The sequence below is a fragment of the Eriocheir sinensis genome, unplaced genomic scaffold, assembly GCF_024679095.1.
Source record: "Eriocheir sinensis breed Jianghai 21 unplaced genomic scaffold, ASM2467909v1 Scaffold1075, whole genome shotgun sequence".
NCBI classification, from domain to species: Eukaryota; Metazoa; Arthropoda; class Malacostraca; order Decapoda; family Varunidae; genus Eriocheir; species Eriocheir sinensis.
Genome location: NW_026110380.1, coordinates 52,803 through 124,891, shown reverse-complemented (window position 1 = coordinate 124,891; position 72,089 = coordinate 52,803). Strand labels below are relative to the sequence as shown.

Below are 72,089 nucleotides of genomic sequence, written 5' to 3'. Positions count from 1 at the left end.
AAGTCAATACCCATCCATCACCATTAAGACAACAAATCCATAACAATTAAGACAACACATCCATCACCATTAAGCCAACACATCCATCACCATTAAGTCAACACATCCATCACCATTAAGCCAACACATCCATCACCATTAAGCCAACACATCCATCACCATTAAGTCAACACATCCATCACCATTAAGCCAACACATCCATCACCATTAAGACAACACATCCATCACCATTAAGCCAACACATCCATCACCATTAAGCCAACACATCCATCACCATTAAGTCAACAAACACATCACCATTAAGCCAACACATCCATCACCATTAAGTCAACACATCCATCACCATTAAGTCAACACATCCATCACCATTGCCAACATCCATCACCATTAAGCCAACACATCGATCACCATTAAGTCAACACATCCATCACCATTAAGCCAACACATCCATCACCATTAAGCCAACACATCCATCACCATTAAGCCAACACATCCATCACCATTAAGTCAACACATCCATCACCATTAAGCCAACACATCCATCACCATTAAGTCAACACATCCATCACCATTAAGCCAACACATCCATCACCATTAAGCCAACACATCCATCACCATTAAGCCAACACATCCATCACCATTAAGTCAACACATCCATCACCATTAAGCCAACACACCCATCACCATTAAGCCAACACATCCATCACCATTGCTTCAACACATCCATCACCATTAAGCCAACACATCCATCACCATTAAGCCAACACATCCATCACCATTAAGCCAACACATCCATCACCATTAAGCCAACACATCCATCACCATTAAGCCAACACATCCATCACCATTAAGCCAACACATCCATCACCATTAAGCCAACATCCATCACCATTAAGGCAACACATCCATCACCATTAAGCCAACACATCCATCACCATTAAGCCAACACATCCATCACCATTAAGCCAACACATCCATCACCATTAAGCCAACACAACCATCACCATTAAGCCAACACAACCATCACCATTAAGCCAACACACCAATCAACATTAAGCCAACATCCATCACCATTAAGCCAACACATCCATCACCATTAAGTCAACATCCATCACCATTAAGTCAACACATCCATCACCATTAAGCCAACACATCCATCACCATTGTCAACACATCCATCACCATTAAGCCAACACATCCATCACCATTAAGACAACACATCCATCACCATTAAGCCAACACATCCATCACCATTAAGCCAACACATCCATCACCATTAAGCCAACACATCCATCACCATTAAGCCAACACATCCATCACCATTAAGCCAACACATCCATCACCATTAATCCAACAAATCCATCACCATTGTTCAACACATCCATCACCATTAAGCCAACACATCCATCACCATTAAGCCAACACATCCATCACCATTAAGCCAACACATCCATCACCATTAAGCCAACACATCCATCACCATTAAGCCAACACATCCATCACCATTAAGCCAACACATCCATCACCATTAAGCCAATACCCCCATCACCATTAAGCCAACACATCCATCACCATTAAGCCAACACATCCATCACCATTAAGTCAATACCCCCATCACCATTAAGCCAACACATCCATCACCATTAAGCCAACACATCCATCACCATTAAGCCAACACATCCATCACCATTAAGCCAACACATCCATCACCATTAAGACAACACAACCATAACCATTAACACATCCATCACCATTGCCAACACATCCATCACCATTAAGTCAATACCCCATCACCATTAAGCCAACACTCTCTCTCTCTCTCTCACTCTCTCTCTCTCTCTCTCTCTCTCTCTCTCTCTCTCTCTCTCTCTCTCTCTCTCTCTCTCTCTCTCTCTCTCTCCCTTATTCTCTCTCCCTCTCCCTTATTCTCTCTCCCTCTCCCTCTCCCTTAAGCCAGCAGTGAAAACCCCAACAACTCTGAACACTCCAAGGACTGTCTTACCATAGATCACATTAATGGCCAATCCCTACTCGCAAACTTTGATGAAATAAAAATGTTAATGAGTGACAGAAATACAGATATTCTTTGCGTCAGCGAAACATGGCTCTCCCCTTACACTCCCGACACATACATCAACATTCCCAATTATAAAGTGTTCAGGTGCGACGGCGGCCGAGGTGCAGGTGTCTGTCTCTATGTTAGTGATACCTTTGCTTCTGAAATAATAGACACTAAAATAACTAAACAAACAGGGACTGAAGACATATGGGTCCCGTCCGAGTGCAGTGCAGGATATTACCATCTGTCATAGTAGGATGTATTTACAGACACCCAAAGGCTCTCGCTAATTCATATGATCATATAACTGAAACTATACGATCTATTATGCTTCATAAAAAAAACATTCTTAGTACTAGGCGACCTAAATGACGACCTTCTCTCGCCTACCAGCAAACTCTCACGCTTACTAAAGAATAATAAACTAACACAACTACTACGCCTCCCCACCATACTTACCCCCCCCACTGCTACACTACTGGATGTAATAATAACCAATAACCCTGACCTCATATTACAGAGTGACGTAATCCCTATCGCTGATCACGAGCTTATCACAGCCACAGTCAATATGAAAAAGCCAAAACGAATACCAGTTATAAAAACATTCAGAGACTTAAGATAAATTCTGCGAAAGCCTGCTAAACAACGTCACCGAACTGAATCAAATATTAAACACGGATAATGTTAATGACCAAGTGAGCATACTAACTTCAGTGTTCACCAGATGCTTAGACAACCTTGCTCCAATGGTAACACGTGAAATAAAACGGCCCCCTGCTCCCTGGATCAACAATGAAATTAATGAATGTATAAATCTCAGAAATACAACACAACGTAACCTCAATAACAACAGAAAAGATAAAATACTACAAGATAGGTACAGATACCTGAAGAAACGCGTAAAAACCCTAATTAATATGTCCAAAAATAATTACTATCAGTCCCAACTCAAAGATTGCAACCCTGAAAATATTACATACGAGATGAAAAAAAACATAAATTAGGACTTGCATCGAAAATAACAGCTCTGAGGGCGTGGTTGTCCCTTTCCGGGCCAAGGCAACAAAGTTTTGCATATTCACACAAAATCTCGCGGCACTCACTCCCATACACTTTACAATAAGTGCTATGGCCGGACAATCCCACTGTCCGAATCATCACCCCTCTCCCCTACTTAAGGACGGGGCTTGTAGATGAGGGCGGGATTCGAACCGAGTCCAACATTTACGTGTGAGGGCACGGAGCACAGATGAGGGCGGGATTCGAACCGAGTCCAACATTTACGTGGGCGGGTACGGAGCACAGACACATAACATGGAGGTGCTGAGGGCGGGTATCGAGACCCGGGAGATACATAGTCGGGGGCCGTAACACAAACACTTGGCAGATACGGGAGCAGCGGGTTCAGGCGAAGCGCTCCCGCCACCAACACACAGAATGATGGACGGAGACTTGTCGAGGAGGTGGAGGTTTGTGTGAGACTGAAGGGCTGACGGAAGGTACAGGGTGCAGAAAGGAAGGGAGTGCGCTTGTCCCGCCAACTCTTCTTTGTGTGTGTGATAGCTGTTCGGCGTAGTCCGCTTGTTTGCCTGTTGGTGGGGGGGGGAGCAGGCCTCTAGTTAACGGTCGTGTGTGTGTGTGTGTGTGTGTGTGTGTGTGTGTGTGTGTGCGTAATAGTTGTTCCGTGTAATTCGCTTGTTTGCCTGTTGGAAGGGGCGGAGCAAGCCTATTGTTAAGGGTTCTGTGTGTGTGTGTGTGTGTGTGTGTTAACGGCCACTTTGAATGTCGTTAAGCCCAGGGTGTGGCGTCATGAGACATCCGGGTATCATGAGACATCCCATATCCTCATATACCTGAATTTCGACAAGGTACCGTGTCTTTTGTCATCTGCTTTTTTTTTTTGTCGGGGTCTGTCCCACCCAAGTTTATTTATTTTATCATGAAAGCAAATGATGACGTATGTGTGTGTGTATATAACGAGGATATTAACAATCACTCTTCTTCTTCTTCTTGTGACCTAATAAGCCTTGCATCGCTATTTAAGTCCTCATTAGTACTGTTTTACACTTAGATGTTTCACTTAGTCACTCCATGATAGTAAAGTTTACGTTCCGCGATGGTAAAATATGGATATGGGATGTCTCACGACACCGGATGGCAGATGACACCACACCTCTCATAATGTTATACGGGCTAGTTAAACGTGTGCGTGTGTGTGTGTGTGTGTGTGTGTGTGTGTGTGTGTGTGTGTAATTTATCATATCCTGATCACGGGCCCGATCCGAATAAGCTCATTACAATTATAAATGTCCTGGATATTTTAAGATGTCCAAGCTATTAACATTTTAGTATATTTATTTTAGGGAATTCATCTTCCAGGGCTTCTGTTTAAGGTTTTTCTTTTATCATAATGTATTCTGAAAATGTCTCAAATAAGTAGTTTCATATATTTATCAAACTTTGTAAAGCTTTATTTTTAACTGTTTTTTAGCCAGTAAAGACACAAGAGCTCTGTATATTTTAGTGACTATATAAAGATTTTACTGAAGTGCTGAATGTGGACTAGAAATTGGAAATGTTCTTATATTAACGGAATTATTAGCATTCTTAAATAACTTCCGATTTATGTATGATGTTTTGGTTTTATGTATATTTGTGGTCAATAAATATCTATCTATCTATCTGTTAGTGTGTGTGTGTGTGTGTGTGTGTGTGTGTGTGTGTGTGTGTGGGCGGGGGTGATCTCCGACCATTATACGAGTTAGTTAATGTGTATGTGTGTGTGATAGATAGATAGGTAGATAGACAGAGAGAGAGAGAGAGAGAGAGAGAGAGAGTACTGATTGCGATATTTCTCTCTCTCTCATTTCTTTCCTTGTTTTGAGCCCTTGACCAATTTCCATTCAGATATAGTGTATGGAGAAACGAAATGGTACACACACACACACACACACACACACACACACACACACACACACACACACACGGCCCGGTAGCTCAGTGGATAGAGCGTCTGCCTCACAACCCGAAGGTGAAGGTAAGTTGGGTTTATCTTCTTTCACGTGTATCCCCTGTTCACCCAGCAGTGAGTAGGTACGCGACGTTAGGCACGGATTAATGACCTCGTTGTCGCGGTGTGTTGTGTGTGAGTGGTCCTACCCAAAGATCGGTACACACACACACAAACACACACACACACACATGCACACAACTATAGCAGCTCTTGTGAAATTATAAGAGAGAGAGAGAGAGAGAAACTATACCCATCAACAATACCATTAATTAACTATAAAATTCAACATAATTATCTTTCATATCCACTAAAAAAAGACAAAATCAACACCTGTCATTATTATTTTCAAGGTAACCGACTATTTTTTCCTTACTATCTTTGCCTGTCTGTCTATCTATTTGTCTGTCTATCTATCTGTTTGTCTGTCTGTCTGCTTGTTTACCTTACATGTTTACCTCAACTCCAGAAATACCTTGACAACTAATATGGCTTGGTTTATTACGATTATTTTCTTCCTTGTTATACCTGTCTGCCCACTCTCTCCAATACCTGAATCACCTTTGAATGAGAAAAAGAAGAGAAAAAGAGAAGAGGAGAGGAGGTGGATAAGAGGAGGAGGAGGAGGAGGAGGAGGGAAATAAGAAAAAAATGAATAATTGATATGAATGACCTCCCCAAGCTCGGCCACCTATATCCTTAAGAAGAGGAGAGGAGGTGGATAAAGAGGAGGAGGAGGAGGAGGAGGAGGAAAGAACGAGAACCCAAATAACTGCCTTCATATATAATTATTGTTTAAATGGTTAATTATTATTGCTTAACCAGGCTCGAACCTCAGCCTGCCAGCGGAGCTTTATCCACTGAGCTACTGGAACGGTGTGTCTGCCTGTCTGTGTGTGTGTGTGTGTGTGTGTGTGTGTGTGTGTGTGTGTGTGTCCTTGAAGCCTGGCAGCGCACTAACCGACTGAGCTACGGAGTGGTGTGTGTGTGTGTGTGTGTGTGTGTGTGTGTGAGAGAGAGAGAGAGAGAGAGAGAGAGAGAGAGAGAGAGAGAGAGCATTAATATCAACAACGTTATTTCCAACACTTTCCATCATTTTCTCTCTCTTTTTAATCTTACGAATTCATCCTCACTTTTCTCGTAATAACAATAATAATAATAATAATAATAATAATAATAATAATAATAATAATAATAATAATAATAATAATAATAATAATAGTAATAATAATAGTAGTAGTAGTAGTAGTAGTAATAATAATAATAATAATAATAATAATAATAATAATAATAATAATAATAATAGTAGCAGTATAGCAGTAATAGTAGTAGTAGTAGTGATAATAATAATAATAATAATAATAATAATAATAATAATAATAATAAGCACTTACCTCACTTCCTCCCTTGACTTTCTTATTTCAAACCGTATCCAAGCTTTTCCAGGCACTAGGAATGGCACTGCAAGATCACTGGCACCACATTCCCCTCTCAATGGCACTGTGGCACTCCGAGAACACGTAATTCCCTCTAAAACTTTAAAATATATAATTGCAACTCCATCCCCCCTCGCCATTTTTCCCCCTCTCTCATTTTGTCCTATTTATCACATTATCCGAGCTTTCCAGGACCTAGGATTGGCACTGTAACATCACTGGCACCTTTGTGTTCCCTTGATGGCACTGTGGCACTTAGGGAACACGAAACATGCCCAAAAACACGAAAAAAAACGTCGGCACTTGAGTGAACTCCCCTCCTTCACCCGCCATGTTCCCTCCCTCCCCTCAGTTTATCATCGTTTTTTACCTTATTTAGGGCCTCCCAAGGTCTATATATGGCCCCCACGTAATCTCTGGCCCTTTTTAACCTTCCTGTGGCACTGTGGTTTGCTGGCACCGCGTACTTAGCGCAAAATAAGTAAAAAGGATTAAGTTTTGAGCTGCGTCACAGACCAAGTCAGCTGATTCGCGCGGGAGACTGACTCATCTTCTTCTTCTTCTTCTTCTTCTTCTTCTTCTATTTCTTTTTATCTTCCTATTCTTCATCTACTTGTTTTTCTCGTTGTTTTCCGTGTATTTTTCTTTTTTCTCTTTTTTTCTCTTTTTCTGTTCTCATAAACCTTTTTTCCTCTCTCTCTCTGTGCGTTACTGTCTCCCTGTGATTGTCTGATATGTAATTCTATGTAATTCTATGTAATTCTCTCTCTCTCTCTCTCTCTCTCTCTGTGCGTTACTGTCTCCCTGTGATTGTCTGATATGTAATTCTATGTAATTCTATGTAATTCTCTCTCTCTCTCTCTCTCTCTCTGTGCGTTACTGTCTCCCTGTGATTGTCTGATATGTAATTCTATGTAATTCTCTCTCTCTCTCTCTCTCTCTCTCTCTCTCTCTGTGCGTTACTGTCTCCCTGTGATTGTCTGATATGTAATTCTATGTAATTCTCTCTCTCTCTCTCTCTCTCTCTCTCTCTCTGTGTGTGTGTGTGTGTGTGTGTCTGTCTCTCTCTCTCTCTGTGTGTTACTGATGTGATTGTCTGATAGATAGAGAGAGAGAGAGAGAGAGAGAGAGAGAGAGAGAGAGAGAGAGAGAGAGAGAGAGAGAGAGAGAGAGAGAGAAAATTACATCGAATTACATAGAATTACATAGAAAATCAGACCACACAGACCCGGCATGGTCCAGACTAGACTATCTTGAATGGCACTCGAGTCTGCTTTCAACTTGAGCCATACGGTCAACAAGAGCCTTCATTAATGCTCTGTTGCCTGGCACTTCTGAATCATTGGCACAGTCCTACAGAGCCGTCACTTTGGACTCCAGCTTGGCCTGTCTGACCTCAGCGACGCCTCTCTCCATCAGGGCCATATTTTTAATTAAACATTTCTGAGCACAATGACACAAAATTTACTAGTCTTTCGTGGGAGTTTAGGGCATTTCCAGGGGTACTTTTATGACCCTGGTGGTAGTCTGAGCCTTCTTCTGTACCGTGAACCTAAAAGAACACTCATTAGAACACGTAATTTACTAGTCTTTCGTGGGAGTTTAGGGCATTTCCAGGGGTACTTTTATGACCCTGGTGGTAGTCTGAGCCTTCTTCTGTACCGTGAGCCTAAAAGAACACTCATTAGAACACGTAATTTACTAGTCTTTCGTGGGAGTTTAGGGCATTTCCAGGGGTACTTTTATGACCCTGGTGGTAGTCTGAGCCTTCTTCTGTACCGTGAACCTAAAAGAACACTCATTAGAACACGTAATTTACTAGTCTTTCGTGGGAGTTTAGTGCATTTCCAGGGGTACTTTTATGACCCTGGTGGTAGTCTGAGCCATCAACTGTACCGTGAACATAAAAAAACACTCATTTGACAAGGCATTTAACTTTCGTTGGAGTTTAGGGCATTTCCAGGGGTAGTTTTATGACCCTGGTGGTAGTTTGACCCTTCCTCTGTACCGTGAACCTGAAGAAACACCTATTTGACAAGGCTTTCCTAGGAGGTGTGAGCATTTCCAGGGGTAGTTTTATGACCCTGGTGGTAGTTTGACCCTTCCTCTGTACCGTGAACCTGAAGAAACACCTATTTGACAAGGCTTTCCTAGGAGGTGTGAGCATTTCCAGTGGTAGTTTTATGACCCTGGTGGTAGTGTGACCCTTCCTCTGTACCGTGAACCTGAAGAAACACCTATTTGACAAGGCTTTCCTAGGAGTTGTGGGCATTTCCAGGGGTAGTTTTATGACCCTGGTGGTAGTGTGACCCTTCCTCTGTACCGTGAACCTGAAGAAACACCTATTTGACAAGGCTTTCCTAGGAGGTGTGAGCATTTCCAGGGGTAGTTTTATGACCCTGGTGGTAGTTGACCTCCTCTTTACCGTGAACCTGAAGAAACACCTATTTGACAAGGCTTTCCTAGGAGGTGTGAGCATTTCCAGGGGTAGTTTTATGACCCTGGTGGTAGTATGACCCTTCCTCTGTACCGTGAACCTGAAGAAACACCTATTTGACAAGGCTTTCCTAGGAGTTGTGGGCATTTCCAGGGGTAGTTTTATGACCCTGGTGGTAGTTTGACCCTTCCTCTGTACCGTGAACCTGAAGAAACACCTATTTGACAAGGCTTTCCTAGGAGTTGTGGGCATTTCCAGGGGTAGTTTTATGACCCTGGTGGTAGTTTGACCCTTCCTCTGTACCGTGAACCTGAAGAAACACCTATTTGACAAGGCTTTCCTAGGAGGTGTGAGCATTTCCAGGGGTAGTTTTATGACCCTGGTGGTAGTTTGACCCTTCCTCTGTACCATGAACCTGAAGAAACACCTATTTGACAAGGCTTTCCTAGGAGGTGTGAGCATTTCCAGGGGTAGTTTTATGACCCTGGTGGTAGTTTGACCCTTCCTCTGTACCATGAACCTGAAGAAACACCTATTTGACAAGGCTTTCCTAGGAGGTGTGGGCATTTCCAGGGGTAGTTTTAGGATCCTAGTGGTAGTTTGACCCTTCCTCTGTACCGTGAGCCTGAAGAAACACATATTTGACAAGGCTTTCCTAGGAGTCGTGAGCATTTCCAGGGGTAGTTTAATGGCCCTGGTGGTAGTGTGACCCTTCCTCTGTACCGTGAGCCTGAAGAAACACATATTTGACAAGGCTTTCCTAGGAGGTGTGAGCATTTCCAGGGGTAGTTTTATGACCCTGGTGGTAGTGTGACCCTTCCTCTGTACCATGAACCTGAAGAAACACCTATTTGACAAGGCTTTCCTAGGAGGTGTGAGCATTTCCAGGGGTAGTTTTATGACCCTGGTGGTAGTTTGACCCTTCCTCTGTACCATGAGCCTGAAGAAACACCTATTTGACAAGGCTTTCCTAGGAGGTGTGAGCATTTCCAGGGGTAGTTTTAAGACCCTGGTGGTAGTATGACACATCCTCTCTACCAAGAACCTGAAGAAAAACCTATTTGACAAGGCTTTCCTAGGAGGTGTGAGCATTTCCAGGGTAGTTTTATGACCCTGGTGTTTGTTTGACCCTTCCTCTGTACCATGAACCTGAAGAAACACCTATTTGACAAGGCTTTCCTAGGAGGTGTGAGCATTTCCAGTAGTTTTATGACCCTGGTGGTAGTTTGACCCTTCCTCTGTACCGTGAACCTGAAGAAACACCTATTTGACAAGGCTTTCCTAGGAGGTGTGAGCATTTCCAGGGTAGTTTTATGACCCTGGTGGTAGTTTGACCTTCCTCTGTACCATGAACCTGAAGAAACACCTATTTGACAAGGCTTTCCTAGGAGGTGTGAGCATTTCCAGGGGTAGTTTTATGACCCTGGTGGTAGTTTGACCTTCCTCTGTACCATGAACCTGAAGAAACACCTATTTGACAAGGCTTTCCTAGGAGGTGTGAGCATTTCCAGGGTAGTTTTATGACCCTGGTGGTAGTTTGACCCTTCCTCTGTACCATGAACCTGAAGAAACACCTATTTGACAAGGCTTTCCTAGGAGGTGTGAGCATTTCCAGGGGTAGTTTTATGACCCTGGTGGTAGTTTGACCTTCCTCTGTACCATGAACCTGAAGAAACACCTATTTGACAAGGCTTTCCTAGGAGGTGTGAGCATTTCCAGGGGTAGTTTTATGACCCTGGTGGTAGTTTGACCCTTCCTCTGTACCATGAACCTGAAGAAACACCTATTTGACAAGGCTTTCCTAGGAGTTGTGAGCATTTCCAGGGGTAGTTTTATGACCCTGGTGGTAGTTTGACCTTCCTCTGTACGATGAACCTGAAGAAACACCTATTTGACAAGGCTTTCCTAGGAGTTGTGAGCATTTCCAGGGGTAGTTTTATGACCCTGGTGGTAGTTTGACCCTTCCTCTGTACCGTGAACCTGAAGAAACACCTATTTGACAAGGCTTTCCTAGGAGGGGTGGGCATTTCCAGGGTAGTTTTATGACCCTGGTGGTAGTTTGACCCTTCCTCTGTACCATGAACCTGAAGAAACACCTATTTGACAAGGCTTTCCTAGGAGGTGTGTGCATTTCCAGGGTAGTTTTATGACCCTGGTGGTAGTTTGACCCTTCCTCTGTACCATGAACCTGAAGAAACACCTATTTGACAAGGCTTTCCTAGGAGGTGTGAGCATTTCCAGGGGTAGTTTTATGACCCTGGTGGTAGTTTGACCCTTCCTCTGTACCATGAACCTGAAGAAACACCTATTTGACAAGGCTTTCCTAGGAGGTGTGAGCATTTCCAGGGGTAGTTTTATGACCCTGGTGGTAGTTTGACCCTTCCTCTGTACCATGAACCTGAAGAAACACCTATTTGACAAGGCTTTCCTAGGAGATGTGGGCATTTCCAGGGGTAGTTTTATGACCCTGGTGGTAGTTTGACCTTCCTCTGTACCATGAACCTGAAGAAACACCTATTTGACAAGGCTTTCCTAGGAGGTGTGAGCATTTCCAGGGTAGTTTTATGACCCTGGTGGTAGTGTGACCCTTCCTCTGTACCATGAACCTGAAGAAACACCTATTTGACAAGGCTTTCCTAGGAGGTGTGAGCATTTCCAGTGGTAGTTTTATGACCCTGGTGGTAGTTTGACCCTTCCTCTGTACCATGAACCTGAAGAAACACCTATTTGACAAGGCTTTCCTAGGAGGTGTGAGCATTTCCAGGGGTAGTTTTATGACCCTGGTGGTAGTTTGACCCTTCCTCTGAACCGTGAGCCTGAAGAAACACCTATTTGACAAGGCTTTCGTAGGAGCTGTGGGCATTTCCAGGGGTAGTTTTATGACCCTGGTGGTAGTTTGACCCTTCCTCTGAACCGTGAGCCTGAAGAAACACCTATTTGACAAGGCTTTCCTAGGAGGTGTGAGCATTTCCAGGGGTAGTTTTATGACCCTGGTGGTAGTTTGACCCTTCCTCTGAACCGTGAGCCTGAAGAAACACATATTTGACAAGGCTTTCCTAGGAGTCGTGAGCATTTCCAGGGGTAGTTTTATGACCCTGGTGGTAGTTTGACCCTTCCTCTGTACCATGAGCCTGAAGAAACACCTATTTGACAAGGCTTTCCTAGGAGGTGTGAGCATTTCCAGTAGTTTTATGACCCTGGTGGTAGTTTGACCCTTCCTCTGTACCATGAACCTGAAGAAACACCTATTTGACAAGGCTTTCCTAGGAGGTGTGAGCATTTCCAGGAGTAGTTTTATGACCCTGGTGGTAGTTTGACCCTTCCTCTGTACCATGAACCTGAAGAAACACCTATTTGACAAGGCTTTCCTAGGAGGTGTGAGCATTTCCAGGGGTAGTTTTATGACCCTGGTGGTAGTTTGATATATCCACTGAACCTTGAACCTGAAGAAACACCTAATAGACAAGGCTTTACTAGGAGTTGTGAGCATTTCCAGGTGTAGTTTTATGACCCTGGTTGTAGTTTGAGCGTTGCTCTGTTCCTTGAACCTGAAGAAACACCTATTTGACAAGGCTTTCCTAGGAGGTGTGAGCATTTCCAGGGGTAGTTTTATGACCCTGGTGGTAGTTTGACCCTTCCTCTGTACCGTGAACCTGAAGAAACACCTATTTGACAAGGCTTTCCTAGGAGGTGTGAGCATTTCCAGGGGTAGTTTTATGACCCTGGTGGTAGTTTGACCCTTCCTCTGTACCGTGAACCTGAAGAAACACCTATTTGACAAGGCTTTCCTAGGAGGTGAGCATTTCCAGGAGTAGTTTTATGACCCTGGTGGTAGTTTGACCCTTCCTCTGTACCATGAACCTGAAGAAACACCTATTTGACAAGGCTTTCCTAGGAGATGTGAGCATTTCCAGGGGTAGTTTTATGACCCTGGTGGTAGTTTGACCCTTCTTCTGTACCGTAAACCTGAAGAAACACCTATTTGACAAGGCTTTCCTAGGAGGTGTGAGCATTTCCAGGGGTAGTTTTATGACCCTGGTGGTAGTTTGACCCTTCCTCTGTACCGTGAACCTGAAGAAACACCTATTTGACAAGGCTTTCATATGAGTTGATGGCATTTCCAGGGGTAGTTTTATGACCCTGGTGGTAGTTTGACCCTTCCTCTGTACCATGAACCTGAAGAAACACCTATTTGACAAGGCTTTCCTAGGAGGTGTGAGCATTTCCAGGCGTAGTTTTATGACCCTGGTGGTAGTTTGACCCTTCCTCTGTACCGTGAACCTGAAGAAACACCTATTTGACAAGGCTTTCCTAGGAGGTGTGAGCATTTCCAGGGGTAGTTTTATGACCCTGGTGGTAGTTTGACCCTTCCTCTGTACCGTGAACCTGAAGAAACACCTATTTGACAAGGCTTTCCTAGGAGGTGTGAGCATTTCCAGGAGTAGTTTTATGACCCTGGTGGTAGTTTGACCCTTCCTCTGTACCATGAACCTGAAGAAACACCTATTTGACAAGGCTTTCCTAGGAGTTGTGGGCATTTCCAGGGGTAGTTTTATGACCCTGGTGGTAGTTTGACCCTTCCTCTGTACCATGAACCTGAAGAAACACCTATTTGACAAGGCTTTCCTAGGAGGTGTGAGCATTTCCAGGAGTAGTTTTATGACCCTGGTGGTAGTTTGACCTTCCTCTGTACCATGAACCTGAAGAAACACCTATTTGACAAGGCTTTCCTAGGAGGTGTGAGCATTTCCAGGAGTAGTTTTATGACCCTGGTGGTAGTTTGACCCTTCCTCTGTACCATGAACCTGAAGAAACACCTATTTGACAAGGCTTTCCTAGGAGGTGTGAGCATTTCCAGGAGTAGTTTTATGACCCTGGTGGTAGTTTGACCCTTCCTCTGTACCATGAACCTGAAGAAACACCTATTTGACAAGGCTTTCCTAGGAGGTGTGAGCATTTCCAGGAGTAGTTTTATGACCCTGGTGGTAGTTTGACCCTTCCTCTGTACCATGAACCTGAAGAAACACCTATTTGACAAGGCTTTCCTAGGAGGTGTGAGCATTTCCAGGGGTAGTTTTATGACCCTGGTGGTAGTTTGACCTTCCTCTGTACCATGAACCTGAAGAAACACCTATTTGACAAGGCTTTCCTAGGAGGTGTGAGCATTTCCAGGGGTAGTTTTATGACCCTGGTGGTAGTTTGACCCTTCCTCTGTACCATGAACCTGAAGAAACACCTATTTGACAAGGCTTTCCTAGGAGGTGTGAGCATTTCCAGGGGTAGTTTTATGACCCTGGTGGTAGTTTGACCCTTCCTCTGTACCATGAACCTGAAGAAACACCTATTTGACAAGGCTTTCCTAGGAGGTGTGAGCATTTCCAGGAGTAGTTTTATGACCCTGGTGGTAGTTTGACCCTTCCTCTGTACCATGAACCTGAAGAAACACCTATTTGACAAGGCTTTCCTAGGAGGTGTGTGCATTTACAGGGTAGTTTTATGACCCTGGTGGTAGTTTGACCTTCCTCTGTACCATGAACCTGAAGAAACACCTATTTGACAAGGCTTTCCTAGGAGGTGAGCATTTCCAGGGGTAGTTTTATGACCCTGGTGGTAGTTTGACCCTTCCTCTGTACCATGAACCTGAAGAAACACCTATTTGACAAGGCTTTCCTAGGAGGTGTGGGCATTTCCAGGTGTAGTTTTATGACCCTGGTGGTAGTTTGACCCTTCCTCTGTACCGTGAACCTGAAGAAACACCTATTTGACAAGGCTTTCCTAGGGTGTGAGCATTTCCAGGGGTAGTTTTATGACCCTGGTGGTAGTTTGACCCTTCCTCTGTACCATGAACCTGAAGAAACACCTATTTGACAAGGCTTTCCTAGGAGGTGTGAGCATTTCCAGGGTAGTTTTATGACCCTGGTGGTAGTTTGACCCTTCCTCTGTACCATGAACCTGAAGAAACACCTATTTGACAAGGCTTTCCTAGGAGGTGTGAGCATTTCCAGGGGTAGTTTTATGACCCTGGTGGTAGTTTGACCCTTCCTCTGTACCGTGAACCTGAAGAAACACCTATTTGACAAGGCTTTCCTAGGAGGTGTGAGCATTTCCAGGGGTAGTTTTATGACCCTGGTGGTAGTTTGACCCTTCCTCTGTACCATGAACCTGAAGAAACACCTATTTGACAAGGCTTTCCTAGGAGGTGTGAGCATTTCCAGGGGTAGTTTTATGACCCTGGTGGTAGTTTGACCCTTCCTCTGTACCATGTGAACCTGACGAAACACCTATTTGACAAGGCTTTCCTAGGAGATGTGAGCATTTCCAGGGGTAGTTTTATGACCCTGGTGGTAGTTTGACACTTCCTCTGTACCATGAACCTGAAGAAACACCTATTTGACAAGGCTTTCCTAGGAGGTGTGAGCATTTCCAGGGGTAGTTTTATGACCCTGGTGGTAGTTTGACCTTCCTCTGTACCATGAACCTGAAGAAACACCTATTTGACAAGGCTTTCCTAGGAGGTGTGAGCATTTCCAGGGTAGTTTTATGACCCTGGTGGTAGTTTGACCCTTCCTCTGTACCATGAACCTGAAGAAACACCTATTTGACAAGGCTTTCCTAGGAGTTGTGGGCATTTCCAGGGGTAGTTTTATGACCCTGGTGGTAGTTTGACCCTTCCTCTGTACCATGAACCTGAAGAAACACCTATTTGACAAGGCTTTCCTAGGAGGTGTGAGCATTTCCAGGGGTAGTTTTATGACCCTGGTGGTAGTTTGACCTTCCTCTGTACCATGAACCTGAAGAAACACCTATTTGACAAGGCTTTCCTAGGAGGTGTGAGCATTTCCAGGGGTAGTTTTATGACCCTGGTGGTAGTTTGACCCTTCCTCTGTACCATGAATCTGAAGAAACACCTATTTGACAAGGCTTTCCTAGGAGGTGTGACCATTTCCAGGAGTAGTTTTATGACCCTGGTGGTAGTTTGACCCTTCCTCTGTACCATGAACCTGAAGAAACACCTATTTGACAAGGCTTTCCTAGGAGGTGTGAGCATTTCCAGGAGTAGTTTTATGACCCTGGTGGTAGTTTGACCCTTCCTCTGTACCATGAACCTGAAGAAACACCTATTTGACAAGGCTTTCCTAGGAGGTGTGAGCATTTCCAGGAGTAGTTTTATGACCCTGGTGGTAGTATGACCCTTCCTCTGTACCATGAACCTGAAGAAACACCGAGTTGACAAGGCTTTCCTAGGAGGTGAGCATTTCCAGGGGTAGTTTTATGACCCTGGTGGTAGTTTGCCCCTTCCTCTGTACCGTGAACCTGAAGAAACACCTATTTGACAAGGCTTTCCTAGGAGGTGTGAGCATTTCCAGGGGTAGTTTTATGACCCTGGTGGTAGTGTGACCCCTCCTCTGTACCGTGAACCTGAAGAAACACCTATTTGACAAGGCTTTCCTAGGAGGTGTGAGCATTTCAAGGTGTAGTTTTATGACCCTGGTAGTTTGACCCTTCCTCTGTACCGTGAACCTGAAGAAACACCTATTTGACAAGGCTTTCCTAGGAGGTGTGAGCATTTCCAGGGGTAGTTTTATGACCCTGGTGGTAGTTTGACCCTTCCTCTGTACCATGAACCTGAAGAAACACCTATTTGACAAGGCTTTCCTAGGAGGTGTGAGCATTTCCAGGGGTAGTTTTATGACCCTGGTGGTAGTTTGACCCTTCCTCTGTACCATGAACCTGAAGAAACACCTATTTGACAAGGCTTTCCTAGGAGGTGTGAGCATTTCCAGGAGTAGTTTTATGACCCTGGTGGTAGTTTGACCCTTCCTCTGTACCATGAACCTGAAGAAACACCTATTTGACAAGGCTTTCCTAGGAGGTGTGAGCATTTCCAGTAGTTTTATGACCCTGGTGGTAGTTTGACCCTTCCTCTGTACCATGAACCTGAAGAAACACCTATTTGACAAGGCTTTCCTAGGAGGTGTGAGCATTTCCAGGGGTAGTTTTATGACCCTGGTGGTAGTTTGACCCTTCCTCTGTACCATGAACCTGAAGAAACACCTATTTGACAAGGCTTTCCTAGGAGGTGTGAGCATTTCCAGTAGTTTTATGACCCTGGTGGTAGTTTGACCCTTCCTCTGTACCATGAACCTAAAGAAACACATATTTGACAAGGCTTTTGAATTTCCAGTAGTTTTATGACCCTGGTGGTAGTTTGACCTTTTCTCTGTACCTTGAGCCTAAAGAAACACATATTTGACAAGGCTTTCGTAGGAGGTGTGAGCATTTCCAGGGGTAGTTTTATGACCCTGGTGGTAGTTTGACCCTTCCTCTGTACCATGAACCTGAAGAAACACCTATTTGACAAGGCTTTCCTAGGAGATGTAAGCATTTCCAGGGTAGTTTTATGACCCTGGTGGTAGTTTGACCCTTCCTCTGTACCATGAACCTGAAGAAACACCTATTTGACAAGGCTTTCCTAGGAGGTGTGAGCATTTCCAGGAGTAGTTTTATGACCCTGGTGGTAGTTTGACCCTTCCTCTGTACCATGAACCTGAAGAAACACCTATTTGACAAGGCTTTCCTAGGAGGTGTGAGCATTTCCAGGGGTAGTTTTATGACCCTGGTGGTAGTTTGACCCTTCCTCTGTACCATGAACCTGAAGAAACACCTATTTGACAAGGCTTTCCTAGGAGGTGTGAGCATTTCCAGTGGTAGTTTTATGACCCTGGTGGTAGTTTGACCCTTCCTCTGTACCATGAACCTGAAGAAACACCTATTTGACAAGGCTTTCCTAGGAGGTGTGAGCATTTCCAGGGGTAGTTTTATGACCCTGGTGGTAGTTTGACCCTTCCTCTGTACCGTGAACCTGAAGAAACACCTATTTGACAAGGCTTTCCTAGGAGGTGTGAGCATTTCCAGGGTAGTTTTATGACCCTGGTGGTAGTTTGACCTTCCTCTGTACCGTGAACCTGAAGAAACACCTATTTGACAAGGCTTTCCTAGGAGTTGTGGGCATTTCCAGGGGTAGTTTTATGACCCTGGTGGTAGTTTGACCCTTCCTCTGTACCATGAACCTGAAGAAACACCTATTTGACAAGGCTTTCCTAGGAGGTGTGAGCATTTCCAGGAGTAGTTTTATGACCCTGGTGGTAGTTTGACCTTCCTCTGTACCATGAACCTGAAGAAACACCTATTTGACAAGGCTTTCCTAGGAGGTGAGCATTTCCAGGGGTAGTTTTATGACCCTGGTGGTAGTTTGACCTTCCTCTGTACCATGAACCTGAAGAAACACCTATTTGACAAGGCTTTCCTAGGAGTTGTGCGCATTTCCAGGAGTATGTTTATGACCCTGGTGGTAGTTTGACCATTCCTCTGTACCATTAACATGAATAAACACCTATTTGACAAGGCTTTCCTAGGAGGTGTGAGCATTTCCAGGGGTAGTTTTATGACCCTGGTGGTAGTTTGACCTTCCTCTGTACCATGAACCTGAAGAAACACCTATTTGACAAGGCTTTCCTAGGAGGTGTGAGCATTTCCAGGGTAGTTTTATGACCCTGGTGGTAGTTTGACCCTTCCTCTGTACCATGAACCTGAAGAAACACCTATTTGACAAGGCTTTCCTAGGAGGTGTGAGCATTTCCAGGAGTAGTTTTATGACCCTGGTGGTAGTTTGACCCTTCCTCTGTACCATGAACCTGAAGAAACACCTATTTGACAAGGCTTTCCTAGGGTGTGAGCATTTCCAGGAGTAGTTTTATGACCCTGGTGGTAGTTTGACCCTTCCTCTGTACCATGAACCTGAAGAAACACCTATTTGACAAGGCTTTCCTAGGAGGTGTGAGCATTTCCAGGAGTAGTTTTATGACCCTGGTGGTAGTTTGACCCTTCCTCTGTACCATGAACCTGAAGAAACACCTATTTGACAAGGCTTTCCTAGGAGGTGTGAGCATTTCCAGGAGTAGTTTTATGACCCTGGTGGTAGTTTGACCCTTCCTCTGTACCATGAACCTGAAGAAACACCTATTTGACAAGGCTTTCCTAGGAGGTGTGAGCATTTCCAGGAGTAGTTTTATGACCCTGGTGGTAGTTTGACCCTTCCTCTGTACCATGAACCTGAAGAAACACCTATTTGACAAGGCTTTCCTAGGAGTTGTGGGCATTTCAGGCGTAGTTTTATGACCCTGGTGGTAGTTTGACCCTTCCTCTGTACCATGAACCTGAAGAAACACCTATTTGACAAGGCTTTCCTAGGAGATGTGAGCATTTCCATGGGTAGTTTTATGACCCTGGTGGTAGGTTTACCCTTCTTCTGTACCCTGAACCTGAAGAAACACCTATTTGACAAGGCTTTCCGAGGAGTTGTGATCTTTTCCAGTAGTAGTTTTATGACCCTGGTTGTAGTTTGAACCTTCCTCTGTACCATGAACCTGAAGAAACACCTATTTGACAAGGCTTTCCTAGGAGTTGTGGGCATTTCCAGGGGTAGTTTTATGACCCTGGTGGTAGTTTGACCCTTCCTCTGTACCATGAACCTGAAGAAACACCTATTTGACAAGGCTTTCCTAGGAGATGTGAGCATTTCCAGGGTAGTTTTATGACCCTGGTGGTAGTTTGACCTTCCTCTGTACCATGAACCTGAAGAAACACCTATTTGACAAGGCTTTCCTAGGAGATGTGAGCATTTCCAGGAGTAGTTTTATGACCCTGGTGGTAGTTTGACCCTTCCTCTGTACCATGAACCTGAAGAAACACCTATTTGACAAGGCTTTCCTAGGAGGTGTGAGCATTTCCAGGTTTAGTTTTATGACCCTGGTGGTAGTTTGACCCTTCCTCTGTACCATGAACCTGAAGAAACACCTATTTGACAAGGCTTTCCTAGGAGGTGTGAGCATTTCCAGGAGTAGTTTTATGACCCTGGTGGTAGTTTAACCCTTCCTCTGTACCATGAACCTGAAGAAACACCAATTTGACAAGGCTTTCCTAGGAGATGTGAGCATTTCCAGGGGTAGTTTTATGACCCTGGTGGTAGTTTGACCCTTCCTCTGTACCATGAACCTGAAGAAACACCTATTTGACAAGGCTTTCCTAGGAGATGTGAGCATTTCCAGGGGTAGTTTTATGACCCTGGTGGTAGTTTGACCCTTCCTCTGTACCATGAACCTGAAGAAACACCTATTTGACAAGGCTTTCCTAGGAGGTGTGAGCATTTCCAGGAGTAGTTTTATGACCCTGGTGGTAGTTTGACCCTTCCTCTGTACCATGAACCTGAAGAAACACTCATTAGAACCCGACTGACCCACTCTTTGACCTTTAGAAATAGCTGATGTAAGAAGCGCTTGTCATATATCACCAATCTTAGTGTCTTCAGGGTCTCCAGTGCAGCTGTATGGTGGAGGCCCTACCTTCCCCGAGCCTGTGACCTGCACCCTCGATCTTCTACGCCTTCCTTTGCAAGACTGAAAACAAGGATATAGACTTTTAGAGGAGGAAGACGAGGAGGAGGTTAGGAGGCAAAATGGAAATTACACACACACACACACACACACACACACACACACACACACACACACACACACACACACATACACACACATGCAGTCCCCCCTCCCCCCCGCCACTCTCTCAAAGACCTACTAATGAGAAGCTTCGCACAGGACACCCAAGAACACTTCCAGGCTTGGCTCTCACACGCAAATCTACCCCCCCTCCCTCTCCCCCCCTTACCCCTCAACCTTCCTTCCTCCACCCTGGCGCTTGAGGAGGAGGAGGAGGAGGAGGCGGATGGGAAGGAACAAAAGAACAGAAGGAGGAAGAGAAGATATAGGAAGGAAAGGAAAGTGGAGGGGAACAAATGGTGATGATTCTCTCTCTCTCTCTCTCTCTCTCTCTCTCTCTCTCTCTCTCTCTCTCTCTCTCTCTCTCTCTCTCTCTCTCTCTCTCTCTCTGTACTAACTGTGAACTGTGGTAGTAGTAGTAGTAGTAGTAGTAGTAGTAGTAGTAGTTAACATTATCACTGGCTGACTGACTGACTAATTGAATTCATCTGCATTCAGTCAGTCAGTCACTCAATCAGTCCATCCATTTGTGAGTGAGTCAGTTAATCAGTCAATCACTTAGTCAGCCAGTCACACACACACACACACACACACACACACACACACACACACACACCGCTCCAGTAGCTCAATCAGTTAGAGCGCCGCGCTGCCAGACTTCACGGCCAAACAGACGGCGGTTCAAGCCCCGCTCAGGCCGGATTCTCTCCGTTCATTAGGAGTGGTTACTGTCCCCCCTTGAGCAAGGAGGATGGGCTGTGTGAGGTCCTGGCAGTACCCACAGATACACGATAATGAGGTTTTTTTTATAACAAAGGAGGCGTATACTTGCTCACGTCGGGGGAGAGAGAGAGAGAGAGAGAGAGAGAGAGAGAGAGAGAGAGAGAGAGAGAGAGAGAGAGAGAGAGAGAGAGAGAGAGAGAGAGAGAGAGAGAGAGAGAGAGAGAGAGAGAGAGAGAGAGAGAGAGAGAGAGAGAGAGAGAGAGAGAGAGAGAGAGAGAGAGATTTATAAGACCTCTCTCTCTCTCTCTCTTTAGACATGGGGGAACTAATATATTTTGACTTTGAGGGAGATATGTCTCTCTCTCTCTCTCTCTCTCTCTCTCTGTCTGTCTCTCTCTCTCTCTCTTTAAACATGGGGAGCCAATATATTTTGACTTTGTGGGAGATATGTCTCTCTCTCTCTCTCTCTCTCTCTCTCTCTCTCTCTCTTTAAACATGGGGAGCCAACATATTTTGACTTTGAGGGAGATATGTCTCTCTCTCTCCCTTTAAACATGGGGAGCCAATATATTTTGACTTTGTGGGAGATATGTCTCTCTCTCTCTCTCTCTCTCCCTTTAAACATGGGGAGCCAATATATTTTGACTTTGTGGGAGATATGTCTCTCTCTCTCTCTCTCTCTCTCTTTTCATATCTTACTTAACTTTCTAAGGTGGACTTAATTAATAATATCTAATAGGAATTAAAGAAAAAAAATCAGATTCCGATACCAGCAAAGTTTAATCAGCCCTTAAGAACACAATAGCTCATAACATCATCTCTTCCTATTATTATTATTATTATTATTTTTCACTACAGGCATAAGAAAGGTTGAACAAAGGCTTCACTTCACTAACTATGTCTGTTCTTTCTCTCCTCTCTCTCTATACAAGGGAAGAACAGGAGCAGGACATCAGGGGTATATCTTGCACTAATTCCAATGTTGTTTTCAGTCCATTGTCACAGTTCCCAAGGCCTGGAAATACACAACAGACTCCTTAATATTCTTAACAGGATATGGTACAACCACAGAGTTATAGACTAGAGGGTTCAACTCCAATCTCTCGCCACGGTGAGAGGTGAAGCCACTGCTCCTGCCTGTGGTCGGCTGCCATAGGGTGACGGATTGGCGACCTTTCCGTTGTTCCACATGTTTACACTTAACCACTATTAGCCAGCCACCATTATGATATTTTGGAAAACTGAGCCGATCATCGTGTTCATGAGACATTGCTGCATATCATTATGGTAGTGTATAAACATTTTTGTTCATATTTTTTGCCTCAATTACTTGTCATTCAGGAACTTTTTATTGTATTAGATTTTCGTTTACAGTTTCAAATTGAGCATGTTTTTCCGATGCAGATGGTATATGACATGTACCAATGTAACAATAATCAGTGGGTAGAAAATGGACAAGAAAATAACAAGTCTATCTGACAGAGGGTCGCTGAGGCACTGCTGACCTGATAATAGCAGACATAACTATGGGAAAGTAAATTTCTCTCTGTCTCGCCATTCGTCACCCTAAGATGGCCGCCAGTTGCTTCAAAATCCAGGCTCTGGGAACCCTCTATGTATATAACTCTGTGAGTACAACTCCCTTCCCTATACATAGCGATAAACATTAGAGGTACAACATGCACTCATTCTGACATTTTGGGTCCATTTTCAGAGGCCTGGAAATACACAATAGACACCTTAATATTCTTAACAGGCTATGATACAACTCCCTTCCCTATACATAGAGATAAACATTAGAGAGGCACTCAGTATTATATTTTGGGTCCATTTTCAGAAGCTTGGAAATACAGTACACAAGATTTCTTAAGCTTATGGACGGCGGAAACCCTAAAACCATGACCGGAAGACATGGTAGAGCCTCAAACAGTCAGCTGGAGGCAGTCTAGTACACCTTCCGAACCACTGCCTGTACAGAGAATCACCAGAGAAAAAGTTGGAAAGTTTTGTTTAGTGGGCGCAACATCTGTGGTCATGTGTCGGAGAGAGACAGAATGGGAAGGAATTATAGAAGAGAACAAACCCCAGGAGACGGGACACAACCCCCGATTAATACCTGGTACCCATTCACTGCTGGGTGGACAGGGGCGTAGGGTATCGGAAAAGCCGCCCAAATTTTTCCACTCCGCCTGGGAATCGACCCCGTGCTCTCTTGGTTGTGAGCTGAGTGTGCTAACCACTGCACCACGAAGACCCCATCAGCAAAGATGTCGCAGATTCCAGTCACTCTTCCAGACTTCCAAGCAGCATTTTAAAACATCTGGGCACCAACATTTGCCTGTTTGAAAAGCCTCCTCCTGTTTAAGTGCCCAAGTGTACAACAATATTCTGCACAAATTCCATGACTAAAATAGGAAAAAACATATAACATCTCTTTTTATACAGAAGGCGGAATAGCATGATTTTTTCTCCATAGGAAGTTTTGTTTTTTTCAACCCGGTAGCAGCGGGGATCATGTTTCTTAATGGTCCCTCTAAGCGAGAAAAATGAGAAAAAATCACCCTTCACACAAACCATTTCATAATATATATCAAAACATTTGTGATCAGTTTATGTATCATCTATTTTTTTGGGTTTAAATCATGGCACAAGTTTGGCTCGTCGCTGCTCCACGGTTAAGCCACAAATTTGTCCCGTCGCTGCTACACGGTTAATTGGTGTACGGCTTGTGAGCAGCAGGGGGTCACACACGAGGTGTTCACGGCCCGCACAATTTTATAAATAAATTTCTTAAAAATCTGGCTTTGCACCAAGACTCAAACCCAAATGCCTAAAGTAATCCCAAGGCTGTGGGCTCCCTTTGAAGTATCAGTTTAGATTGTTTGGACTTCCAATTCTGCAAGTGATGACAGAGTTTTAACTTATAATTTTTAGGTGGTTTTCTATGCTTGTCAAATGTATCCAGCAGGCTTTACAATAACATTTTGCGTCCAGTAATAGCTGTACCCACATGTTTGTTTACGGGACTCCCACGAACACAGCACAACAATATCTTTCCATGCTAATATCCTTTCAGTATGATCCTGTTCACCATGGAAACCTTCACCAGCAAAGTCAAGACATATTCACAATAACCACATAATTGAGTACTAGGATTTCTGGTTTGGGTCGGTCGTGTCCTTGAAGACCCCCGGCTAATATCTTTTCAGTATGATCCTATTTGCCATGGAAACCTTCACCAGCAAACTCAAGACATATTCACAATCACAACACATCACATAATCGAGCAATGGGATTTCTGGTTTGGGTCGGTCGTGTCCTTGAAAACCTCTGGCCGCTTCTTGCACTCCCCGATCCTCACAGTCAGGAAGTTGGCCGCCACATCCATCAGGAAGATCTCATCCGCCAGCCAGGGGGTTCTGGCAGTACCAGTAGCTCGGGTCGAGTGCCACCAGGACCTGCGGATATGGGGTGATCCTTTCAGTAGAGTTTGAGGGAGTTTTAAGAGATTTCGTAAGCATTTCCAAGAGTCTCCTAAGTTATGGACAGCTCCCAAGAGTTCTCAGGGGTTCCAAAGAGCTCTCCCAGGTTACAGAAAGCTCCCAAGAGTTTCTGAGAGGCAGGGTTGGAAAAAATCATGATGTTCTAAAAAAAAATAAAAAAAAATCAATTTATTTGATTTAAAGCAGATTTTTCTTGTTTAAATCGATTTTTTTGATTGAAATGATTTTTTTGCATAAACTTCTTTGTTTCCACTTTTTTTTTTGCGTGTTCGCCTATAGCACCAGTAGGCCTTCTTTAGGGGCCTGGTGGTCGGCCCCAGCCCGTCATGGCGCAGGCAATTTTTATAGTGATGCCATTTAATCTTGGCTCATGCTGCCCCCCGGAACTCATTCTTGATTTACTTGGGTAGTCTTAGCCCCTCGCTGGTAGAGTCCGAAAATGCTGGTGGCAGCGTCTTCAGGAGAATGCACAGGCTGAATGCTGCACGCTAGCTACTCAGCCTTATGGGGACATTTTCTTGTATTAAACTTGGCCAATGAAACCATAGTTTAATATACATTACCCAAGAGGAGTTTTTCACACAAAAATCATAAGTAGGACTAATAGTTTATCTTTTTTTATGATTCTGAATATTTTTCTTGTAAGAGACGGCAATGATTAACTGGTGCCTGACTTGTAAGAGACGGCAATGATTAACTGGTGCCTGACTTGTAAGAGATGGCAATGATTAACTGGTGCCTGACTTGTAAGAGATGGCAATGATTAACTGGTGCCTGACTTGTAAGAGATGGCAATGATTAACTGGTGCCTGACTTGTAAGAGATGGCAATGATTAACTGGTGCCTGACTTGTAAGAGATGGCAATGATTAACTGGTGCCTGACTTGTAAGAGATGGCAATGATTAACTGGTGCCTGACTTGTAAGAGATGGCAATGATTAACTGGTGCCTGACTTGTAAGAGATGGCAATGATTAACTGGTGCCTGACTTGTAAGAGATGGCAATGATTAACTGGTGCCTGACTTGTAAGAGATGGCAATGATTAACTGGTGCCTGACTTGTAAGAGATGGCAATGATTAACTGGTGCCTGACTTGTAAGAGATGGCAATGATTAACTGGTGCCTGACTTGTAAGAGATGGCAATGATTAACTGGTGCCTGACTTATATATATATGGCAATATATATATATATATATATATATACATATATATATATATATATATATATATATATATATATATATATATATATATATATATATATATATATATATATATATATATATATATATATATATATATATATATATATATATATATATACTATATATATATATAATTATTAAATATTTTACTCTTGATAAATCACTTAAATCATTTTAAATACAGTATATTTAATTTTGATTTCAATCATGATTTTTTTACTCTCATTTAAATCGATTTAAATCACTTGATTTAACCCTTTCATTGCTAAACGCTCACAGCAAGCATTAGGCGTATTTATGGCCCTAAATGCCTGCGCTAGCGTGTTGGAACAGCACAGGGATGAAAGAGTGAAGATGCTGGTGAACTCTTGCATAAGGGATTTAGACAGCACAGGGATGAAAGAGTGAAGATGCTGGTGAAGTCTTGCATAAGGGATTTAGACAGCACAGGGATGAAAGAGTGAAGATGCTGGTGATGAAAGAAAGATGCTGGCATAAGGATTTAGACAGCACAGGGATGAAAGAGTGAAGATGCTGGTGAATTTGCATAAGGGATTTAGACAGCACAGGGATGAAAGAGTGAAGATGCTGGTTAACTCTTGCATAAGGGATTTAGACAGCACAGGGATGAAAGAGTGAAGATGCTGGTTAACTCTTGCATAAGGGATTTAGACAGCACAGGGATGAAAGAGTGAAGATGCTGGTTAACTCTTGCATAAGGGATTTAGACAGCACAGGGATGAAAGAGTGAAGATGCTGGTTAACTCTTGCTTAAGGGATTTGGACAGCACAGGGATGAAAGAGTGAAGATGCTGGTTAACTCTTGCATAAGGGATTTGGACAGCACAGGGATGAAAGAGTGAAGATGCTGGTTAACTCTTGCATAAGGGATTTGAACAGCACAGGGATGAAAGAGTGAAGATTCTGGTTAACTCAGGCATTTGGACAGCACAGGAATGAAAGAGTGAAGATGCTGGTTAACTCTTGCATAAGGGATTTGGACAGCACAGGGATGAAAGAGTGAAGATGCTGGTTAACTCTTGCATAAGGGATTTAGACAGCACAGGGATGAAAGAGTGAAGATGCTGGTTAACTCTTGCTTAAGGGATTTGGACAGCACAGGGATGAAAGAGTGAAGATGCTGGTGAACTCTTGCATAAGGGATTTGGACAGCACAGGGATGAAAGAGTGAAGATGCTGGTGAACTCTTGCATAAGGGATTTGGACAGCACAGGGATGAAAGAGTGAAGATGCTGGTGAACTCTTGCATAAGGGATTTGGACAGCACAGGGATGCATAAGGGATTTGAACAGCACAGGGATGAAAGAGTGAAGATGCTGGTGAACTCTTGCATAAATGATTTGGACAGCACAGGGATGCATAAGGGATTTGGACAGCACAGGGATGAAAGAGTGAAGATGCTGGTGAACTCTTGCATAAGGGATGTGACAGCATAGGAACCCAGACCCACCTCAAGTCCAGTGGGTCACCCCGCAGGTCTCGGGGCTGGGGCGGGGGCTCTCAGAAGCACTGTATGCCCCGCTGGTCAACGAAATCGGCACGCAGGTCATGGGGAAACCTGGTCAAAGGGGAGACTTGTTAATATTGCTTTGTTGAAAGTTCAGTTATAAAAGTAAATAGAAATACATGGAAAATAAGGAGTCAAAAGATGGATGAGAAGAGGAAGGAGGAGGAGGAGGAGGAGGAGGAGGAGGATTATGAATAAGAATAAAAAGATAAGAAAAATAGGGAGAAGGAAGAGAAAGAAAACAAGAAAAAAAGAAGGAAGAAGAGGAAGAGAGGAAATAGTGGATAATGAAGGACCTCCTCTTCCTCCTCCTCCTCCTCCCAGTCCTTCATTATCAACTAATTCTTCTCTTCCTCTTCCTCCTCTTCCTCCTTAAAGACATTTCCATGCATATAACAATAATAATGATAATAATAATAATAATAATAATATGTTTATCTATTGCCTCTGTCTGGCCTTGCCTTTGAGAGGAGTTTAAGGGAAGGGAAGGGAAGGCAAAGGAAAGGAAAGGGAATGAAAGGGAAGGGAAAGGAAGAGAAGGGATGGGAAAGGAAAAGAAGGGATGGAAAAGGAAGAGAAGGAAAGGGAAGGGAAGGGAAGGGAAGGAAAGGGAATGAAAGGGAAGGGAAAGGAAGAGAAGGTATGGGAAAGGAGGAGAAGGAAAGGGAAGGGAAGGAAAGGGAATGAAAGGGAAGGGAAAGGAAGAGAAGGGATGGGAAAGGAAGAGAAGGCAAGGAAGGAAGGAAGGAAAGGGAATGAAAGGAAGGGAAAGGAAGAGAAGGGATGGAAAGGAAGAGAAGGAAAGGGAAGGAAGGGAAGGCAGGAAAGGAAAGAAAGGAAGGGAAAGGAAGAGAAGGATGGGAAAGGAGGAGAAGGAAAGGAAGGGAACGGAAAGGAAGGGAAGGGAAGGCAAAGGAAATGTAAGGGAATGAAAGGGAAGGGAAAGGAAGAGAAGGGATGGGAAAGGAAAAGAAGGGATGGAAAAGGAAGAGAAGGAAAGGGAAGGGAAGGGAAGGGAATGAAAGGGAAGGGAAAGGAAGAGAAGGTATGGGAAAGGAGGAGAAGGAAAGGGAAGGGAAGGAAAGGGAATGAAAGGGAAGGGAAAGGAAGAGAAGGGATGGGAAAGGAAGAGAAGGAAAGGGAAGGGAAGGGAATGAAAGGGAATGAAAGGGAAGGGAAAGGAAGAGAAGGGAAGGGAAAGGAAGAGAAGGAAAGGGAAGGGAAGGGAAGGAAAGGAAAGGGAATGAAAGGAAAGGAAGAGAAGGACGAAAGGGAAGGGAAGGAAATGAAGGGAAGGGAAGGAAGAGAAGTGAAGGGAATGAAAGGGAAGGGAATGAAAGGGAAGGGAAAGGAAGAGAAGAGAAGGGAAGGGAATGAAAGGGAAGGGAAGGAAAGGGAATGACAGGGAAGGGAAAGGAAGAGAAGGGAAGGGAATGAATGGGAAAGGAAGAGAAGGAAAGGGAAGGGCAGGAAAGGAAAGGGAAGGGAAAGGAAGAGAAGGGAAGGGAATGAAAGGGAAGGGAAGGAAAGGGAAGGGAAAGGAAGAGAAGAGAAGGGAAGGGAATGACAGGGAAGGGAAAGGAAGAGAAGAGAAGGGAAGGGAATGAAAGGGAAGGGAAGGAAAGGGAAGGGAATGAAAGGGAAGGGAAGGAAAGGGAAGGGAATGAAAGGAAAAGGGAAGAGAGAGAGAGAATTCATATTATTTAAAAAGTTATTAAGAGAGAGAGAGAGAGAGAGAGAGAGAGAGAGAGAGAGAGAGAGAGAGAGAGAGAGAGAGAGAGAGAGAGAGAGAGAGAGAGAGAGAGAGAGAGAGAGAGAGAGAGAGAGAGAGAGAGAGAGAGAGAGAGAGAGAGAGAGAGAGAGAGAGAGAGAACTAAAATAAATAAAATACACATATAATACATAATTCTGAACACACAGAGACAGAAAAAGATAAATAATAATAATAATAATAATAATAATAATAATAATAATAACATACATTCACAGTCTTTAACATTAATAAAAAGGAAAGATTAGATGATAAAATTGAGAAGGAAGGAAGGAAGGAAGGAAGGAACAAAGGAAGGAAGGAAGGAAGGAAGGAAGGAAGGAAGGAAGGAAGGAAAAAAAGAAGGAAAATAGACATTATAAATACAAAATAAACATATATGTATAATGTCCAGCCACACTACATGCTCGCCTTTCCCTTCCTCCATTATTGCATTTGTGTGTGTCTGTACTTGGCCTTCTTTTCTAAATAAATTAGTAGTAGCACAGAAAACGGTATTCAGATGTATATTTTTCATTAGACAATTCCGTTCAACTTGAGAGATATTTTCTAAACATCATTTGTTGAATATCGGCTCAATTCATAAATATTTCCTGCTGTTATTGATATTTAAAACCATTAAGGAAACAGACTCTTTAATCTTCTCGTTAATAGATGGACAAAGAGTAACAAGGGCAAATAGTACAAGTCTCCATGTCCCGCGCTTTAATACATCTCTCTGTAATAATAGCACTGCCTGTCTTGGTCCAGGAATATGGAGCTCACTGCCAACACATTGAAAAAATCTTATGTTAACCTGTAATCTTTCGCCATTCAAAAAGAAAGAAAAAAAAAAATTAATTGTCAGAATGAATGAGAATTTCTATATATTTGGTGTATAGGGTATCAGGACACCTCTCCTCCTGTATTTGATCTTCCTTTCGGCCACATCTTTTGCTTTAATTTAGGAGCAGCGAGTAGCGGGCTTTTTTTTATTATTGTTTTCTTTTTTTGTTGCCCTTGAGCTGCCTCCTTTGTTGTAAAAAAAAAAAAAAAAAAAAAAAAAAAAAAAAGTAAAAGGTTTGATATATAGGTATGTACATGTGTGTTTATTTTGTGTATGTATATATATGTATGGATGTGTATGTGTGTATATGTATATGTATGTATGTACATAGCTGGGCACGATAACAGAAAACCTTATTCCCGATAACTGATAATGAAAAACCTTAACGGCGATAACCGATATTCATTGACTAGAGACACAAATATAGGCGATAACCGATAACCGATACCCGATAAAAATCCACAATTCCGATACTAGCTAGCGATAAGTCCGATAGGCGAAAACGATACTATATTGATATTTCAGATAGAACAACATTGATGAATTAAAATTTTCATTATCTGTATTTTAGGAAACTTACAAAACCTTAAAACCACACGTTGACACGTACATATGGACGGTAGTACTAGAAATGCCTGAACCGGTGTTGTGTTATTTGGCGTCCCCACCGTCAAAAATTGTTTACAAACTCTGGTCTCTCGTGAACGGTGCATGATCAGACCAGCAAGCGTACACCTGTACAGTCTCATAAAGATTTTAAACCGTAATTAAGAGTTGCTGGAAGGCTGAATCAGACATATAGTAACAGTACCACCATCATCGCTGTTTCTAGAACAACACTCTGTACGAGTTGTATTTATATGTACAGAGTGTACGTCGTTCTAGAAACAGCGAGGATGGTGGTACTGTATGTTTGATTCAGCTTTCCAGCAACTCTTAATGTGTTAAAAAAGCATTGTGAGACCGTACAGGTCTACACTTAATGGTCTGAGCATGCGCAGTTCACGAGAGACCAGTGTTTGTAAACAAAATCGCCAGCTTTTGATGATGGGACACCAAATAACACAACACCGGGTGCCTTCAGTACCATGGCATGGTCACAAACTAATATGGAATATCAAATTTGAGGCAGTGAATATATTGATTTTTGAGTAGCATAAAAAAATAACCTAGTATTTTAATTTTCATGATCTAAGTATGAAATCTCATCACGGAAGATATTTCATACCCCGAAGTTTTTTCATACAGCACCGGGCCACGCATGCGCAGTAGGGAGGAGACAACGTTTTTTTTCTGAGAGGCGGAAAAAAAGTAGCGATTATTGCTAGTTTGGTTACAAAAGTAACGAAGATACCGATATATATTTAAATAAGTAGCGGATGGTCCATAATCCGATTTTGTTATCAGCGATAAAGTATCGCGATAACTTATTGCGATAACGCCCAGCTATGTGTATGTATATGTATGTTTGTGTGAATGTATATGTACGTTTGTGTGCGTTTACGAGTATGTGTGCATGTGGATGCAAATCTATGAATGCATAAGCACATTTTTTTTGTGGATATATGCTGATACAGTATGCCTACAATATGTCTACCATATATTAGTTCATCCCAGTCTGTAGGAAGCTTCGGCTTAACAGACTGTGCCTCAATATCTGACTTTGTAAATTTATAAGTGACTTTGTATTATGGCAATAAACTTACTTACTTACTTACTTACTTACACACACACACACACACATATGAACACAATCAACACCACATCACCACCCACCTGTTATCATGGTGTGACAGCGCTCCACCTCCACCACCTCCCCCCCCCCATGCCTGGCGGGGGGAGGCGCATGTCCTGGTCATTCCCTTGGAGCGGAGGACCCTGCGGGCGACCCCAAGCTGCCGCATGTCAAAATCACCCGCTGAAAAATAAAAATAATAATAATAATAACAATAATAATAATAATAATAATAATAATGATAATAATAATAGAAATAATAACAGTAATAATCAGGTCCTAAAAAATCAGAAGTGCGGTAGTTTTTCCGGAGTAGTGCGGTTGTGGTAGAGCGGTACCATTTTTTTCTTTCCCAGTGCGGTAGCGGTAGTCAAAATAAACAGTACTTGAGTGTGGCCTGACTGACGCTAAACAGAGTCTGAGGATGACCTCTGCACTCCTGCTGGTTACCGTCCTGTTAATAATAAAGCCTAATACCCTGTTAGCCCTATTCCTCGTTCAAATAATTATGCAGTGCAGCAACAATTATTCTCTCTAAAATTTTACAGCTAACAGAAGTGAGGCTTACTGGGCGATAGTTAAGAGGATCACTTCGTTTACCTTTCTTGAAAATAGGTACTACTAAAGATTTTTTCCAAATTTCAGGAACCTCCTCCGAATTATTAGATGAAACGAATATTTTAAACAGAGGATATGCTAAATTAGTGGAGCAATGTTTTAGTAATACTGGATGAACAGAGTCAGGTCCCATTGCAGTGGAAGGGTTAATAGCACCGAGTTCCCTAGCAACATCATGAACTGTGAAGTGTATCTGGTGAAAGGAGCCATCATGTACTTGGTGTGGTGACTGTGGAAGACCAGAGGGTATGGTAAACACTGAGGAAAAAGCACCACCTAAGAGCTGAGCCATCTCTTTAGGGTCGGATACTAAGTTTTCTGCATCCCCGAGAGGACCAACGGAAGGACAGCCTACTTTTTTCCCGCGTATGTACGAGTGAAATAATTTGGGCTTAACTGAGTAATTATTAAGGATGTCCTCCTCATAAGAAATCTGTTTCTGAGTGGAATAGTTCCTGTACTGGTAATTTACATCCAGAAATGTTTGCAAAGCTTCAAAAGCAAGTACAGAGTTTCTACCATGTACTGCTCTCATCTGTTTGTAATGGTTCCAACTATTCTTTTGGATGTTTATAAGAGCTCTAGGAGGTTTGTATTCCTATGGTTTGTAAGGGGCACTTGATGAGGAGCGAAGAGTTTTTTGTGGAGCATATGTTCTTCCAAAATAGTTTATATAGGACAAAAATTTATTGTATGAATCTTTAGAGTTCATATTCTGGAATTCAAAGTCCCAGTCTACAGTGGACAAGAATTGATTAATTTGCTTAAAATTGGCTTTAGGCCAGAAAGGGGATGCAGCGCTGACATTTGACTTCACAGGTTTGTACTGGAAAATATATCCACAAAGTATAACACAGTGATCACAGTTGGCAAATGGGGGAAATACATTAGAGGAGACTACTCGATCAGTTTCAGTAGTGAGAAATAGATCTAAAGTATTGCCTGCCCTGATGTTTGTTGGCTCATCAATCCACTGAGTGAGGCCTAATGAGGTGAAACAGTCTAGAAAAAGTTTATCAGTATTAGCTGTTACATTATTTACACTGCCTAGTAACCAAGAGATAGAAGGAAGGTTAAAATCACCAATCACTATTACTTCCCTGTTAGTACAAAAATCTGTTAGAAAATCTATTATTATTGTCTTGAAGAGAGTAAGAGGGAGGTCTATAAACAACTACAATAAATATTTTGTAATCTGGAAGAAAGACTGAGCAGACGTTAGGTATTTTGATGTTCATGTTGAGACATCTGTAAGAATTGTGTACATAAATGCCAGCTCCATGTTTATGAACTGAACCAGAAACGTCATTTCTGAATAAGTTATAATTAGTAATTGAAACTGCAGCATCTGGAATAGTACTAATTAACCAAGTCTCAGTAACCCCTAATACATGTGCATTATTTGAAAATAAGAAGTGCTTAACAAATGCAACCTTATTGATAAGACTATTTACATTACACAAACTAACATTTAGTTGGGTAGTAAAGGGGCAGTTGAGCCAAGAGAATCAGAACTGGCAGGCTGGGCTACAGGCTGAGCTGAGGCACCATCTAGCCTGTTCCTTTGTCGCCTCTCATACAGTTCTTTTCTTTGTTTGAATGTTAAATCCCTATTAACATAAGTGCCATTGAACTCGTGGTTGTTTCTAAGAATTTTTGCTTCCATCACTAGCTTCCTACGCGAGTCATCATCGGCAATTTTAACTCTGTAAAGACCCTTGTTTCTATCAATACAAAATAAATCAGACATAGATGGAGTGGTATTCAGAATATAGCTAGTGATGTTTGCAATGCTAGTCCTTGCATCTTCATTAGACTCGACCTTTACACCCCTGAATATGACTGATTCTTTCCTTTTTCTTCTCTCGTCCATCTCTACTATTTCCTCCCGAATAGACATTCTCAAATCATCCCCAGAGGTAACCTGAGTCGGAGAGGCAGAAGATGAATGCGAGGCAAGAGAGTCCACCCTTTCTGTTAGTTTAGTAATTGCTGAGCACAAGGATCTCACCATTACAAAGAGTTGAGCTAAAGCTGGGTCACCTGAGGAATCCTTACCAGCTCCAGCAACCATAGGACGAGCCCTACACTGAGTACAAACATATTCAACCCCAGCACCTCCTGCCTCACGAATGACATCAATCACACGATCAGATACCCCCATACACAGTGGACTAGGATGAAACCAATTATCACATTTATCACATCCAATGCCATCTTGACCAACAGCAACCTCACAGCTACCACAAGGAGACACAACAGACCCACCAGGTTGACCATCAGTCCGAGTTGATAGCTTGATACCCGCGTGCCACCATGATCAGCTGATCGGGGGTCCCCTCCTCTGGGATCGAGTACCAACCAGTCCTTTTGTTTTCGGGATAATGCCATCTTGCTTTGGAGTTCTCGACGAGTGGCCAGCAGGACCAGGGTATTTTGAAAGCTTGGGTGGCATGGCGAGACACAACACCAATAATAATAGGCAGAAGTTCAGTTAGGGAAGAGAGCGGCACGTCCACCCTCAGATGTGAGATGTGCTAATCCCTGACCGTCACCTCAAGACGTAGACGTAACACAGCACACAGGAGCACAGTGACACAGCTGTAGAGTTAGTCACGCATGCAAATAACAACGTGTAAGTCTCTCACCGCACACGAATAACTCCATAGGGTGTCTGTTCACTCACTCCATCTTGATCTTGATGTCACAGGTGGCTCGGGATTTCCAGGCCAACAACAACAGGTCACAACAATCATTTGCTTCATCACTCATTATTTTATCACTTATTAACCTCCCAATCGGCTGATGAATATATTATACTTACTTATATGGCAATTTAGTTGTTTTTAAGCCATTACTTGTTTATTAATAGGTCAGATACATCACGAATTGTTCACTCTCTCCAACGGGTCACCTGTACAGCAAGAGCAAGAGCAGCATCGAGGGACATCATTGCTAACGTAACTCCTGATCAGGTCGGCATGGCTGGGTCTCTAAGGGTTTGATCAAAACAAACCTCTATCGACAATATCAAAGCTTATTCACCCATGTTAGGAACGTCAGAGAACATGTTATTTATTTCTAGGTTCAGTAACGTAAGAAAATTGCACGGCGCCCCTTCAAAAAATGGTAAAACACGCCATCAGTAAAAAAAATAGAATATGATACGTTATGAAAACTAGACACAAGAGATGAATTCACAGCACGAAACATTTTTAAACTAAACGAAAAAGAAGAAATATCGTTCACCCTCCCCCTCCGCCCACAACACCCCCTCCCCCAGGACACCCCACAGACACCCCCCCCCGTCCAAGACCACCACCACCCCCCCGGTGATACCCCCCAACCACTCCCCCCCCCCTAAACACAAAATCGTTGATTACTCCGTTAATACTCAACCGATCGGATTCTAGTAAAGACCAAAATGTTCAGCGTCAAATGCTACATCTGGGGGGCTCCATGAACACGAGGAAAACATGGACGCAGCAAGAGGCGCAGGCGAAAACCATAAAGACCAAACTTTGGAGCGGTATAGCTCAATAACGAAAAATGCTATCTTGATTCTGATAGCGCCATCGTGTTCTCCGGCAAACTCTACACCTTGTAACAGTTGTTCGTCAAGAAATATTCAGAAATAAAAAAAAGAAACCAAACGCGTCCAAAGTTGAATTTAAAAACGTCAAATTATAGCTTGCCTTGGTTCAAATCGCTATACTTATTTCCATAAACGTATCTTTACTAGTAAAGGCGTGACAGGCGGCTAAAGAAATGACGTGTTATCTCCAAAACTAAAGGTCGTAGCTCAGATTAGAGACCAGCGTTGTATTCATCGTTAAATTCTACAACTTTCATTATCTATTGAAGAATGAGAAAAAATAGATATTAAGCGAAGGAAGTTGGATCAAAGTTAAAAAAAAACGCGAAAAACAGATCATAATAACTCCATAACTATTGGTCGTATCGTCATTCTGAAGGCACCAGCGTGTTCCCCGTAACTGGTTCTCCCAGGAGCCAATTGGGCATACAACACTTTAGCGTATTAAAGGACTTATAGGCCTTCAAAGTTTCAGCACGTTTTTTTAAATCGTGGATATCTCCGTCAGTTTTAGGCCTAGCGCAATTCTGATAGCACCAGAAATTCTAATATTGTTTTCTTCACGTCTATGAACCTCTCTGATCAAGCTGGAGGCAAGAATAACGAAACTTGCATATTTGAAAAAAAAGATCGTTGTAGAGGAGGTGAAATTCTGGCCGTAAACACCGGAGAGTTTCATAACAGTGGAAAAACAAAATCGTTCATAGCTCCGTTAATACTCCACCGATCGGATTCTAATAAGCATCAAAATGTTCAGCGTCAAATTCTACACCAGCTGAGTGCAACGAACACGAGAAAAAACGTGAGGATAAAATTGAGGGTTACGACCATTTCTTAGAATATAGCTCATAACGTCTTTAATAATTAAGCTAGCGCAAAACCAAGACCAGAAATGGATTCCTGGTGATGTGCCCTCTTCAAATCATGCCCGACATTAAGATATTACTTAGACATGGATGCAGAAATCGATGCAGAATCAAAACATCCTGATCAACGCTTTAGCTAGGATATCTTGATACCTAATAAAGTTATCTCTATTCTGACGACGCCACGTTATTCTCCGTCAAATTTTACATCTGATATCAGTTGGCCAATAATACACAAGCAAAATAAGCAAAAAAAGCTATTTTTGGAAATACGCGTCAAATCATAAATCTGACAACGCGAAAATATAGGCCGTGTCAGGTCACTTCAAGATATTAAATTTCATAAACATATCTGCAGTAGTTAATTCGTGACAGGCGGTTAAAATATGACATGCTCTCTCCGAAACTAAAGGTGGTAGCGCATATCCGAGACCAGCGTTGCATTCCTCGTCAAAATATAAGACTTTTATTATATTGCGACGAAGAAGAAAGGATTGATATTAAGCGAGTGACGTTGCCAGAAATGTCGAAAAAGTGCGAAATTTCAAATCGATATATCTCTATACCCATTAGTAGTAGCGCAATTCTGAAAGCACCAGCGTGTTCCTCGGAATTTTCTCTACCATCGATTAATCGGGCATTTACAAACACGCATTGATTCAGGAATTATAGGCCTAGAAAGTTTTCGAAGGCTCTCACAAAACCGTTCATAACTCCGTCAGTTTTAGGCCTATTGCAATTCTGATAGCACCAGAAATTTTAGTATTTTTTTCTTCACATATTTCAACCCCTTTCATCGAACTGGAAGAAGGAATAACGATTTTTCAATTTTTAAACTTTTTCGTGTTAAGGCCTCGCGGGGGAAATGTGGTAGTTTAGCCCCGTAGAGTTGCCAATGGGGGGGTTTGTGTTAAATCTTTACCTGCTTATATCTCCGTCTGTGATGCACGTAGAGCCTTCTTAAGGATATCAAAAGATTGCTCGTAAAATTACCTTTCTTTCCAGTGCCAAGAGGGTAAGAATCGATTAGGAAATAATGAATGGCAGCGTCTTAGAGTTAGCGACGGAAAATAAATCGTATCACCATTAATACTCCCCGTAGGGCATTTCTGAGGATACGATGCATTCCCCGAAAAATTCTGGTGCTGTTTCTTCATACAACACCGGGCGCCCGGGCCACGTGTAGGGAGACGTCTTTTTCTGAGAGGCGGAAAAAAGTAGCGATTATTACTAGTTTGGTTACAAAAGTATCGCGATTGGAAGATTTGTAATGGATACTGCTTGTGTAGTTTTAGTTGTATAATCACACTCTGTCCTGCCTGGGGGTTGGGATGGCATATGTTCCTCCCTTCTCCCTTGTTGTTTACCTGCAACAATAAACTATCAATCAATCAATCAATCACTTTTCCCCATTGTATCTTTTTAATTTCATGGTGCTGCCTACACATGTATTAATAGTTGTATAATCACACTCTGTCCTGCCTGGGGGTTGGGATGGCATGTTCCTCCCTTCTCCCTTGTTGTTTACCTGCAACAATAAACTATCAATCAATCAATCAATCAATCACCAATGTGTGCCGATACGAAGGCCTGACTCTCCAGCGGGTCACCTGTACAGCAAGAGCAAGAGCACCCCTGTCATGGCGTCGCGGTGATGACGCTCGCCCGGCAATCCTTCCACATTTTCCGCCATTTCCCGGTAGGTGAGCGTCATTCCACCTTGTCCTTCCACGTGGAGACAGATTAAGGATGTATGAAGACCTGAGCACAGTATGAACGTTTGTGATAGGCTGTAAATAGGGTGATGAAATGGCTTGTCAGGGGAGGGATTACAGATGCAGAGATGATGCTCGCCTGGCAATACTTTCCACATTTTCCGCCATTTCCCAGCGGGTGAGCGTCATTCCACCTTGTCCTTCCACCTGGAGACAGATTAAGGATGTATGAAGACCTGAGTACAGTATGAACGCTTGGGATTGGGTGTAAATAGGTTAAATAGGGGGATGAAATGGGCTGTCAGGGGAGGGATTAGGTCCAGTCAAGTTGGCGGTGGTGATGAGCTAGTGGTGATGATTTGGGGCTTGCTTCTCCAGGACCAGTGATGGGGCGGTGGTGATGATGGGTCAGTGGTGGTGATGAGCTAGTGGTGATGATTTGGGGCTTGCTTCTCCAGGACCAGTGATGGGGCGGTGGTGATGATGGGTCAGTGGTGGTGATGAGCTAGTGGTGATGATTTGGGGCTTGCTTCTCCAGGACCAGTGATGGGGTGGTGGTGATGGGTCAGTGGTGGTGATGAGCTAGTGGTGATGATTTGGGGCTTGCTTCTCCAGGACCAGTGATGGGGCGGTGGTGATGAGCTAGTGGTGATGACTTGGGGCTTGCTTCTCCAGGACCAGTGATGGGGTGGTGGTGATGGATATATGGTGATGATGTCAGTGGTGATGATGGATTTGGGGTATACCAATTTCATCACCAAACCGTTTCGCCACCTGTGTTTTCATCCGTTTAGTCACCACGCTTTTTCTCCCTGTTTTAAGAATCTTCATGACTTTTTTTCATATGGATATACCAGCAAAAAAAAAAAAAAAAAGGAAATAAATTAATAAATAAAAAGCAAATAGGAATGAAGTAAACGCAGAAAATGATCAGTGTGACCATTGTCTGTAGTATATGAAAATAAAAACCCATACCTCTTTTTACATTGCAGTAGAAATAGATCAAAAGGTACATACAGTAATTGTGTTGTTGCAAAACAATAACAACAACAACAACAACAAAGAATTAAAAGGTAACAATATAAATATTTTGGTGGAGAGCGGCCACAATTTTAGTGAGGACATGCGGAAATCAATTGTTAATCATATATTGGACTCGGAAGAAGACACTGACAGCTTCTCAGAAATTTAGTGATGGTGATGGAATTTTCCTTGCATGCATCCCACAACTTCCAGAGACGGACTTGTCGGAATGCACACCAGTTGCCCACTGACCAGACGGTGTTATCAAGCCATGTTTGCCTTATATAATCTGTTAATTTTCTTGTAGGTTCGCACTGCTGGGATTTTTCCTGGAGTTCTTCAAAGGCTGGTCGGATATGTTGTTTAGGCAGGTAGGGAAGAGCAATTAAGGAGTTGACGTACAAAATCGTATACTGGGCCTCGCTCTATATGTGCAGTCGCCAGGCCAACCTGTTGCACTTTCCGCTAGACGGCTTGTGCCCAGTGAAAAAAATGAACCGACGGATACATTTCTCTATTCTACATTGCTGCTTCAAAATCCATTATTACCTCTTCAGCACAGTACGTACTACTCTTTATTTTTGTATTCTCACCAGTACATCTCCTGACTCACGTTCGTACCACACACCCCGTGTCTCCACTGATAACATTTATCACACAGTAGAGCCTGGTGACGTAATTGCACTTCATTCCAACAGCCTGAACAAGGGTGACAAGCTCCACTACAGTATGTCATCCTGAGGTGAATATTTGGCTTGCCACTGAGAACTGTCAATGGTTTCGATCAAGTGACCGAGTTATTCGATAAGAAGCATTCATCGACAGTTTCATTAAATTCAGAGTCGAACGAAAAAAATCACCCTGTTGAAATTTGTGGTGACAAAACGGATTTCACATTGGTGACGAATTGGAGTGCTTTGGTGACGAAATGGGTTTTTTGTTGGTGAACCGGGTATGTGGCGAACTGGACTGGTGACGAAATGGATTTGTGGTGATGGGCTTGTGGTGATGATAAGCGAGGGTTGTTTTTGTAGGTGACAGCCCTGTGTGACCTGCTGTAGCCTTCGTCAGGTCAACCTTCACGTGGGATTAACTTTAATTAATTAACAAGAGTACATCACAGCGGTGCGCATATTCCCAAAGTCTCTGTACAGGGCCGTATTACTAGATATTTCCTTGCCAAAGTTCACGGTAAACCTTACGACTATCAGCTCCTAGCGGGTGCGGTTTTAGGGCACAGTGTGGTGGTAATTACAGCGTTTCCAGCACGTCCGACTGGGTGTTGACAAGTGGACAGGCGTGTTCATGTCACAAGGGTGTATTTTTCCACGCGAGCTCTTCCCTTTCTTCACCCTGGTGCTCGCAGTCTCATCGCACATTGACTTAGAAGAAATTGTGGCCAGCGCAGAAAAATACACCCTTGTGACATAAACACGCCACCTGTCCGCTTGTCAAAACCCCGTCGGACGTGCTGGAAATGTTGTAATTACCACCACACGGTGACCTAAACGCGCACCACCCGCTAGGAGCCGCTAGTCTTAACCCAGTAGCAGCGACGGGCCAAATTTGTGCCATGGTTTTAACCCCCCAAAATAGATGATACATAAACTGATCACTTTTTTTTTTCCTCCTCAGATTTCGGGCGCCCAGCCGTACACGTGAACTAACAGTCTTGGCTTCAGGGCAGGTCGCTGAAATGGTATGTGTGTGTGTGTGTGTGTGTGTGTGTGTTAGGAAGGTTTTCATCATTAATATAAAAACGTGTAGGTATTCTCTTTACAAATGTATTACCAAGAATTGTGTGTGTGTGTGTGTGTGTGTGTGTGTTAGGAAGGTTTTCATCATTAATATAAAAACTTGTAATTATTCTCTTTACAAATGTATTACCAAGAATTGTGTGTCTGTGTGTGTGTGTGTGTGTGTGTGTGTGTGTGTGTGTTAGGAAGGTTTTCATCATTAATATAAAAACTTGTAGGTATTCTCTTTACAAATGTATTACCAAGAATTGTGTGTGTGTGTGTGTGTGTGTGTGTGTGTGTGTGTTAGGAAGGTTTTCATCATTAATATAAAATCGTGTAGGTATTCTCTTTACAAATGTATTACCAACAATTGTGTGTGTGTGTGTGTGTGTGTGTGTGTGTGTGTTAGGAAGGTTTTCATCATTAATATAAAAACTTGTAGGTATTCTCTTTACAAATGTATTACCAAGAATTGTGTGTGTGTGTGTGTGTGTGTGTGTGTGTGTGTGTGTGTTAGGAAGGTTTTCATCATTAATATAAAAACTTGTAGGTATTCTCTTTACAAATGTATTACCAAGAATTGTGTGTGTGTGTGTGTGTGTTAGGAAGGTTTTCATCATTAATATAAAAACTTGTAGGTATTCTCTTTACAAATGTATTACCAAGAATTGTGTGTGTGTGTGTGTGTGTGTGTGTGTTAGGAAGGTTTTCATCATTAATATAAAAACTTGTAATTATTCTCTTTACAAATGTATTACCAAGAATTGTGTGTGTGTGTGTGTGTGTGTGTGTGTGTTAGGAAGGTTTTCATCATTAATATAAAAACTTGTAGGTATTCTCTTTACAAATGTATTACCAAGAATTGTGTGTGTGTGTGTGTGTGTGTGTGTGTGTGTGTGTTAGGAAGGTTTTCATCATTAATATAAAAACTTGTAGGTATTCTCTTTACAAATGTATTACCAAGAATTGTGTGTGTGTGTGTGTGTGTGTGTGTGTGTGTGTGTTAAGAAGGTTTTCATCATTAATATAAAAACTTGTAGGTATTCTCTTTACAAATGTATTACCAAGAATTGTGTGTGTGTGTGTGTGTGTGTGTGTGTGTGTGTGTGTGTGTGTGTGTTAGGAAGGTTTTCATCATTAATATAAAAACTTGTAGGTATTCTCTTTACAAATGTATTACCAAGAATTGTGTGTGTGTGTGTGTGTGTGTGTGTGTGTGTGTGTGTGTGTGTTAGTAAGGTTTTCATCATTAATATAAAACTTGTAGGTATTCTCTTTACAAATGTATTACCAAGAATTGTGTGTGTCTGTGTGTGTGTGTGTGTGTGTGTGTGTGTGTGTGTGTGTGTGTGGAAGGTTTTCATCATTAATATAAAACTTGTAGGTATTCTCTTTACAAATGTATTACCAAGAATTGTGTGTGTGTGTGTGTGTGTGTGTGTGTGTGTGTGTTAAGAAGGTTTTCATCATTAATATAAAAACTTGTAGGTATTCTCTTTACAAATGTATTACCAAGAATTGTGTGTCTGTGTGTGTGTGTGTGTGTGTGTGTGTGTGTTAGGAAGGTTTTCATCATTAATATAAAAACTTGTAGGTATTCTCTTTACAAATGTATTACCAAGAATTGTGTGTGTGTGTGTGTGTGTGTGTGTGTGTGTGTGTGTGTGTGTGTGTGAAGGTTTCATCATTAATATAAAAACTTGTAGGTATTCTCTTTACAAATGTATTACCAAGAATTGTGTGTCTGTGTGTGTGTGTGTGTGTGTGTGTGTGTGTGTGTGTTAGGAAGGTTTTCATCATTAATATAAAAACTTGTAGGTATTCTCTTTACAAATGTATTACCAAGAATTGTGTGTCTGTGTGTGTGTGTGTGTGTGTGTGTGTGTGTGTGTGTGTGTGTGTGTGTGTGTGTGTGTGTGTTAGGAAGGTTTTCATCGTGACACCAGACCCGGGGGTATGGGACTCATGACGGCAGTTGTGTCTTCCCTAAGGTCAAGGATGGCCACACCTCCACCACTCCTCCTCCCAGGTGGTGTGTGGCTGGCTCGGGTGGCCTGAACTACCTTCTGTGTGTGTGTGTGTGTGTGTGTGTGTGTGTATGTATTTTCTTTTTTATCATTGCGAAATTAATTAACAAACATAACGACAGCTTGACCTTATTAACTGACTTACCTGTGTGTGTGTGTGTGTGTGTGTATTTTCTTTTTTTATCATTGCGAAATTAATTAACAAACATAACGACAGCTTGACCTTATTAACTGACTTACCTGTGTGTGTGTGTGTGTGTGTGTATGTATTTTCTTTTTTTTATCATTGCGAAATTAATTAACAAACATAACGACAGCTTGACCTTATTAACTGACTTACCTGTGTGTGTGTGTGTGTATGTATTTTCTTTTTTTATCATTGCGAAATTAATTAACAAACATAACGACAGCTTGACCTCATTAACTGACTTACCTGTGTGTGTGTGTGTGTGTATTTTCTTTTTTTTATCATTGCGAAATTAATTAACAAACATAACGACAGCTTGACCTTATTAACTGACTTACCTGTGTGTGTGTGTGTGTGTGTGTGTGTGTGTGTGTGTAGTCATTATTGCATTTTTCACCCTCTGTGTTGAAGGATATTCACTAATTTTTTTTGGTTTCCTTTGGAGGTCCGCGAGACAGTGGCTGGCGAGGGAGAAGGAGGAAGAGGAGGAGGAGGAGGAATGACCAAGAGGAGGGAAGAGACAAGAGGTAAGTCCTTCCTTTCCCTTCCTTTCCTTTCCCTTCCCTTCCCTTCCCTTCCCTTCCCTTCCTCTTCCTTCCCTTTCTTTCCATTCCCTTCCTTTCCCTTCCCTTCCTTTCCCTTCCCTTCCTTTCCCATCTCTTCCCTTCCCTTCCTTTCCCTTCCCTTCCTTTCCCTTCCCTTCCTTTCCCTTCCCTTCCATCCTTTCCCTTCCCTTCCTTTCCCTTTTAGCCTTTGGAAGTAGGTAATGTTAGAGCCAGAAGCATCTGACAGTCCCATCTCTTTTTACAGGCCAAGCAGTGCAGAGAAGGAGAAGAAGGAGGAAGAAGAGGAGGATGTGACCTCTATACATAAAGGCAGAACTATATATAGAAGCTTATGGAGTAGAGGAAATATGTCAATCTATGGAGAAGGAGGAGGAGGAGGAGGAGGAGAAGGTTAACTTGTAAATATAGGCAGTTTATATACCAAGGAAAATATTTAAATGATTTGTATTATGCATCTATTTAAATGTACGTTATGCACTTAAATGTATGTCTGTATAAGGTTGTGGGATTTACTTATATTGTCTGTGGTATTTTTTTTACTTATAAGGTTGTACTGAGGATTTTACTTATAAGATCTATGGCTGTATGGAACTCCTACAAACCCTTTCTACTATGGCTATTAATTAACAAAAACCTCTTAGTTTCAGCTTGTGTACAGGGTTAAAATATAGTTAATGTTAGAGTTGGCAGTGTCTGACAGTCCCATCTCTTTCCTACAGGCCAAGCAGGAAGAAGAAGGAGGAGGAGGAGGAGGAGGAAGAAGAAGGAGGAAGAGGAGTAGGAGGAGGAGGAGGCAACTTATAAATATAGACAAGTTTATGTGTCTAGGAAAATATTTAAATGATCTGTATTATGTAAAGTATTGAATTTAAAATATATCTACTAATAATTTCTATGCATGTTTACAGGGTTACATATTTAAGCTGTAATATAATTTACATGTATTTAAATGAGGTTTTAAGTATAAGGTGTTTGGTATTGCTATACTTATAAAATCTTTGGTTTTTGGGTATATAATTCTAAGTAAGTGTTTCCCTACGTTATTTAAGTGTACAGTAAGTGTGTAAGGTATTAAGTTATATATTAAAGTGTGTACCGGGTTCTCTAATAAGTGTGTAGTGATGGGAAGTATTTAAGTGTAATGTATAAAGGTTACATATATATATATAAGTATTTAAGTGGGGCAGCAAGTAGTGGGCTGTATTTTTCTACACTTTTTTGCCCTTGAAAAAAAAATACTGTGAAATCTTTAAGTGTACACTATGAAGGCTATACATTTATAAGTATGTGTAACATCCTGTGGGGGCTAGCTAATGTAAGGGTGATTTCATAAGTGTTACCGTAGTGGTGTGACTTGATCAGCAACCTCTACTGCAATTAGTCTGAGTACAATTACTGGTTCTGGTACTCTGAGTATTAACAAAACCTTTTCAGTTACCAAGGACAACCTCTGCTGCTCTGGGTATCAACTCCTGCACTCCTGGGACTGGTGTAACATCTGCATGCCCTCGTAATAACTCACTCTGCTTCTGCTATTCGTAACACCTCGCTCTGCGCCTGCTGTCTTAACGAAGGGCATGGCTTTTGTGTACTAACTACCGCTCGCTTAACCCGCATGGATTTTGTATAACACCTATAGTTTTCGTGTGACGGTTCTCTTCACTCTTCCTTCATAACTAATCGCACGGCTTTGCATAAAAACTCCGGCAACTTACGGCTTAAATTTCGCATGAGAACTACTCCTGCTTACGTATGACAATTCTCTATGGCTTTCCTAACAATTCATGGATTTTGCTTAACCCCATTCCATTTCCGCTGTCATGCTAACCCATGCTAATGCTGGCTGGAGTATCCTAACCCATAGTCTAAGCTGCCGGCCAGAGCTTCAGGTGACCCCTAACTTGAAGCCTGTCGGATCAGCGTCTAGCGAGGGAGGTTCCGTCAGGTTCCGGTCCCCCTCTAGAGCTGTCTCCCTTCACCTTAAAAAAATAGTTTGACATCATTTGAGAGCAGCAGTACAGGCCAGGTATCAGAGAGGGGTTCAGGCCTATATGGGGGCACCTCCGTTAGGCTTGTACCTCAAAAAATAAAAGATTAAAAATTAAAAAAAAGACTATGTGTGTCCAAGTCATGTGAGAATCCTGACTATGGAGGAAGATTATCCTCAAGCACGTACGGTTATATATATGTGTGTATCTTTTACCCACCCATGCGTGCAGTACGGTTAAACATAAGAATAAGGAACATATTTCACCCAGTGGTGGTGGTGGTGGTGGTGATACGGGATCATGTCCCTCTAAGCGAGAAAAATGAGAAAAAAATCATCACTCACACAAACCATTTCATAATACATATCAAAGCATTTGTCATCAGATTATGTATCATCTATTTTAGGGGGTTTATATCATGGCACAAATTTGGCCCGTCGCTGCTACACGGTAAAGCCACAAATTTGGCCCGTCGCTGCTACTGTGTTAAAAAGCATTACCAAGCACATCAGATGCCCGGGAAACATACTATACTATATGAAAACCTTACCAAGCACATGCAGCCTCTACCAAGCCTTACCTCATAAAATAATCTACCAATTAATATATTTGCCTACTCTAACAGTCTACATTTTCAGGACTCGTATTTATATGATTATTTTTATTGTGTTATTTTAGTGTTGTATGTCTGTTTATTGAGGGGACTGTTTGGGTCTTGTATTTTCTGTTGTATATTTCCAAGGCCAAAAAGGTCAGTAATTGGGTTCTCAATGATGTTTTTTTAGGTTGATGGTACAGAGGAAGGGTCATAAAAGCACCCCTGTCTGTAACTCCCCTGAAAGCCTTGTCAAATATGTGTTTTTTAGGTTGATGGTACAGAGGAAGGGTCATAAAAGCACCCCTGTCTGTAACTCCCCTGAAAGCCTTGTCAAATATGTGTTTTTTTAGGTTGATGGTACAGAGGAAGGGTCATAAAAGCACCCCTGTCTGTAACTCCCCTGAAAGCCTTGTCAAATATGTGTTTTTTAGGTTGATGGCACAGAGGAAGGGTCACATTTCCACAGATCATAAAAGCATCTCGGAAAATGCCCAAACCTCCACTGAAAGCCTTGTCAAATATGTTTTATTTTTTTTGTCATGGCCTATTGCGCCGGTAGGCATCTTCCCAGTGGATCCTGATGGTCGGCCCAAGGCTTCTTCCCGGTGGGGCCTGATGGTCGGCCCAGCCCGTTCTGGCGCAGGCAAGTGTTTATAGTGGTGCCATCTTGCATTGGCTCATGCTGCCCTCCCGGAGCTCATCTTTAATCCTAGAATCTACCCTTACCTGTGTTAGGATAATAGGCTACTGGTGTGATAAACTAAATCTCTCATTATAACCTTTCTCCTCTTCTGTTCAAAGCTAAAAACCTAATCTTTTTCCCTCTTCCTATAGCTCAAGCCCATCCATAGGGGGGGGGATTGAGGTCTAGCACTGTCTTGGATAAAAATGTGCCAGGATTATCCCAGCTTAGCTCAGGCCCTTGGAAACCACTTATAGGGAAATACATGTAAGGTTGTGTCTACAGGTCAGCTAGTATTCCTCCTGTCTCATAATGCTTATAGTTTTTGCCTTCAACACTGATTTGATAACAAGGTGCCAATGCTCAGGTGAGGGAAAGTGCATGTGTGGGGGTGGGTCGGACAGAGAGCTTTACTATATGAAAAGGCTTCGTACACTCAGAATTTGCCATGTTTAACCCTTGAAAGCTTAGTTCTGGCTAGATATCAAGCTTTAAAGCATCACATTGAGCAAGGGTTGATGTAGGAGAATCAATTACTTCCCCACTCAGTATTTAAAGAGACTGACTATTTGGAAAGGTCTTGAACACTCAGAATTTACCATGTTTAACCCTTGAAAGCTTAGTTCTGGCTAGATATCAAGCTTTAAAGCATCACATTGAGCAAGGGTTAATGTAGGAGAATCAATTACTTCCCCATACAGTATTTAAAGAGACTGACTATTTGGAAAGGTCCTGTACACTCAGAATTTGCCATGTTTAACCCTTGAAAGCTTAGTTCTGGCTAGATATCAAATTCTAAAGCATCACATTGAGCAAGGGTTGATGTAGGAGAATCAATTATCTCTCCATACAGTATTTAAAGAGGGAATTTAACCTTTTGAAAAGGCCTCGTACACTCAGAATTTGCCATTTATAATACTTGAAAGCTTAGCACTAGTATATTTCCAAGCTCTTAAGCATCACATTGAGCGAGGGAAATATCTTGAGGGGCAAAGAAGTTCATAGGAGAATTACTTACCTCCTCAAACAACATATAAGAAGGGATTTGACTATTTAAAAAGGCCTCAAACATAGAATTTGTCATGTCTCCACAGTTGAAGGTCCAGCACAGGTTTTAGTCAAAGTTTTCAAGCTTAAAAAATAACACGATTGATGTAAAGGAATGAATTATCTCCCCCAAACTATTTAAAGAGAGATTTTGAGTGCTTGAAAAGGCCTCAGACTAGTAGAATTTGCCATGTCCTTACAGTTAAAGGTCCATCGCTGCTTTTAGTCAAAGTTCTCAAGCTTAAAAAATAACACGATTGATGTAAAGGAATGAATTATCTCCCCCAAACTATTTAAAGAGAGATTTTGAGTGCTTGAAAAGGCCTCAGACTCATAGAATTTGCCACGTCCTTACAGTTGAAGGTCCATCGCTGCTTTTAGTCAAAGTTCTTAAGCTTAAAAATAACAGAGGATTGATGTAGAAGAATGATTTACCTGCCCAAACAGTATGTACTCAGCCCCCTCAAGTCCCCAATGCAGTCCTACCCCCAGTCTCAGCTCCCAATTACCTTTATTCTGGGGGTCAAAGACATTATATATAAGTGTTTTCCCTTCCCATGTCAGCCCTAAGACCCTCAGGCCCCAGTAATTGGTCACCTAACCTAACCTAGCAAGTGTCTCACCATAATACTGGTGGTAACATTTTAATTAACCTTTCCAATGAGCAAAAAGAATTAATATGGAACTATGAATCATGTATCCCCAGCAATTAAGTCTCCAATTTGTTATGTAACATTAGTAAGGGTTCCAGTATATGTTAGATAATTACTAGCATTGTCAAGAACAGTTTTAATAGCCTTGTCAAGGGTTGGCCGAGAAAACAATATTATAACAAGCACTGAACTAATTCTTGAGTAATTGGACTGAGAAAGCCTTGATGGTACCCTATTTTTGCTATATTATAAAAAGCCTATAAGCGATGCCTTGGAAAGCTACCATAAGCAAGGGTTGGTCTAGATTATTGATGTCCAAGCTATTAATTATATGTATTTTCTCTTACCTGAAGCCCCCTAGCTCAAGCCCCCAGACCCTCGATCAGCCTCTTCCAGACCCCCCCAGTAGCTACCTTATTTTCTGGGGGATCAAAACCATTAATTATGTGTTAGTTTTGATAATTACCTGACATTAAGTCTTCCCATGGGCAGTGTCAGCATTTGTGAAGCCTTAATTATCATGAGCATAGTTTTATATCAAGCACTAACTCTTGGGTAAGACTTTGAGAAGGTCTTAATGTACTCAATCTTTGGCATATAAAAACAAGTCTAGCAATGCCTTAGGAAGATACCATGAGCAAGGGGTGAGTTAGGAAACTGATGTACCTATCCCTCAATACTGCATAAACAATGGATCGAGGTCTTGTTCAGTATATATATCAGGCACAATTGTCCATCTTTTGAGTTAGTTTATCAAAGACATATCACAATCTTCTACCATGAGCAAGGGATGAGTTAGCAGCTTGATATATATTCCTTAATACTACATAGAAAATGGATCGAGGGCTTGTTCATTATATATATATCACTCGGCTACAATTGTCCATCTTTTGAGTTAGTTTATCAAAGACATATCACAATCTTCCACCATGAGCAAGGGATGAGTTAGCAGCTTGATATATATTCCTTAATACTACATAGACAATGGATCGAGGTCTTGTTCAGTATATATATATCAGGCACAATTGTCCATCTTTTGAGTTAGTTTATCAAAGACATATCACAATCTTCCACCATGAGCAAGGGATGAGTTAGCAGCTTGATATATATTCCTTAATACTGCAAAAATAATGGAAAGAGGGCTTGTTCAATATATATTATCACTCGGATAGGTTACAATTGTCCATCTTTTGAGTTAGTTTATCAAAGACATATTACTGAACCTTCCACCATGAGCAAGGGCCTTAGGGTGACTTATAGGAGATAGTTATACATTCCTATGTATTTCATAGAGGAAAGCAAGAGATCTAGAATGATATATATTCTAATATGTTTCTTCATCTCTTATAGTTAAATAGTTCAGCAGTGAAAATCAGTTTTAGGCCGAGTGCTGAGTAGCCTTGATGTCGATCGGCCAACACGTACCTCAAGTCAGCATGCATTTGTGTTATAAGGTCAATAAACTCATGGCCCAGAATCAATCAGCATTTTTGAAGTCGGCATTTAAAGTCAGCATCTCTCTCTCTCTCTCTCTCTCTCTCTCTCTCTCTCTTCCCAGCACGGCTTAATTCGATATCAGCCCTTAATGATGTTGCCGTTAAGTATCTCATTAACGATCATGCATGCAGGGGACGAGAAAGCTGAAAAAAAAAAATATGACGAGGCGGAAGAATTATATATGGCGAGGGATCGAGTCCATTGGCGGGGGTGTTGCCATTCTGAGAAAAAAAAACTTGTTATTTTCTCGTAAGTCTATAAGAGTATTTCTTCTATCCTTGTGTCTCGGTATGCTAGGTCACAGGTCAAGTCATGCAATAAACATGTTCTGTACGAGTGTGGTGACTCCGGAAACAATATATCAGTAGTGTGCCGAGGTGACCGATCAGCTGATTAAAACAGCTGATTGGGTACGCGGAGGTTTAAACATTACGTCATAGCTTTCGGATAGGTTTAATTTACAGATTTACATAGAAAATCAGACCCCAGGGTCCAGACTAAGTGGCCTGTCCTTAAACTAAGTGATTCTACATTAATCCGATGGCTCCATAACGTTGCATTTCAACTCTAGTTAATATTGAGTTGAAGGAAGTGACGGCCGAGCTTGTTTTTAAAGGAAATCAATCGTGTGACCACTGAAGGAAGGCAGGGAGCTTATTCCATTCTCGCACTACAACGTTGATGAAGAAAAATTTGGTTCAGTCTGAATTTACTTGTCTACATTTGAGTTTTACGCCTTAATTTGTTCCTCGTACGCAAAGTGTCATCGATCATTAACAATATTGATCTGTCTACATTCGTGAAACATATGGAGCCAAGCTCAGCAAATTCAGCATGGTCCAGAATTTCTTTAAGTCGGCATGGTCTGAAGTCAGCATATGGCCTATAGCTGGCTCGATCCCCCAACTCAGCATGTCGGTACAGGAAGCTTTTTTGTAGTGATATGCTTAATTCACCTCAGCCTATGACCTTTTCTGAGCTCAGCATACTACTACTACTACTACTATTACTACTACTACTACTACTACTACTACTACTACTACTATTACTACTACTACTACTATTACTACTACTACTACTACTACTACTACTACTACTACTACTACTACTACTACTATTACTACTACTACTACTATTACTACTACTACTACTACTACTACTACTATTACTACTACTACTATTACTGTTACTACTACTACTACTACTACTATTACTACTACTACTACTATTACTAGGGGTTTAATTATGAACAAGTCAGCAATGCTCACTCGATCAGGATGGCGCCTAGCTGTTTCTCAATGCTGATCCTATTTTGAACTCAGCATGCATTAAAGAGTTACTGATTTCAGTCTGTATATATAGCCACTCTGAGCTCAGCATGGTGGTCTATATATGACAGCATGATCGTTTTCTTGATATGCTGAGTTCGGAGTTCAACATGGATTTAAGTTAAGATTAGCATATGAGTCAGCATGGCCATAAGTTTAAATCAGCTTGCATAAGATCGAGTCAGCATGGCTATCTCTTTCAATGCTGACTTTTTTTAGGCTCAGCATAGTGAACAATGCCGTCATTGAACTCAACTTACTGCATATATTGTGACCTTTATTTCAAGTCAGCATGCATCATGAAGTCAGCATGTGACCGTAAGTTTAAATCAGCTTGATAGCATAAGATATAGCATTTCAGCATATATCCTTCAACTTAATATCAACTAGAGTAGAAATGCAACGTTTTGGAGTCTTCTGATTAATGTAAAATCACTTAGGTTTAAGGACAGACCACCAAGTCTGGACCATGGGGTCTGTGTGGTCTGATTTTCTATGTAAATCTATGTAAAGGTTGGAACAATTAGTTTTGAGGTACAACAATGAGTTTTCCTGTTCCAACGTCCATCTTCCCTTATTAAATATTTCAAAGCCATTATTTACACGGTTTTAGGTTTAATTAAAGAGAAAAAGCGATATAATTACCATTTTATACAGGAAAAAAGTTGTAACCAGTGGCTTTAAGATCTAATTAATACGTGATTCATTTCCCTTTCTCCCTCCCTCTATCTCCCTCTCCCTCCCTCCCTCCCTCCATGCTTCACGTAAGGGAGACTACTAAGTGTATTAAGAACTCCCTGAAGCAATTATTCCCACATATAAGCTCATTACATCATATTGTAAGCCCGTGCTGAAGAGTGATAGGATTTTATACTTTCTGCAGTTTCGTTCACAACATGTGCCGAGACCCAGACCCAGACCAACCCATTAATAACGAATAATAATGATTCCAAGGCCTTACCGCTGTTATTAAGGCCCCGGCAGGACTTAATTGGGGTTTACTAATGACAGGACACGCGATAAAAGGGCAAAGGGGCAGTTAAATAGAGTAATTAATGTTTCGGAGGTTAAACTAAAACTATTTATGTCAGCGATAATATACCTAAGCACTGCAAAAAAAGCCCTATTAATTAAACATTTCGACCCTATCTCCAAATAAATCTAGTTATTGGAGCGGAAAAGACAGTTCCAGGGTCATTTAATTCAAGTACGAGAATCTATTGAGCTGGCAGGAATCAGCTCGCAGCCGGAAAATAGCTCGCGAAGGGGACTTGAAACAATGCTTAATTTTCAATATATCACTCACTGCTATCGTTTAACTGTCCCTTTGCGACTTCAATACGCTGCTAATACATCAGATAAACACTTAAAATCAGTAGAAGGCTTTAAAACAAACACATAGGAGATTACATAGGAGGAACTACTCTGAGCTGATACTCACTCCTGGTTTGGGCAATCTCAACGCTTATATATAGATCACAGGTGGTTAAAGAGACATAAATCAAGGCAAATTAAGACGTTTTTTGCTGTCTTTACCCTATTGGACATGTGTAGTGGGAAGTGTCGCGACTTATTTCCCCAAGGAGGTATTTCTCGCACACACCTGGAAGCCACATTGTCATCCGTGAAGGGAGTCGGCTCTTATATTTTTGTGTTTTTTGAAGCGAATTATCCTGTTGCCGAAGGAGCCATGCATCTGGAAACGGTAAATAGTCCCTTGTGATTGTTTTGGGCGGGTGAGGGCAGTGAATTAAGGCTTGTAATAGGTGGAAATAGGGAAAATGTATCGGTGGGGGGAGAGGTGGATTTCAATGGCCGCCGTGGTCGTCATTGTCATTGGTCGTCGTTCATTGTTTTTTACTGATTTCCGGTAAAGTAGAGTACGTGGCGGCACGGGGCTTGAGGGGCAGGGCGACACGTGCATTGCATTCCTGTGTGTGAAGTTGGAGAGCGGGATATAAGCCGGTAAGGTCAGAAAGGTCACGTATATAACTGGCTTGGGGTGTCCGGCTCCATAGATGACCTTAATTATTAATGACCTCTAAGACCTTCGGGCACTATGATGGGGAGAACTGAGATGAATGACCTAATTTATGGGGTCAAATGAGGTGTGAGTGTCTTAAATATTGAATTATGGGCGTTTAGCGGTGAGGTCATAATGGCGTAACCGGCGGATGGAGCGAACCATATGTGACGTATTATCTCAGTTATCAATAACACCTAAGAACTTTGAACACTATGAGAGGGAGAACTAAGCTGAATGACCTAATGTATGGGGTCAAATGAGGTGTGAGTGTCTTAGATATTGAATTATGGGCGTTTAGCGGTGAGGTCATAAGGGCGTAACCGGTGTCACACGCCACAGTGTCCTCCCCCGCCTAAATGTCCCCCTTTGTTTACAAACAAAAGGGAGGACATTAAGGCTTACGGTATCGTGTTCCGCCGCGTCCTCAAATTCCTAAATGTCCTCCCATTATTTTCCAGCACGGAAGGGCATATTGTTATATTCTTTCATAGGAAAACATCAGTGAATACATTACAACGCTCTGCTTTGTATAAATGAAGTGAAGGGACAATAAATAGCCTTCATGACAGTGATTTATCAGTAAATTAACGGCAAATAGCCTTTTGCTATAGTAAAAAAAATGTCGATATGCATAGCCTATGAGACCCTTTTTTGTGTGTGTGGGGGTGAGGAATTGAGCATGCCATGCATATGTGCTTTTATTTTCTTTATATAAGCCCTTTAAGGGAATTTTGAAGATGATCTAAAAAAGTGAGGGTGGTATATAAATAGCTCCCCCAAAGCAGATTGCTTTCTCTTATAATTATGTGGGTCTACTACATATGACCCTTCTGTATAACAACTCAGGTTATCAGAATTACATTGCGGTACACTGTGCTATGGGTGAGGTTTGATTGTCTACAGGAATCAAGTATCTTGCTGGAAAAATGGCTATTTAAGAATGTAATAGGTCCCAGAGAGCTATCCATTTATATTTTCTTCTCTTCTAAGGACATCATTTGTTATAAGATCCCCCCTGGTACATATTTTCACATAATTCCTCCCCTCCCAAGGGCTCTGAGGAAGTCCTCAGTTCTTCATATAGCATGATTTTGATTCCTTACCTTGGTAACAGGTCTGTGCCCTTCTTCCCCTCCCAAGCACTCGGAGGAAGACCCCAGTTCATGCTGCAAGATCTTACTTACCTTGGTACACGTTTTTCCCCTTCCTTTCCTCCCAAGGGCTTAAGGAAGACCCCAGTTCTTCATGCTCTCTAGTTCTCTAGTTCTTCATGTTACAAGATATTCCTTTGGTAGTCTAACAACCATCCATAATTAATTTAAGGGTCAAAGAAGGCTCCAAAATTTCTTGCATAAATATATATTTGGTAAATTACATATAGTTATTTACACAATTGTGTATTAATTTACTATCTACATACTACTACTACTACTACTACTACTACTACTACTACTAATTATAATAATAAAAAAGCTACAGATACAGACATACAACACAACAGATAATTAGATGGCCCCCCAAAAAACACTTAACAAAAACATAAAATTTGCCGAACACAAACACATAGCAACCTTCCTCGCAGACAATTTAAGTAACAACATAAACATTTTTTCAAATTCTTTAGGGCATGCAAATATGCTACCAACACTATTATATCACAGAAAGACAACAATATCACAGTAGTAACCAGCCCACAACACCGTTCCAATTAGTGTGCACCCAAGAACACTACCAGACACCAACCATGCCACACAGCCCCTTCTTCCAACAGCCCCCCTCAACATTACCATTAACAGTATGGGGAGGAGAGGGGGAATCCTGGCATTACAGAAGGACTTGACAAGTAAATTCACTGGGCCCGACAACATCCTTGCCTTCATTCTTAAATCCTTAGCCCCGTCCTCCAGGGACTCCTTGATCCAATATATATCATCCTCATCATTACTTTGACTGGCTTCTGACAAACATCAACCCTTTATTTGAGACAGGTGACTGGACTGACACAGCCAATTATTGCCCCATTTCACTAACACTGATTCCATGTGGAACTTTTGAACACAATACACAAACACATAATGAAATCTGCTTGACACAAACAACATTGTTTCTGACTCACAACATGGCCTTACAACTCAAATGCTCATGTGAATTGTACACACACAAATACCTCAGAGTTCAATTCTCCATTAACTTAAAATTCAACACTCACACAGAACACATCAGTGCTACACAGCCAACTGAACACTTTTGGATCCTTAAGTGTAATCAACATAACTGTATAAAAAAAACACTTATACAACTAGTAGTAGTATATCACACTTGTGAGATCAATGCTTGAATACTGCTCCACGGTGCGGCATTATCACACACAGAAACATTGAGAGGTTAGAGCAAATCACCAAGGTGTTTCTAGGAAAGGAAGAGGTTGTGTAGATTATTTTCTTTTACTGAAAATGCTATTTGAAAAGTACCTAGAGAAGCTGTTTGTTGCATTCAAGGACCTAGAGATGGTATATGACAAGGTTGACAGGAAGGGTTTATGGGATGTTACTCCATTAACCCTTCCCTTTCATATGCCATCTCTATGTCCATGAATGCAGCAAACAGCTTCCTATTCTCTAGGTACTTTCAAATAGCATCTGAAAAGAAGTTACCTGCAGTTGCTGCAGTGGGACGTCTGGCTGTCAGTTTCTGACACTCCCTCGCTACTGAAGAGGTATCACTTGTTGCAGTCACAGGCAACCATAGGACGGGTCTCATTGTTTGTTAAACGGCATTTGCAGAAGATCTTTTTCAACCTCAGTAAGAATAGTACCCTTATTGTTCATTCGGGGTACTGTTACAGGGGGTTGAAACATTTCTCCGGCTTCAAGGCATCCAACCAGCCAGTCGTGCAAACCATCATGAAGCCATGTACACTCCTCAGGTCTGGCATTTCCACGGAGTGCATAAGCATTAGCAATGGCATACAAGTCTAATGCATCACCGCCCCTCTGACGCTGTACATCACGCCATTCCATTGTTATGGCATCGCTAGAGGTGTGTAGCATCCACCCAAGCTGTTCAATGATTTTTTGGCGGTGGGACTTACGGACTTGTGAACATGGAGTCATAGATTTTTACTTTACCTTTTTGACAATTGTGAATATTACTTACCAGTGATTACTGCTGAGATTAAGAATTTGTACAAACTTCCCCTTGGGGGTACCAACACGAATATGCTCCAACGCCTCAAATATTGTGCAGCTCGGAAAACTGATGTTTGAGGAGGGCCTGGCAGTGATTCATGTGGTCATCAGTGAGCCACCTTTTCTCTTCAAAAGTCTGAATCATTGCCTCTATTTGTGGATCTTGGCGACTAGCTGGCACGGGGGGCAGATACACGGCTTCTCTTTCAGCCTTGGCCCTGGTTCCAATCAGAATTATGTCTTCCTCCCTGTCTGGATGCCTTGTGTCCCCTGGCTTAGGAGGAGCAGTAACTGGCACAGGGATGGAAATGCCTTGTCTTTTTTGGTATAATTCCTCATTGAGGTGTAGTTCAGGGTCTGTATCAGTAGAACTGCCTGCTGGCAGCTCTTCTGAGGCTTGTGAAGAGCACTGAACTTTACAGGCATAAGCTGATCGTAAGCCACCATCTGTGCCAGGGGAACATCATCGTGTCCAATCTTGACGTGAGCCAGCTTTACTGTGTCCCTTTCTGTTATTTCCAAAATCCTGCAAATATAAACATTCATTACCTTAAGTTGCATCACTATTATAATATAACATAGGGTAGCCCCATCAAAACATGTGTGTCCGGATGAGATGGAGAAAGTAGTGAAAGCATGCATAAGCAGTTTGGTATCGGTGTGACAGTGAAAAAGTGGATTGTGGAGTGGGTGAAGCATGGGGCACTGAGATGGTGTGGACCTGTGAGAATGAATATGTGAAGAGAGAGTATGAGGGAAGGAAATGGAGAAGCCAATATTTCATTAAAAAAAAAAAAAGAATATGTGAAGAGAGAGTATGAGGGAAGGAAATGGAGAAGCCAATATTTCATTACAAAAAAAAAGAATATGTGAAGAGAGAGTATGAGGGAAGGAAATGGTGAAGCCAATATTTCATAAAAAAAAAAAAAGAATATGTGAAGAGAGAGTATGAGGGAAGGAAATGGAGAAGCCAATATTTCATAAAAAAAAAAAAAGAATATGTGAAGAGAGAGTATGAGGGAAGGAAATGGAGAAGCCAATATTTCATAAAAAAAAAAGAATATGTGAAGAGAGAGTATGAGGGAAGGAAATGGAGAAGCCAATATTTCATAAAAAAAAAAGAATATGTGAAGAGAGAGAGTATGAGGGAAGGAAATGGTGAAGCCAATATTTCATAAAAAAAAAAGAATATGTGAAGAGAGAGTATGAGGGAAGGAAATGGAGAAGCCAATATTTCATTAAGAATAAATAAATCTGCAATGAAATTTTAGTAACCCTTTCATTGATAAATGTTTGCAGTGGGCATTAGGCGTATTTGCTGGTGGCGCTAAACACTCGCTGTGAGCTCCAGCTGCACTCAAATCTCCCACATGTGAGTGTTCCATAACTAATTCTCATAACACAGGTCCGATTGCCAATAGAGTGGGTTCTTCACTAAATTTGGTGGAAAATCATGTCAGCCAAGCACAGAAAATCTACGGATGAGCAAGTGGTGGATATTCTTGCCCAATATAGTGACATTTTTGCACAGCTTCACCTATCACTTGACTCATATTTTGACCAAATAGTTGTAAAGTTTGCAGTTGGCAATACTCCCTTGCCAGCACCCATCATCAAGAGATCTACAGTAGTTGCCTTGCGGCTGACCGTCACGCACATATAAATGTACATCTTCACAGGAAACACCCCCTGAACGTGCCTGTATTTTCGCAGGAGAGGCTTACATTACCGAATATTATAAATCTTGGCCTCCTCTTTCCAATAATGGTGTTTTGTTTTTAGCTGTGATAAATAGTTTTTTATACAAAGGTTAAAAGAGCGAGCACTAGCGTCACTTGCTGGTGGTGCTAAAGCTCGCTGTGAACGCGCCTGAGGGGAGTCTCATTGTGAGCGCTTAGCAATGAAAGGGTTAAGAAAGATAATTAATATTATTTTGTGGAGACAATGGAAACAGTTGAGAAAGGTTCTGGTGATCTCAATTAATGGCTGGACCCCACAGCTGGGCGAGTGCTCCATTGCCAGCCAGAGTTGTGGTGTCTCCCTAATCATGCCACTGCTGAATTCCACAACGCTGCAGCCTGTTGTTACCTCTCTGTAAAGACAGTTGATGGAGGCTCAAGGCTCTGCCCTCAACACTACTAGAAAGAGGGGAAAAGTTCATACATGAGAGAAGCATCAACTAAAACATGCATACATCACAACATAGGTACATGAGGAAACACAATCACTACTGAACTGAAACATGCCCATAAAAGACAACAGGAAAAATATGCAATCTAACAGCACACATAATATAGGTACCATGCTTAAATGTAGTCAACTGTCAACTATGTTTTATGGAAGTTGTGGAGGCAAAATTTGCAATAGTGTGTTGTTGTCAATTAGTATAACATTATATTCAAAAGCCATTCATATATAAACTACAAATTTCTCTTACCCACTCCAAAGTGGATCACATCTTACTGGATTAGTAAAACTAAAATTACATATTCAAATGCCATTCATAGATTAGCAAAAAATGTCACTCACCTAAATGGGCCAGTCCACAGTGGATCACACTGTCCACCTTTGCGTGCAATGTTGGCTGCCTGGCGTTTCAGCACAAGCTGGCCCACATGCAGTGCAAAGCTTTTGACCCCCTTGGATTTTTTCTTTTCGTATGCCTTTTTTGCCTTGGCATGTGCTTTTGTTTGGTTGATCTGAGCCTATAAATTTAATACTTATTAAAAAAGAGTAAAACCAATATATGGAAATTACTACAAATCCATGTAATAATGTACTTCAAAAATACAATTACATTATGTCAGCAAGTAATACATGCTACAAATTGTAATTTCCATTCAAAAGAGACTATTATAAGTAAAGTCAAGACTCACCTTTTCATATGCCTTTTCGTAGGTGGTTGCATGGTCTTCTACAAATTCCTCAAGCTTGCCATCTTCTATGATGTCAGTGTCAGAGTCCACACCTTTGATCTGAGGGAAGGCAAATTTACATGAACTACATAATCAATAAGACATACTGGTCATCATGAAATACGTATTACACAAGCTACATATAGTTGGACAATGCAAACGTCCCCATAAGTTTATTCAGTAGTGCTAAAAATAATTCTGTTGATTTTATCATTACGGTTTTGAAAAACACATGAATCATATAGTGTTTTCTGCATATTCCTCTCTGACTAAAAAATGTGATGCACACCAATAACTGTTACTTTTAGGCATGACATGCACCAAAAACAATGTTTATACTGACCTCCAAAAGTGTGTGGGCTTCCCGACCAAACATTAGGAAAAATGGTGTGTACTTCGTAGCTGACTGTGGCTGAGCGTTTATTGAGAAAATGATGTCATGCAGACTCTCGTCCCAGTTTTGCCACGGTCAACCAACAGCTTGCTTACTCGGCGTTTCACCATACCGTTTACTCTTTCCACCAAACCTAGAAATGGATACCAATCTTAAGAACCAAATAAAAGCCACATAACTCAACTCATATGATATCAGGAAATGTGTTCAAACTGATCTGCCATATCACTATCACAGCAACATTACTGTTTTATAATCCCACTGTTATAGAAGCTCAGTGAAATAAATCTGCTACACCTGAGACTGTTTGCTGTGCAGTTCCTTTACAGTGCCCATACTCTAATGGGGACCTGATCTGCATGACATTCCAAGGCGAGAAAAGCACAAGAATAGTAGTACTTTAGACCAAACAAAGCTGTTTATGTACTGCAGTGACTATGCCTGATGAACATCCTCCCATAACCAACTCGGTAAGGAGTGGCTCTCCGACACTCTCGTCACAGGTTCAATCCCAGGCCGCCGGCGAATAAACTCTCCTTGTGATTAGTCTCTCGTGTGATTTGATACACGCAGAGGACGTGCGAGAGTAATAGGAAAAGAGAACAGAAAATCTCGTCATTAAATTGATAATACTTGGTAAATAGTAAGTGAACTGTTATGCCCTGGATGATAAGCACCACCACTTTATTAGAGGAAAGCTGTTAACAAAACTTTTACTAAATGATTCCCTAAGCAGTGCCAGATAAAACTTAAGCTAATAAAAGCTGGTTCCCAAGTTGTGTTAATTGAAGCATCCTGCTTCAAAGTATACTGTATAATTAAGCCAAACTAACCATTGGTCTGGGGATGATAAGCGCTGGAGACACACCTTTTTATTCCCATTTGCTGGCAGAAGTCATTGTTGATCTGAAAGTATGAGGCATTGCATGTAAAAATATTGCACACATTGTAGAAACTGTCAATGATCGAGTAATTTTCAACAAACCGTAAGATTAATTATATGTGTTAATCATCCTAACACATTTATGTAGCTTATAGCCATGGGTTGAGTGATCCGTTCAGGCTACACTAAACACTAAAGAAAATATTAAACTTTCCACAAGAAGTCATGGCGGGGTGACAACTACTGTTGTGGCAGGACTGCACGGCAGCAAATGAATGTGTGACAGGGATCAGGGACATGAATGTCCTCTCCTTCAGCTGACAGTAAGGAGGTGGTGTTCCTTCCCCCTCACTTGGTTACAGTATGGGAGGTACAAAATAGTGCACAACCATTATCATAAGTTCAAAATTTCCTGATTTAACCGAACTGAAAAATTGGTGAGGCCTATTAAGTATGGACAACTTTCAAAGTGACTATCTAAAGAAGTCATACATGTAGTATATCATACCTTAATATATATATATATATATATATATATATATATATATATATATATATATATATGTATATAGAAATATATATATATATATATATATATATATAAATATATATATGCATATATATATATATATATATATATATGTATATATATATATATATATATATATATATATATATATATATATATATATATATATATATATATATATATATATATATATATATATATATATATATATATATATATATATATATATATATATATATATATATATATATATATATATATATATATATATATATATATATATATATATATATATATATATATATATATATATATATATATATATATATATATATATATATATATATATATATATATATATATATATATATATATATATATATATATATATATATATATATATATATATACTAAGTAGATACTAAAAAAATTGTCAATTTCAAAAGCTCCAGTATTATACCTGTCATTCTAAATGATCCATACCTTATTACAAAACTCCTTCCCTTGATCAGAGATGAGGTGTTTTGGTGCTCCTAATTGTGAAAACATAAACACACACCATATGGTACAGCGAGCTTACACATTCTCCCTCATGGACCTTATAGTGCCATAAATATTTTACATAAAATATATTTTGTATGTTTATGCTTATTCTACCTAAGAATACTGTAAAGGAAATACTATTGATATCTTATTACACTAAGGATTGTCCCATTGGAATACAAAGACCTGCAAAACCAGTACGTATCAATGAAATTCATCTTACATGCTTATGTACTGCTTGATGCAATTGTTGACACCTGTCCCATCCTTTCTTGGAAGAGGGAACAACAGTACATATTTGGTGAAGTAATCCACAATTGTCAATACGTACTGACTCCACTCTGGTCATCGCCAGTGGTCCTGTAATACAGTGAAAATATATCAGTATACATGTAGTGGCATATTTCCTCCCCACGATGGATATCATTTAGCTGAAAAACATGAGGAGCAGACTGTAATGACTTACTATGTGGTGGCAGAAAACAGATAATAAAGTGTCATTACAATGGAACACTGAATGCTACGTTTTGTTATATAATAATAATAAATAATAATATATTTAAAAAAAAATATATATATACAAAAATACACATAAAAAAAATAATTTGTATTAAAATAAATATACAAAATACACATACAATAAGGTAAATCTGTATTGAAATAGATATGCAAAATACATATAAAACAATGTAAATTTGTTTCAAAATATATATACGAATACACATAAAATAACGTACATTTGTATAAAAATATATATACAAATAATATATAAATGAAGTAAATACGTATAAAAAAATGTATACAAAATACACATAAAATAATGTAAATTCGTATCAAAATAAATAAACAAAATACCAATAAAAGAATGTGTATTTGTATAAACATTATTCTATTTGTTTTTTGTATATGTATGGCTGGAGTAGGTAGGAAGACACCTACCGAACGGGCGCAAGCCACTCCCGGTGAGATATATATGGGAGGTGAGAAGGGAGCTGAAGCCCTCCAAAGACCCTTCCCATGTCCTCACTAACAGTTTCCCTATTGTCTCACCAACACCGAAGAGTAGTTCAGCATGCTCTCTAAAGACAGATCCTCTCTCTATCCACACCACACTACATTCACACAACATATACACCTTTTCCCAAAATTAAAATTTCAAAATGGCGCACATACACCAAGCCTCGGAGTCCCCGCCTGGGGGGGGGACCACAAATTCCCCCAGGAGGACTCCCTCTGGCTGCCGACCTGAGAGGTGTCTTGATAACTCCTCGAACCTCTTTCTTCTCAATTTCTGCAACATTCGCGGTCTTTGCTCTAATTTTCATTCTGTGGAACATCATCTCTCCTCCTATTTCGTTACCGAAACACAGGTTTCTGAGGCTACTGACAGCAATCTCTACTCTGTTCCCTCCTACTATCTCTATCCTAAATTTCAATCCAAAGTTGGATGTTGCGCCTACGTGCGCAACGACATCACTTGCTCTCGTGCCCACAACCTTCACTCTTCAGAATTTTCCATCAACTGGCTAAGAGTTCATTGTTATTCTATAAATAAATACATCTGTGCTGTTTATCTCTCACCCAACCTACCAACTATGTAAAAATTCTTTTATTATTTGAATTCTAAAGTGGAGCACATCTTGACCCACTCTCCTTCGCTGAAATCTCCATCCTAGAGATTTCAATGTTCACCACCAGCTTTGGCTTTCATCCTCTTTCACTGACCATCCTGGTGAACAAGCCTACAACTTTGCTATCCTCAACGACCTAGAGCAGTTGGTCCAGCACCCTACACGTATTCCCGACCGTCTTGGAGATCGGCCCAACATTCTAGACCTCTTCCTTACCTCAAACCCTTCTGCTTATTCTGTCAAACTGTTCTCTCCGTTGGGCTTCTCCGATCACAATCTTATTTCTGCATCCTGTCCTATCGCTCCTGTACACCCTCTGGACCCACCGAAGAGGCGATGCTTCTGGCATTTTGCTTCAGCTCGGTGGGACGACCTGAGGATGTACTTTTCCGATTTCCCGTGGAATGATTATTGCTTCCAGGATAGAGACCCGTCTGTGTGTGCTCAGCGCATCACAGAGGTGATTCTAAAAAGCCTTGGTTTAATTACGCTTGTTCTCGTGCTGTCAATGATAGAGAGGTAGCTCACAAAAGGTACCAGAGCCTTCAAACTAATGCTAATTATGAACTTTACATTTCTGCCCGAAATCGTGCCAAATCTATTCTCCGACTAACCAAAAATTCTTTCATTAATAGAAACTGTCAAAACCTTGCTTTCTCTAACTCTTCCCGTGACTTCTGGCATCTAGCCAAAAACATCTCCTCCAACTTCACTTCTTCATCTTTCCTTCCATTCCTCAGTCCTGACGGCAACACTGCCGTCTCATCTATCTCTAAGGCTGAACTCTTCCCTCAAACTTTTTCTAAAAACTCCACTCTGGACGATTCTGGGCATATTCCTCCTACTCATCCCCCTCTGACCTCCTTTATGCCTGTTATAAAGATTTTTCAAAATGATGTTTTCTATGCCCTCTCTGGCCTCAACTCTCAGAAGGCTTATGGACCTGATGGAGTGCCTCCCATTGTCCCAAAACTGTGCCTCCGTGCTGTCACCTGCCTGGTCAAACTCTTTTCGCCTCTGCCTGTCAACATCTACCTTCCTTCTTGCTGGAAGTATGCCTTCACAGCCTGTGCCTAAGAAGGGTGACCGCTCCAATCCCTCAAACTTCCGTCCTATAGCTTTACTTTCTTGTTCATCTAAAGCTTTGAATCAATCCTTAACCGGAAGATTCAAAAGCACCTTCCACTTCTGACCTTCTATCTGATCGCCAGTATGGGTTCCAAGTATGTTCTACTGGTGATCTCCAGCCTTCTTAACTGACTCTTGGTCATCCTCTAGCTGTTTCGGTGAAACTTTTGCTATTGCGCTGGACATATCAAAAGCTTTGATAGGTCTGGCACAAATCTTTGCTTTCTAAACTACCCTCCAACGGTTTCTATCCTTCTCTGTACCTTTTATCTCCAGTTTCCTTTCTGACTGTTCTATTTCTGCCGTGGTAGACGGTCACTGTTCTTCCCATAAATCTATTAACAGTGGTGTCCCACAGGGTTCTGTCCCATTCCCACTCTTTTCTGTTGTTCATTGATGATCTTCTTCCAAAACGAACTGTCCTATCCATTCCTCCGCCAATGATTCCACTCTGCATTACTCAACTTTTTAATAGAAGACCCACCTTCAGGAACTTAACGACTCAAGGCTGGAGGCTGCAGAACGCTTAGCCTCAGACCTTACTATTATTTCCGATTGGGGCAAGAAGAACCTGTGTCCTTCAACGCCTCAAAAACACAGTTTCTCCAATTATCAACTCTACAAAATCTTCAAAACAACTATACACTATACTATGAAAACACCCAGCTATCACCTTCCTCAACACTAAACATCCTCGGTCTATCCTTAACTCAAAATCTCAACTGGAAACTTCATATCTCATCTCTTACTAAATCAGCTTCCTCGAGGCTGGGCGTTATGTACCGTCTCCGCCAGTTCTTCTCCCCTGCACAGTTGCTGTCCATATACAGGGGCCTTGTCCGCCCTCGTATGGAGTATGCATCTCATGTGTGGGGGGGCTCCACTCACACAGCTCTTCTGGACAGATTGGAGGCTAAGGCTCTTCGTCTCATTAGCTCTCCTCCTCATACTGATAGTCTTCTACCTCTTAAATTCCGCCGCAATGTTGCCTCTCTTTCTATCTTCTATCGATATTTCCACGCTGACTGCTCTTCTGAACTTGCTAACTGCATGCCTCCCTCCCTCCCGCGGCCCCGCTGCACTCGACTTTCTACTCATGCTCATCCCTATACTGTTAAAACCCCTTATGCAAGAGTTAACCAGCATCTTCACTCTTTCTTCGCTCACGCTGGTAAACTCTGGAACAATCTTCCTTCATCTGTATTTCCTCCTGCCTACGACTTGAACTCTTTCAAGAGGAGTGTATCAGAACACCTCTCCTCCTGTATTTGATCTTCCTTTCGGCCACCTCCTTTGTTTTACTTTAGGAGCAGCGAGAAGCGGGCTTTTTTTTTATTTTATTATTGTTTTCTTTTTTTGTGTGCCCTTGAGCTGCCTCCTTTGTTGTAAAAAAATATATATATATTTTGATACGATTTTTATGTGTATTTTGTATTCATTTTTTTATACGTATTTACTTCATTTTATGTGTATTTTGTATATATTTATATAGAAATCTACGTTATTTTATGTGTATTCGTATATATATTTTGAAACAAATTTACATTGTTTTATATGTATTTTTGAATATCTCTTTCAATACAAAATTACCTTACTGTATATGCATTTTGTATATTTATTTCAATAAAAATTTAAATATTTTATGTGTATTTTGGTATATATATTTATATAAAAATGCGATATTTTATGGGAAATTTGCATCTTTATTTTCATACAAATTTACATTATTTTATTGATATTCTGTGGATTTATTTTGATACGATTTTACATTATTCTATTTTTTTTTGTATATATTTTTTTTATACACATTTACATTATTTAATGTGTATCTTGCATATATATTTTATACAAATTTTCGTTATTTTAAGTGTATTTGTTTATATATTTTCATTCAAATTTACATTATTTGATGTGTATTTTGTATATGTATTTCAATACAAATTTACCTAATTTTAAGTTTATTTTGTATATTTCTTTTCATACAAATTTCAATTATTTTGATGTATTTTTGTATACAATAAGTTAAATTTATATTGAAATAGATATGCATATATAACAATGTAAAATTTGTTTCAAAATATATATACGAATATACATAAAATAAGTAGATTTGTATAAAATATATACAAATATATATATAAAATGATATATATATATATATAATGTATATATATGTATATATAATGTATATTGTATATATATATATATAAAATATATATATAATGTATATTTATATATATATATATACAAAATACGTTAAAATATCGTATATTTATATATATATATACAAAATTACATTATTTTATTTTGTATGAATATATATACAAAATACATATAAAATAAACTAAATTTGTGTATTTTATGTATATACTTTATATAAATTTACGATATTTTGTGTATTTTGTATATTTATATTTATACAAATACACATTTTTTTATTGGTATTTTGTTTATTTATTTTGATACGAATTTACATTATTTTATGTGTATTTTGTATACATTTTTTTATACGTATTTACTTCATTTTATGTGTATTTTGTATATATATTTTTATAGAAATCTACGTTATTTTATGTGTATTCGTATATATATTTTGAAACAAATTTACATTGTTTTGTATCGTATGTATTTTGCATATCTAGTTCAATACAAATTTACATTATTGTATGTGTACTTTGTATATTTATTTTAATACAAATTTAATTTTTTGATGTGTATTTTGGTATATATATTATAAAATTAGCGTTATTTTATATGTATTTTGTATCTTATATTTTCATACAAATTTACATTATTTTATTAATATTCTGTTTATTTATTTTGATACGATTTACATTATTATATTTGTATTTTGTATATATTTTTATACATATTTACATTATTTAATGTATTATATATATATATATTTATATACAAATTTACGTTAATTTAAGTGTATTTGTATATATATTTTAATACAAATTTACACTATTTATGTATATTTTATATATATATATATATATATATATATATATATATATATATATATATATATATATATATGAGTGTTTATATATATATATTTCAATCCAAATTTATTTAATTTTATGTGTATTTTGTATATCTATTTTCAAACAAATTTAAATTATTTCTGTGTATTTTGTATATATTTTATATAAATTTACGATATTTTATTTGTATTTTGTATATTTATTTTCCTATATATACATTCTTTTATTGAATTTTGTTTATTTATTTTGATACAATTTACATTATTTTATGTGTATTTTGTATATATATTTTATACGTATTTACATTATTTTATGTGTATTTTGGATATATATTTTCATAAAAATTTACGTTATTTTATTGTGTGCTCTCAAATATATTTTGATACAAATTTTATACAAATTCATGTTATTTTATGTGTATTTGAATACATATTTTCATACAAATTTAAATCATTTTAAGTGTATTTTTACATATATTTCATTAAAAATTTACCTTATTTTATTTTTGTTTCATATATTCATTTCATGCAATTTTAAATTATTTTATGTGTATATTTGTATTTGTATTTAGGTTATTTTATTTGTATTTTCTATATACATTCTCTTCCAAAACTACATTATTTTATTGGTATTTTGTTAATTTAATTCGATACGAATTTAGATTATTTCAAAGGTATTTTTTATACATTTTTTTATACGCATTTACATTATTTAATGTGTGTTTTGTCTATATATTTTGATGCAAATTTATTTTATTTGATGTGCATTTTTGTACATATATTTTTAAAGAAATTAGCGTTATTTTATATGTATTTTGTATATGTTTTCTCATACAAATTTACATTATATTATTGGTATTTTGTTTATTTATTTTGATACGAATTACATGATTATATGTGTATTTTGTATATATTTTTTATACGTATTTACATTATTTAATGTGTATTTTGTTTATGTGTTTTTATACAAATTTACATTATATGTGTATTTGTATAAATATTTTGATACAAATTTACATTATTTCATGTATTTTGTATATATATATATATATATATATATATATATATATATATATATATATATATATATATATATATATATATATATATATATATATATATATATATATATATATATATATATATATATATATATATATATATATATATATATATATATATATATATATTTCAATTCAAATTTATTTTATTTTATGTGGATTTTGTATATCTATTTTCATACAAATTTAACTACTTTTGTGTATTTTTGTATATAGCTTTATATAAATTTACGATATTTTATGTGTATTTTGTATATTTATTTTTATACAAATACACATTTTTTTATTGGAATTTTGTTTATTTATTTTGATACGAATTTACATTATTTTATGTGTATTTTGTAAACATTTTTTTATACGTATTTACTTCATTTTATGTGTATTTTGTATATGTATTTTTATAGAAATCTACGTTATTTTATGTGTATTCGTATATATATTTTGAAACAAATTTTATATTGTTTTATATGTATTTTGCATATCTATTTCAATATAAATTTACCTTATTGTATGTGCATTTTGTATATATATTTTAATACAAATTTAAATTTTTTATATGTATTTTGGTATATATATTTAAAAAAAAATGCGTTATTTTATTGGTAGTTTGCTCCTATATTTTCATACAAATTTACAATATTTTATTAATATTCTGTTTATTTATTTTGGTACGATTTTACATTATTCTATTTGGGTTTTGTATATATATTTTTTTATACATATTTACATTACTTAATGTGTATTTTATATGTGTATATATATATATATATATATATATATATATATATATATATATATATATATATATATATATATATATATATATATATATATATATATATATATATATATATATATATATATATATATATATATATATATATATATATATATATATTTCATACAAATTTACGTTATTTTAAGTGTATTTGTTTATGTATTTTCATTCAAATTTACATTATTATATGTTTATTTTGTAAATGTATTTCAATACAAATTTACCAAATTTTATGTGTATTTTGTATATCTATTTTCATACAAATACACATTCTTTTATTGATATTTTGTTAATTTATTTTGACACGAAATTACATTATTTAATGTCTATTTTGTATATATATTTTTATACGTATTTACAGCATCTCAAGTGTATTCTGTATATATATTTCTATAGAAATCTGCGTTATTTTATGTGCATTCGTATATATATTTTGAAACAAATTTACATTGTTTTATGTGTATTTTGCATATTTTTTTAATAAAAATTTACCTTATTGTATGTGCATTTTGTATATTAATTTTACTACAAATTTAATTATTGAATGTGTATTTATGTATATGTATTTTTATAAAAATATGCTTTATTTTATTGGTATTTTGCATCTTTATTTTCATAAAAATTTACATTATTTTATTGATATTTTGTGTATTTATTTTGATACGATTTTACATTATTTTCTATGTGTATTTTGTATATATATTTAATACAAATGTACGTTATTTTATGTGTATTTGTTTTCATTTCATACAAATTTTCATTATTTTGTGTATTTTGTACATGTAATTATATGTGTATAGTGTATATAAATTTTCATAAAAATTTAAATTTTTTTTGTATATATTTTTATACAAATTTTCGTTATTTTATGTGTATTTTGTATATTTATTTTCCTACAAATATACGTTCTTTTATCGGAATTTTGTTTGTTTATTTTGATACGAATTTACATTATTTTAGGTGTATTTGGTATATATATTTTTATACTATTTACCTCATTTTATATGTATTTTATACGTATATTTTCATAGAAATTTACTCTATTGTATGTGTATTCGTATATATATTTTGATACAAATTTACATTATTGATCTGTATTTTGCATATGTATTTCAATACAAATTTACTTTATTGTATATTCATTTTGTATATTTATTTCAAAACAAATTTAATTATTTCATGTGTATTTTTGAATATATATTTTTATGCATATATGCGTTATTATATGGGTATTTTGCATCTTTATTTTCATACAAATTTAAATTATTTTATTGAAATTCTGTTTATTTATTTTGATACGATTTAACATTATTCTATGTGTATTTTGTATATATATTTTTATACATATTTACATTATTTAATGTATATTTTGTATATATATTTTATCCAAATTTACGTTATTTTATGTTTATTTGTTTATATATTTTCATACAAATTTACATTATTTGATGTGTATTTTGTATATGTATTTCAATACAAATTTGCATAGTTTTATGTGTATTTTGCATATCTATTTTCAAACAAATTTAAATAATTTTTGTGTATTTTTTTATTTATTTTTATACAAATTTTAGTTATTTTATTTGTATTTTGTATATATATATTTTCCTACAAATATACAATCTTTTATTATAATTTTGTTTGTTTATTTTGATACGAGTTTACATTATTTTATGTGTATTTTGTATATATATTTTTCTACGTATTTACATTGTTTTATGTGTATTTAGTATATATATTTTTCTACGTATTTACATTATTTTATGTGTATTTTGTATATATATATTTTAATAAAAATTTACATTATTTTATTGTGAGTATTCCTATTTATTTTGATACAAATTTTATACAAATTCATGTTATTTTATGTGTATTTGTATATATATTTTCATACAAATTTATATTATTTTACGTGTATTTTTACATATTTTTCATTACAAATTTACCTTATTTTATGATTATTTTGTATATTTATTTAATTCAATTTAAAATTATTTTATGTGTATATTTGTATTTGTATTTACGTAATTTTATGTGTATTTTCTATATATATTTTCATCCAAAATTACATTATTTTATTGTTTTTTTCTTTATTTAACTCG

General features: G+C 39.5%; 1 protein-coding gene and 4 long non-coding RNA genes across 8 annotated transcripts; 2 read left to right on the top strand and 3 right to left on the bottom strand.

The window, feature by feature from the left end:
• The first annotated feature begins 13,431 nt into the window (after positions 1–13,431).
• Positions 13,432–19,506, top strand: LOC126989146 (uncharacterized). Of its 2 annotated transcripts, XR_007742923.1 has the most exons (4): positions 13,432–13,578; positions 15,565–15,669; positions 17,949–18,053; positions 19,410–19,506. It is a non-coding gene; the product is annotated as an uncharacterized LOC126989146 (long non-coding RNA). The 2 variants fall into 2 exon arrangements; XR_007742924.1 differs by lacking the exon at positions 13,432–13,578 and having other exon boundaries at positions 15,527–15,669.
• A 3,436-nt stretch (positions 19,507–22,942) lies between these two features.
• On the bottom strand, positions 22,943–35,207 carry LOC126989151 (uncharacterized). Of its 3 annotated transcripts, none has more exons than XR_007742928.1 (4): positions 35,060–35,207; positions 31,835–31,976; positions 27,405–27,512; positions 22,943–24,681 (listed from the first exon to the last, which is right to left on the bottom strand). It is a non-coding gene; the product is annotated as an uncharacterized LOC126989151 (long non-coding RNA). The 3 variants fall into 3 exon arrangements; XR_007742927.1 differs by having other exon boundaries at positions 34,680–35,125; XR_007742929.1 differs by having other exon boundaries at positions 34,967–35,106.
• A 3,286-nt stretch (positions 35,208–38,493) lies between these two features.
• Positions 38,494–44,814, top strand: LOC126989149 (uncharacterized). Its single transcript, XR_007742926.1, has 4 exons — positions 38,494–38,571; positions 41,246–41,309; positions 44,009–44,090; positions 44,374–44,814. It is a non-coding gene; the product is annotated as an uncharacterized LOC126989149 (long non-coding RNA).
• Positions 44,815–57,179: 12,365 nt separating this feature from the next.
• Positions 57,180–60,507, bottom strand: LOC126989147 (uncharacterized). Its single transcript, XM_050847712.1, has 5 exons — positions 60,395–60,507; positions 60,013–60,111; positions 59,666–59,841; positions 57,557–57,662; positions 57,180–57,470 (listed from the first exon to the last, which is right to left on the bottom strand). The coding sequence occupies exons 1-5, from the start codon at positions 60,425–60,427 to the stop codon at positions 57,180–57,182; spliced, it is 705 nt and encodes a 234-aa protein (XP_050703669.1). The 5' UTR covers positions 60,428–60,507.
• Positions 60,508–60,513: 6 nt separating this feature from the next.
• On the bottom strand, positions 60,514–62,377 carry LOC126989148 (uncharacterized). The gene is made up of 3 exons (XR_007742925.1): positions 62,341–62,377; positions 61,279–61,351; positions 60,514–60,578 (listed from the first exon to the last, which is right to left on the bottom strand). It is a non-coding gene; the product is annotated as an uncharacterized LOC126989148 (long non-coding RNA).
• Positions 62,378–72,089: the final 9,712 nt, after the last annotated feature.

What these genes read in the sequence shown, in the direction of transcription:
- LOC126989147 (XM_050847712.1), bottom strand. Translation starts at nt 60,427, where the DNA reads ATGTTTGGTCGGGAAGCCCACACACTTTTGGAG. An exon ending in AAGCCCACACACTTTTGGAG is followed by an intron (nt 60,112 to 60,394) that starts GTCAGTATAAAC and finishes GCCTTCCCTCAG; the next exon opens with ATCAAAGGTGTGGACTCTGA. An exon ending in ACGAAAAGGCATATGAAAAG is followed by an intron (nt 59,842 to 60,012) that starts GTGAGTCTTGAC and finishes TTAAATTTATAG; the next exon opens with GCTCAGATCAACCAAACAAA.